This window comes from Equus asinus, chromosome 23 (assembly GCF_041296235.1).
Source record: "Equus asinus isolate D_3611 breed Donkey chromosome 23, EquAss-T2T_v2, whole genome shotgun sequence".
Lineage (NCBI taxonomy): Eukaryota > Metazoa > Chordata > Mammalia > Perissodactyla > Equidae > Equus > Equus asinus.
The window spans coordinates 11,873,899-11,945,987 of NC_091812.1; the positions used below are offsets into that span (position 1 = coordinate 11,873,899).

Below are 72,089 nucleotides of genomic sequence, written 5' to 3' on the forward strand. Positions count from 1 at the left end.
TTTAGTAATAGCAACTGTCCTTCAGTTAGATGTGACACAATTTTAATAATAGTCCCAAAAGGTGAAAGAGCTTGGGGCCGGCCCCGTGGCTGAGTGGTTAAGTTTGCGCGCTCCGCTTCCGAGGCCCAGGGTTTCACCACTTCAGATCCTGGTCAAGGACATGGCACTGCTCATGAGGCCCTGTGGAGGTGGTGTCCCACATGCCACAACTAGAAGGACCCACAACTAAAAGTGTACAACTATGTACTGGGGGGCTTTTGGGAGACAAAAGAAGGAAACAAAAAAGAACATTGGCAACAGTTGTTAGCTCAGGTGCCAATCTTTAGAAAAAAAAAAAAAGATGAGAGAGTCTCCGATTAGTTAATAGAAAAATTTGGACATGGTACTTGCTAGGTCACCAAGAATAAATCCTATTGACTTTTCTTCATTTATATTATCAGGGCAGATGGATCATTGTGTGGTCATTCTGTTATTGAAGGAGAGAGCTTAGTTGTGGAGCAAATAATTGAATGGTTAATACCATGATCTGGTTTTGTGTTTGTGGTGCATCACCTTGGCCAGGCTCCAGTGATGTTCTGTGCCTGGGAAAAGTGGATCATTGCAGGGATAGATGGGAATTCACTGGTATGGTGATTAGCTCCTCAGTCAGTAGAGACACAGCCTCAAAAGGATGCAGTTGGAATGATGCAAGTGATCAAAATGATGCACACTTTGAAATTCTGTCACTTGAAAATGGCACTCTGTCCTCTTTTGGCTCAGGTCTATTACCCAAAGGGAAATGCCTTATTATTTTTATTCTAAAATGTGAATTGGAAAATGTTTACAAATTAAGCTCCAAGTGCACCCAATGGCAGAAACAGTTCTGTGAATGATTTTGTAAACAGCTTAGTGGCTGTCTTTTTTAGCAACCTTCCTTATTTTGATGGCATTTAAATTCCTTTGCCAACCACAAGGGTTGTGTTCTATTTAAGTCCTTGAATACTTAGAGCATGTGTTTTAAATCTCTCCTTAAAATCAATAGAAACTCTAGTCCTATTAAAATTACTTCCCAGTGACTGGTTGGATGATTTCTTTCCAGTGCAGTTCTTCTTGCCTTCACACTTGGATTTGCTACGTTGAAACTCTAATGTGTCATGATTTCCTGCTCTTTTGAAGATAAAAGTCCATGTGAGTACATCTTGGATGGGGCCAGAGCTTTCGGTGGCCCTGCTGATCCCAGAAACTTTACTTACACAATATCCACCTTCTACTTCCTGGGACCATCAGGTAACCGGCTTTTGGAGGTCACGGAGAAGTCTTCAGACTGAGTTTTGCAGGTGACTTTAAAAACTTGAGTATTAAACATGTTCTTTTAATTTAAACTACTATTTTGAAATCATTGAAAAAACTGAATAACCTACATGTGCATAATTATATTATACCTAAAATGTGTCAGTAGTTCACCAATTTTATCTATATATACAAATTGTGCTCTCAGAATGGAGAGCTTTGAGCTAACAACAACTTTTAGCATCTTTTCCTTTAATTACTTTTGACAAATTATCCAAATGTAGGTGTCTACCTTTTGGCCTCTCTCCAGATCATGAGAGTTGCAAATAAAACAATGTGTTTATGTTTCACAGATGTTCCCTTAGGACAGGGAGGAACAGGACTCGCTGGCATGTCTAGGACAGCTTCAGAGAGATTTCTATTTCCCTTCTTTCATGCAACATTTGTGTGTGTGTATTATACACATGCATTGCATCTATATATGTTTCTGCTTTCCTCTTGTACTAGTTTCCTTTAACCTTTATTTTTCTACTAATCACTTTTGAGAAAAAAAGTATGTAGTATTTTCTCTCTGTTTTGATTAGTTAATGATACTTCATGTTTCCCCAGATAAAAGCACAAACATTATTTGTGTGTGGCTCTGCCCACAAGGATGGTTTTGGTGCTGGTGCTGAGGGTGACACTGATGACGTGCTCAAGGATGGGGAGGTGAAATCAAGAAAGGCTGCTCAGGAATTAAGCCCCCTCTCTCCAGAAGCATTCCAAGAAAACAAAGATTTTTTTTATCTACAATGATATAGCAGTTTTGACCCTATAAAAGTGCTACTACAGATAATTCCATATCCACATATCTCTCAAGGAAAGCCAAGTGAATTAGGAAGGCTACCAACAGAAAAAGTCCTCTAAGAGCCTTTAATTAGACATGTACACTACTGATGATGTGCGTGCCCAGGACACAGATCTTCTGAAGAGGACAGGGCCACTGATCGTTCATTAAAAACACTGACCCAGAGGAGCTCACTGGACACACTGCTATCACTTCTTGTTATCCAGGATTTTACTGAGGAAATTATTTTGCTCCATAAGAAATTCAGACACAGGAAACACCTATCAGCTGTAAAGTCAGCATCTTGGATTCAAATTCAAGCTCTATCACTTACTAACTGTATAGCCTTCAGAAAATTAAATATTCTGCTTTTTCTCAGCCATAAAAGGTGTGCAAACATAGCCAGATGTGAAGATTAAATGAGACAACATGTATAAAGTACTAATAAAGTTACTGGTAGAGAGCATATACTAAATTATTTATTATTATTAGTTAGATATGGAAATCCATTCATAGACTATATAGACATTACATTGCATTTAATTTAGCTTTATCAGATACTGATAATATCTTTATTGCTTATGCTGTCAATGAAACTATCGATGGAAATGAGACTGCTCAGGATTTTGAGAGACTAATGTTACAGAATCTACCAAAGTTAAACATATGCATGTCTTTTGACGTGATGGTGACATGAATTACTCCAACAGAAATAGTCAAACCAGTAAGTAAAGAGTCTATAAGTGATGTTCATTGCAGCATTGTGCATAAAGCAGAATATTGGAAATAATATAAATTTCAAGCAAAACTGGGCTGATTAAAGGAATTATGGTGTAACCATAAAATGAAATAATATATAGAAATTAAAATGAAGGAAAATTCATAGATAACTGACACAATGCGCATACATACCAAGTTAAAATACTAGTATATTATCATACTTTTATATACTTTTATCTAGAGTAAAACAAATACACGACTGTGCATACACAGCATACCTACCTACAGGTGCATATATGAAAACCATGCAATAACTTGTTATGGGAGTTCGAGTGAGTACTTGTGGTTGGCAGTGATCCTGTGACTTTAAACTTTCTATCACTCTATCTGCCTATACATAATATTTTCCAAGGGCCATGTTTAACTTTTATATTTTATAAAAATAAATTATTTTTGTTTAAACTGTTCTGCATTTGGTAAGAACTGCAGACTATTTTAGAAAATGGTTTTGGGAGACATTTCTTTTAATGTCATTGCAAAAACTTACATCCCGCCTAGTGTTGAGGAGTCCTTGAGCTGATTTCCTGCCTGTCTACTGAGGATTTAATAGAAGCTAATGCAAACACACATGTGTTGAAAATAAAAAGGCAGATAATCTATTTCACAATGATTTGTGGTCAGTATCATTTTCTTCATCCTGGGAAAGAAATGGTGATGCTCATCTAAGCCCTTTATGTTGTAAAATCCTTTAATCTTTACAACAAACCTTTGGGATGGGTAACATTACTTTCCTCTTTTATAGAGGATGAAACTGAGGCACAAAAATGTTGTCTGGCGTGTTATAGGCAGTCAGAAGGAACAATTAACCGTATAGAAAATCAGGAATTTTATGTGTGTTTCTTTAAACTTGTAGCTCTTACTACTCAATTCCCAATTGAACTCCAGTCCACCTAAGCACATATGTTCAAGGAAGCTTGTGCCTTGTGCTAGTCAGGGTGAATAAGTTTTATGAGGCACACAACCAAACCAGGCATTATAATGTTTACTAAGCATTTAAGCTATAATTTAAGTTAATATTTCTATCACATTTTAATGTTTTTAAGTTTAAAAATTAAAATTTAAATTATAATGCTAGGAACTTAATATGTTTAATACAACAACTCTGCAAAAAGCACCTGAGATTTAGAGAGAATATATAACTTCTGGTTAATTACACCCCTGAAAGGTCCATAACAAAATCCAGTTTTTGTGATGTCAAAGTCCATATATTTCAACTCTGTAAACTATGTTTTTCTTTTCTTTCTTTAGGTCTTGCTCATGCTGATGTCATTCTTGTGCACTTTCTAAATTACAAGTTTATAAATTTAGAATTTTCTAAATTCTCATGTCAAGGACTATCTCCTTTCCTCATCTTTGAAAGCTATAGATCATACTATACTGATATTTTCTCTCCAGAACTTATACCGACATGCATTGTTTCATGAGTGCTCATTCTTTCTCCCTCTTTATAGGTAGGGTATTTCCTTGTATCCCACAGACTAAAGGATATGCTATTACATGAGAAATATGTACTATCTAGGTAATAATTAGATAATTGAAGAAATGTAATTTCTCACTTCTTTACATGAACAATCTCTTGAGTGATGGTATTTCACTGGAATACTGGAAAGAAAAAGATATTATTACAAAAAGGATCTGATGGGAATGATTCATACTCAACTGGAAGTCCAAGGTGTGGTTCAGCTCTTGGGTTTGGCTAAAGCATGTCTAGGAGTAGAAATGATAAAGATGAAAGATCGTAAATGGGATATTTGATCCTGAATGCCAAAGGAATAGCAGCCAGGCTCTGATAACAACGTTCTCTCATTTCCGGAGGCAGAGACTGGCACCAGCATTGCTTGGCCCCCATGGTTCAATGCAGTTTTCTTTGGCTGAATTCAATATCATGGATTTAATTAAATTTAATTCAATGACAAGAGTGTACATAGCACAGCATTAGAAATTTGGTGGAAAGAGAATAAATTAGCTATCCTTAAGCATCCACGTAAGGAGATAAAACCAACATAATTTTTTTTTTAAATTATAAGATAATTGATTTATTGCTGATATGCAACCTATTAAAATGTATGTAACAAATATTCAGGATGACAGTGGTGAAGGGAGCATTGGGGAGGAAGAGAGGTACGAAGGAGAAGTGGTAATGGATTTGTTGATATCAGACAACATAGACAGAGGTAGGAAAAAATCAGAAGCTTATAGGAATGGAAAATAATCAAGATGGATATTTGAATAGTACTCCCCAAACATTCTCCTGCCTGTTACTTCCTTTGATCTTCATGGAAGTGTTGTGAGGCAGGACATACGATTCTTAGAGGGGTTGTAGAACATAGTGGTTATGTGCATGAACCACCGTGCTGTTAACTCGATCCCATACACACCAAAAGGCTTTGAGCAACTTGCACAAGTTCTCCAAACCTTATGCACTGCTTCAAAAAATCAGGATAATACTCGTTCCCCTCTCATACGGCTTTTGTTAGAATTAGAAGAGAAAATCATGAAGCTCTTAAAACAGTACACTCAAATAATAACTACTTGAAACATATTGAATTTAATTTCTTTTGCATTGTTTTATTTTTGCAGGATTTGAAGGTTATATCATCAGTCAGTGGCCTGACTGAGATGGAGAACTAAAACTACTCATTCTAAATGCATGGCCTTTCCTACTATACTAAAGAGATTGAGATGTGTGTTCTGGGGGTAAGAGGCACGTTTGTCTGCAGTGGGAAGGAGAGATAAAATTATGAAGTTTGTTACATGGGAGAGGGTCTCAAATATCAGATTGAGAAGTTGAGAAGTGTACTAGTAGTCAAAAGAAATGTGTGATGAATTCACAGATTTTAAGACCGAAGGGCATTATTATCCTTCCTAGTGCATTTGGTTTTGGAATATTTTAAGTCATGAGATGGTTCAAAGGAAATCTTACTTGGAAGTGTAAGCATTTAATCTAGGTAAGAATCATGTTGCTGTGTTTGAAAGGGACAGAGTCCCTGATATGGCTTCTTTGAAACCCTAGCATTTTTCTCATTTATTACAACTGTCTCATTCTCCAGATGAGGAAACTGAGACCCAGAGTAGTGAGAGATGTAACAGCATCTCCTGGCAGTTAGAGGGAAACCTGGAATAAAGCCTAGTTACTTTGATATCTAAGAATGTGTTCCTTCTCCTTCATTAGTGCTATTAAAGAACTTTTGAAGTTCTTGGGCCGGAGGTGGGAGAGAGGGTTAGTCCATATGGTAGATTTGCAAAGAGTGTCTGGCAGCTGTAGACTTCACTTAGTAAGAAGGATAATTCTAAGAATGGGTCTTTGAATATTTAGGTGAGTCTTAGAGAATGCATAGTTTACATCCCCATTTGAAGCGATAGTCCCTAATATATTCTCACCAAGGGACAGACAGCCTCTGCTTAAGTACCCCTATGCTCCTGAAGCAGTTCTTTTACCATATCATTTGGTGGCAGCAACAATTGAGTTTAGCTAGTGTCCACAAAAATAATCCATAACCAATCTATAAATGAAAATTCGGGTGAGTTTATTCTGAGCTTAAATCTGAGGATTATAACCCGGGGCCTTTCTTCCCGAAGGAAGAAAGGGCATCAAAGAAGTGGGGTGCACAGAGTGGTTATATACTCCCAAAGAGGATGTTTTACATAGGATTGAAATGTCCCTTTTACCATAGTCGCAAGGCTGCTCTGTCGGTACAGCGATTGATGGACACAGCAGGTAGGCCTTCTGTCTCACTGAACACAGCAGGGTGGCAGTCTGTTGTCTCCAGATGACTGGTCACAGGTGAGCTGGGTGGTCAAAGGTGAGTGGAGCAATCAGTTCCTAGCCTCAGGAAAGATGCTTATCCCTAAGGGAATGCCAATGTGGGGGGAAGTTGCACCTTTATGTCAAGGGCCTTTGTTCTGGCCTTAGGACATGTCTAAGTAGATATACAATGCGTGCTCAACAGCCACAGTTAGGCCCTTTTGGAGAAAACAAAGTCAGGCCAAATTAGGTTTATACCAAATGGCTTCCTCATATACTCCAATATATCCTATTGCTTGCCATTTTTATTTGTCACTAGTGAAGCCACTGTTCACATCTTCAGTGGTATAGTGTAATGGGTAAAAACTCGTGTTATGAAATGAGATTACCTGGATTCCTAATCCCCAATCATTTTAGATGAGATGTTTAATGTCTCCAAGTCTCAGTTTCCTCATCCTCAAGATAGCATTTGTGATAGTACATATCTCATGTGATATGAAAAATAAATGCAATCATGCATGCAACATACCTAGCACCTTGATGGTACACAGTGTAAACTAACTGAGTTGTTTTATTGATATTTTCACTATTCTTTAGAATTATTTGTTTCATCTGTGAACACCCTTTCACAAGGAAAAATGGAATAAAGGATTTACTCTGAGTCAGACTCATGTGCAGAGACTGTGTCAGCTAAGTTGGATCTGGGTCTTCCTGGAGCAAAGAGACTTAAGGTTTCATTTTCTTTAATCAGCATATATGAAAAATGATAGAACCTTGGAAGCTTAGTTAATGATTGTAACTTCTAGTTTCAGATTGGATTTCATATATGTGTATATATAACTGGAACATCCTCTTTATTGTGGAATTGTTCTTGAATTTTATTGTAGAGTTGTTTAGTGAAACAACCACAGAAAGCATAAATATATCTCAAGGGATTGTTATAAAAATGAAATTGTCATGAGTCACAGTGTCTCTTTCATATTGAACAATGATATTGTCAACCGAGAAGTAATATAGTTTGTTATTGCTATTGAATCTGAGCCAGAAAAAGCTAGATTTGAATTTGGCTTCAATGTTTACTAGTAGTGAGAACTTAGTGTCATTTTTTTCATTCCTTTAAGCCTCAGGATCTTATCTCTAAAATAAAGAAAATGTTTCATAGGATAATCCACTGGCTGAGACAGTAGGGAGTTACTAAATATTAGCAATATGTAATGATAATAATAATCCAGCTTAAGAAGGAAGAGGAATAGATGGAAAGAGTATAGTTGTTAGTAAATGGAGAGTCCTTGGGACATGACCTGTCTTACAGGATCTTCAACTGGCAGGTGCTCAACAAGTATGTGGACTACATTAATGAGAATTTACTCAAAATGCCCCAGGTTCTTGGTTCTTGGGTGTGCCCAGTGATAAGTGGAGGTAGGCTTCCTAGCCTGAGGTTTCCAGAAAGCAGAGGGTAAGAGAAGGGCTTGTGTGTAGGTACTTTATTTTGGAAAACATACGGGAGGCAGTAAATGGGGAGAGTGACAAAGGGGAGGAAAGAAAGTTAATCCAAGATTGTGTTAAGCTGATCATCATTTATCCACTGGCTTCTATCTACTAATGATCTAAGGTTTCCTTAAGGTAGGTTAATTCCTTCATCTTTCCAGGTGTATGTACACATCAGAATCTAATGAAGCAGGGTCTTCTAAGTGTCTAAGGCAGCAAGTATCAGGAGAGAAAGCAAGAGACACACTGGTGTGAAGAGGTGTTGTGAGGGGATCGGTAGGATTAAGTTGTTGTCAGGCTATAATTGTTAGCAGCTGGTTGCTGTATCAATGGCTGGAGAAAAAGGTAGGTTAAATGGGTGTGATAGGGGCCAGCCTGGTGGCATAGTGGTTAAGTTCATGTGCTCCACTTTGGTGGCCTGAGGTTTACAGGTTCAGATCCTGGGCACAGACCTAGCAATGCTTTTCAAGCCACCCTGTGGCGATATCCCACATAACGTAGAGGAAGATCAGCACAGATGTCAGCTCCGCAACAATCTTCCTCAAACAAAAAGAGGAAGATTGGCAACAGATATTAGCTCAGGGCCAATCTTCCTCACACAAACAAAAAAAGAGGTGTGACAAAGAGTGCAAAAATGTGCAATACACTCAGTGACTACTAATTAAATATATGATTCTTCTGTAGATTTTCAAGCTCAGAACAATGTGCTTGTATAAGCCCACAATAAATGGAGAATCCTAATAATGTGACAGAATTCATTCTTTTGCACATTACAAAGAATCCAGAGCTGCAGAATATACTCTGTTGTGCTTCTCATCATGTGTGTGTCCACAGTTTTGGAAAACCTATACATTCTGGTCACCATGGTCACAAGTCAGAGTCTGAGATCACCTATGAATTTTTCCTTACGTCCTTGTCCCTCATGGATGCCACCTCCTCTTCTGTCATTGCCCCCAAAATGATTGTAGACTCCTTCTCTGAGGGCACTACCATCTCCCTCAAAGGCTGCATGGCCCAGCTCTTTGCAGAGCATTTATTTGGTGGTGTGGGGATTACCCTTCTCATTGTGATGACCTGTGACCACTATGTGGCCATCTGTAGGCCCCTGCACTACATGACCATCATTAGCTCTCGGGTGTGCTACCTGCTCCTGGGAGGGGCCTTGGTAGGATGATCCATGCACTGAGAGATACAGCTTTTCTTCATGTACCAAATAAACTCTGCAGCCTCAATGTCATTGATCAGTTTATGTGGGATTTGTTTCCATTACTGAAACTGGCCTGCATAAACACCCACATCCTAAGCCTCTTAGTCATCCTCAACAGTGGGGTGATGTGTGAGACCATCTTCCTTGTCCTCATCACATCCTATGTGGTCATCCTCTGCCCCCTGGATTCTTGCAGTTCTAAATGGTGGCATAAAGTTCTCTCCACCTGTGGCTCCCACCTCACAGTGGTTGCCTTGTTCTTGTGTTGTGCATTGTCATGTACATGAGGCCTGTGGCCCCTTACCCCATAGAAAAGACAATGGCTGAGTCCATTTCCATCATCATGCCTGAGTTAAATCCTTGGATCTATACCTTGAGGAACACAGAGATGAAAAATTTCATGAGAAACTGTAGATAAAACGAGGGACCCTGGGCAGTCACTAGCTTATATGCTAAGGACAAAGCTTTCCAACAAGGGCAATGAGGTCTTACTCTCCACATTCATTCAACCCATTGGTCACACAGCTGCCAGGAGCATGTTTTAAGCATGAAAATCAGGTTAAGATACAACAGTCAGGTGGCTGCCCACCTCTCCAGTGCATTTTGTACTCCATCTTTTTCTCACAAGGCTCTAGCCACTCTCTCTCTCTTTAAACTGTCTTTTGAATAATTCAAGCCTTCCCAGCTTTTGTTCTTTCTCTGATCACTGCTGGAATTCTCTTTCCCAGAGATTTTGCTTGGCTGGCTCCACTTCAACTTTTCCATTTTCTGATGAACTCCCACCTCCTTAGACAAGTCCTTCCTCTTGACTGTTTTTAATCATCCCCTCAGTTATTCTCTAGTCCTTCAACCAGTTATATCCGTAATATCAATGATCACAAAATGTACTTTAATAAATTATTTCTTGACTTTTATTTTGTCTATTTTCCTTACAGGATTATAATTCCTGTAAGGGCAAAGATTGTGTTTATTCACTCATGCTGTTGGTGGAATGCTGCCAGTGATCTAGTAGTCACTTATAAATATTGTTGAATGAATATAAGTTTAAAAGAGACTTTTTTATATTTGGAATTTCATAGGTTGGGTAACAAGGTAGGGGAGAATAAATAGATAGAAACGATTTAGGAGGTAAAATTTTGCCGTTTGCTGTCAAAATTCTACTTGGAAGCACGTACAATCTAAGATAAGTAATTTGCTGTTTAATATGGAGGCCCCCATTTTACCAAAATTGTCCACTATCTTTTTTATCCTTTTGTGAAGCAGAATAAGAATTTATCATGCTGGAGTCAAGATACTTTAGAAGCTGGTGTCTATATCTTGACATTATATATTCTTTGTAAAAAAAGAGCAACTCTATAGATCTATGTTTTTTTAACTGTGGGAGAATGGTTCTCGCTGTTACATTATGGATATGGATTTCTAAATCCAAATGGTATTTACTTCCTCCCAGATCCATGATTCTTGCTGTTACATTATAGATTTTGGTTTCTGAATCCAAAGGATATTTATTTTCTCCCCGATCCTTTTGTTGCTGTGACTAGAGAGACACTAATGCCTTTTTAAACTGCCTCCCTTGACTAGGTATATGGGAAGCCTAAGGTCGTGGCACGATTCAACATTCTGTTATGGTTTTCTTATTTTTAAAAATATGATATATATTATGGTAATAATTAAAATATTAGCTACAGTATTTCAAACTATTTAAATCAATATTTTTATTTATTTATTTACCTACAGGGAAAGATTCACCCTGACCTAACATCTGTTGCCAGTATTCCTCTTTTTTTTTCCTCTCCAGAGCCCCCATGTATGGTTGCATATCCTAGTTGTAAATTGTTCTAGTTCTTCTATGTTGGCCACCACCACAGCAGAGCAGCTGAGAGAGGGGTAGTGTGGTTCCACAACCGGGAAACAAGCCTGGGCTGCTGAAGTGGTGAGCACTGAATGTTAACCACGAGGCCACCAGGGCTGGCTCCAATATCTTTACTTTTAAATGAAAAATGTATATGTGCAATATAAATCTAGCATTAATTACCACCAGCTGTTTTCATTAAGTATGAGGATCATTTATTCATTGAAAAATATTTGCTGAGTTTTACAAAGTGTCAGATACTGTTCTAGGATCTGGGTATACAGTGATGACTAAGAAAATAAGCTTCCCTTTTGTCCTGTAGCTTACATTCTAATGCAGAAGATAAACAATATATAAAAATGGAAATAAAGTCATAGAGTGATAACTGATTCTCAGAAAATCGTCATAGAGGGGTGCATGTGTGACAAGGTAACTCTAGTTAGGTGACATGGAGACTTCTCTGAGAAGAGATTTCTGAATGATGAGATAGAATGATCCTCAGCATATCAAGAGAAAGGAGATCTAAGGCAAAAGAGAAAAGCTTGTGTAGAAACACTAAGGCAGGATGTAGTCTCAAGTGAAGAAGGTCAGGGTAATCAGTGCATGGTGGACTGGGGCAACGCGGTCCAAGTAGAGATGTGGAAGATAGGCAGGGTCTTGATCAGGGAACGCTATATTTTTAAACACTCAAGTTCCAAAAGAACATGGACTTCAAAATGACTCTATTAATATAATAATTAGAAATCAAATCCTTCATGAACTTTTAGATGACAGAGCAATTTGGTATCAAAATCCCTGACATAACTTCCATTTATCTTTTGCTATGTTGATATTAGTAGAACACAATGTTTACTGCCTGCTTACACTAATTTATAATTAAAATTCTGAATTCACGCCACAATTCTTCACCCGCCCTCATGTCAAAGAAGAGGAAAACATCTACGACAGTGTAATAACATTGATCTCTGTAAGAAGTTTCCAATGATTCTTTTGTATTTTAATTATAGAGTTAAAGAACTAGAAGGATCATAATGAGATCCCTAATCTTAAATATTTGTAATATTTTGGGTAACTTTCCTAGTGTCAAAGCAGGTCCAGAACCTACATCTTCCATTGCATAGGGAAGAGCTGTTCTGATAATCCATGGTGAAATTATAACCTGTCAGCTAGATTCCACAAATTTCTTCTGTGGCAAGAACCTCAGTTCTACTAGGGCAGTATGTCAAGCAAATGGCTTTCACAGGTTGGTGCATTATTTCTTTTGCACTCTTGTACTAAGTTGATTACTAGAATGGTGTTTACATGCTGATTTTGGGAGACACTGAACAAGTTCAAGACATGGGCTATAAATGGCCCCTTGTTAACCCTTGGCTTGGGCCAGGGGTGTAGGCCATTCTCAGCTCACATTTATGCATGGTCTCACTGCACTGCAAAATCTATAGCACTGACGATGGTGGAGGTGGTGGCAGGCATTCTATATTCTGTCTTCCCTCCTGCTAACACCCAAGGAAGTCACTAGGGCCCTTCCCCAGGCTCTATGCCATGTGTCAGACTGTTCTTCACAGGTGAATATACTTATCTCCTTCAAGGTCTTTTAAAACCTTTGCTCCTCAATCCCAACTGGCCATTCTGATTAATGCTGTCTCTTGCCTCCCCTGGATATGGTAGCATTGTACTCTCCGGTCATAAACCACGTGTAATGAGGGGCCTAACTTGCATGAAAAGGACCACTTTTCTTTGTCTGGGCTCAGGTCTTTCATCTCTTCTCCAAGCTGGTGGTGGTGTGTGGAAGGCAGGGCTGTGGGACATCAGATTCCTGAAATGCCTTGATTATGGCCTAAAGAGGTCATGGGAAGACATGATAGGAAGGTAACTAGTTTTAAACTTATAGTACAAAATTCCAATCAATTTAACATGACTGGGAAATGAATTATGGTTCATATCTTCTTGCAAACTCTTCTCATCAGATTTGTATTTGCTCTCATTATCAAAGAAACGTTGAGAGAGATTGGAAGACAGTATTCACAGACGGTCTGAGAAATGATGCAGCATCATTAGTTATGATGTAAAACAACATTAAATAGATGGTATCAAAGAAGATCAGAGGCATTTTTCCAACATATAAAGGTTCTGAATTGAACAAGAAGAGATGGTTTCTGGACCTGGACAGGAAGAGAGATGCTTGGACACTGGGAAGAATCTTGCTGTGCTCTGACTGGACAATAAACAAATATCTAAATACCTGCTCTCTACCTGTGATCCTAAATCTCCACTAATAAAGCACTATATCTTACACTGAGTCATGAATTTTGTAATATACTCACTACTCATGTTGTTTATAATTATTAATTCTTTTTACATCAAACTATTTGTATAGTTAGAGCTTCTGTAAAAAATATTTGGGTGGTTCTGCACACCCTAGGGAGGGGACTTGCTTTTAGAGACATCAATTTTGTGATGAATTAATAACACCTTCCCGCAATGACAAAGCATATTTTCATGGAAATTGATAAACTAGTTCTAAAGTTTATATGGATGTGTTCCTGAGTTTCAGTAGCGTTGGTAATATCAACAAAGTGAGAAGAACAGAGATAGATGATTGTATCTACTAGATGTCAGAACATAACATAAAGCTCTGGTTTGTAAACATTTTGTTATATGCCCAGGAATAAAGAATTCTAAAGAACAGAAGAAACGGCCTAGACATAGAATCATCTATCTTTAGAGATATAGTATAAATTTTATAATTTGATAAATGATGAAGGTGAAATTTTAAATCTGTGGAGAAGAATGGATTATTGGATAAATTCCAGAAGGACAAATTGCTGTTTATCTCCCTCGTGCTCATCCCCCCATTTCACACATTTCTTTGTGCCTGTCTCTGTCTCTGTCCTTCTCTCTCTTTTCCGATTTGTAAACTTTTTTGAATTCACCAAACTTTTGCACAAATAACGTGCTTGTTATATTATCTGTTGCACTCCATCTTCACACTATTATTTTAGTGTTATCCCTCTCATTTCCTCTAATGGAAGCAAATAATAAAGGATTAAGCAAAGCAGGGCATGGAATAAAGTACAAGATGCTAAGTGTGGTCTAAAGTAGGAACCAGGGTTCCAGGACTCATTCCTGGAGTCCTGCTGCTGACTCATATTTTAATAATATCATCCCCTCCAGGAATGTGATCCATCTCAGATGGTGCTTCTGGGTCAGGAAATCATCTAAAATTTCAATAGAAAACAGAAAATAACCCTCCACCCCCCAAAAAGAAGATAACCCTTGTCCTTTAATACTGTAGGCAATTGAAGTGAAGGTGCTTTGGGCCTTCATTTTCTGATGAGTCACTTCACTTCTGCTTATTTCTGTGAGGGTGATAGACATAAAAATAGGTTGGATACAAGAGTGTATAGACCAACAGATTCCTCGGTATGGATCCTCTCTGAAGGGACCTTATGAGCTTACATTCAAGTTTTCCCTCATGCTTCCCTCCCAATGCCATGTTCCATCAAAGAGACCTGACATTCCTTGTTTTCAAAAAAAGAGAAAGTAAAAAATCCTTTATAATGAGAAATTGTGCTTTTGGTTTTAAACTCATGGCATATCAAGATCAGGTACTGAGAGGAAAAAATAACATTTTAGATTAATCTGTACATCTTTGTACATTTATAAATAAAACTTTTTATTCATTAACAAGCACTTATTGCTACTCTAGTCCCCCAAAATTCCATGTCCTTATGGATTGATGCTGTGCCTGATTCCAGCATTAGGCTCATGGATTTAAGGCATTTACTCAAAACCTGCCCAGAGACACTACATTCCATCTGAGTACCCACAGTGTTCTTCTCCTGAATATGAAGGGAAATGAAAGCATCTTCAAATAGAAACCCAGGAGCAGTTCAAAAGGAGAAAAACTTAGAAAAACCTCTAATTGGTTGGGGACAAACACTTGAGTAAGTCAAACCACAGATAACTGTGTCTTGGAAAGTCATACTGATGGGAAATTACCAAATCCTGAGGGGGAACTGAGAGGCAATTCTACAGGCTCATGACCTCTCAGAGAAACCTCTTTAAATTCCAGTTGGAAATCAAGGAGGAAACTCTTGCTTTTTTTTTTTTTTTTCCCTGAGACTGTGTTGGAGACAGTACTTGAGAAGGAGTGGGCAACATTCTCTACCTCATCTGCCAGAGATGCTCTTCCTCTCTCCTTTAGATGTATAACTAAGAGTTGGAAACGTATGTCATGCTTTGGCCAGCCACTGAATTCACTGTTCTCCCTTAAGAATAGAAGATTGTCATCACCAGAATTTTCAAGGAACTAACACATGGTGAGATTTGTAATTCACATTTCTGCATTTGCAGAGAGGATTTTAAATTGTGATATTGTACGTAAAAGTATGGGTGCTGTGGTGTGGGCTATCAAGTTTAATACAACGCATGGGTCTGTCACTCAGCTGTGTACACCTGAGCTAGTACATAACATTTCTGGCCTCATAATCTTCATTTTTAATGGGAATTATAATATTATCAAGTTCAAAGGATTTGGAAACTTAAATCAATACATGCAGAGTCAATAGGACAGAACTTGACACATAATATGTGCTCCACGAATAACAGCTATTAGAAGGTAAACTTTTTTGGAGGAGTTAGGAGTCCCTATTATTTCAAGTCTAATTAAATTAGACCTATCTTCAGTTTTTCATCTCCGAATTAAATATAAATAACTATGAAATGCAATGGGTGCACATTTTTGTCTTTGCTCCCCAATAGTATTTCATTTATTCTTTCTATATATATTCTAACTTATCATTCATCCTCTGATGCTATACCCTTCCTGATGTTTTATATTAAAAAGTGGGATTTTTTGAGGCTGTATACAGAATACTGAGATAGGAGCATGGTAATTCAAGTGCTGTTTACCTTTACAGAGCTATTGATATATAGTATAGCAGTTAATATTCCCACCACAAAGCCCCAACAAATGGCACAGGGAAGGACATTCAAGGTAAGAAAGAGTGACTTAAGTCACAGACCAGAGTCTTCTAATTTTATTTTATTTTATTTATTTTAAAGATTGGCACCTGGGCTAACAATTGTTGCCAATCTTCCTTTTTTTTTTTTTTTTTAAGGATTGGCACCTGGGCTAACAACTGTTGCCAATCTTTTTTTTTTTCTGCTTTATTTCCCAAACCCCCCACCCCGTACATAGTTGTATATCTTAGTTGCAGGTCCTTCTAGTTGTGGGATGTGGGACGCCGCCTCAACGTGGCCTGACGAGCGGTGCCACGTCTATGCCCAGGATCCGAACCCTGGGCAGCCACAGTGGAGCTCACGAACTTAACCACTCGGCCACGGAGCCGGCCCCGAGTCTTCTAAATTTAAATGCTGGTTAAAGTCAACTTAATTTTCTCTGAGAATATTCGATGTCATAGATGGTCTTAGATATCTATATCCGAATTGTTCAGAATATTTGAATGGCCAAAATTCTGGCCTGGTTTAGTGCTGGTTGTTGGGGCTTTACCTCTCTCTTAAGATGAGCTAAATTGCTAGGAGGACAGGCAGGAGAAGATCAGGCATCTGTCAGGAGTGACACAAGTGGAAACAGAGAAAGGTTATTTTTTCCACTAATTCCAGATATAGTAAGAGTATAAAACTTAAGATATTTAGGGATATCAGCGAGTAATATTGAGGGGAGAGAAGCTGATGTGAAAACTGAAGAGAACATATTTTCCAGATTGTCGTGGAAATGAACATGTTTAGATAGATAAAGAAAAAAACTCTTTTATTGCACAGTTAAATAATAATCCTAGATCTAAAATAGCATACACTGAATAACTTAACAAGGAGAGTAATTAAGAATGGCATTTTAGGGCCGGCCCCTGGCTGAGTGGTTAAATTCATGTGCTCCACTTCAGTGGCCCAGGGTTTTGCTGGTTCAGATCCTGGGCATGGACCTGGCACCACTCATCAAGCCATGCTGAGGCGGCATCCCACACAGCAGAACTAGAAGGACCTACAACTTCAATATACAGCTATGTCCTTGGGGGCTTTGGGGAGAAGAAGAGAAATAGATTGACAGCAGGTGGCTCAGGGCCAGTCTTAAAAAAAAAAAAGTAAAACTAAAACCATAAAATGGCTGATTTATGTATAAAAAAAGAAAGAATGAGATTTTAATGTATTCTTTTAATTTTTAATAAATATATTTATTTATGAAACTATATGCAGATGTGACTGTTATGTGGAGATAGGTACATATAAATGCATCTAAAATTTACTTCTTGAAATATAACTACAAAACACTAGTTAATAATCTTACAACTAATTCCTCATATAGGTTTGAATGTTATACATACTTCAAAGTTGAAATTTCTATTATTTTCAGAAGGATAGATACTAGAATTACTTTGTTACCAAAATGAATAGGAAGGAAATAGTGGACATTGTGGATATTAGGGAGACAAAATTCCCAAGGTCACAGCCCCACAGGATGGCCCAGAGCCCATAGTTCAGGCCGTGAGGAGTCCTGAACAATCTTTGCTGCAGCTTCAGCATATTAAAGAGTAAGCTATCAAGAGAGGAAAGACCATGGGATCTTCCAGGAGAAATGTGAACAGAATCAGTTGCTTCCTATAGGAGTATATGCCGTTAAAACTGATCAAAGTGAGAGATGGGAAGGCTGGGTCCATGATACAACTACTTATGCAAGGTTTACAATAGTTTAAAGTTTTAGTACAAGATTCTACGTTATGTTAGGATATTAGTTCCTCCTATGGAAGTTAATTATACAAGATAATAAAATTATCCTCAAACCCGAACTCCTTTTTCTGATCAGTTCAGATGATGGAAAATACGATGCTGTTGGTTTTAAATGTTAAAAGACTTAATGTTAAATCTTGTAATTATATCAAGGTACAAATTGAAAATAAAGTCTCTACCATTTTCATATGTTCTGTGCTTGATTTTAAAATTATACTAAAATGTTCAAATGGATAGAGTTATCACAATTTTTCTTGTTTTTCTCATTTACCATATTGTAAAAATGCTTTACCATCTATGTCCTCATATTATTAATCAGTATTTTGTTCACAGAACACTGTGCTATTAATTTGTAGCAGTCCAATTCACATAAACGCCTTTCTATTATTGAACATTTTCGATATTTCTAAATTTTCACTATTATAAATGACATTTATCATGTTCCATTATAAAACTTACACCTTATTTCACTTTTAGAACAATTTTTAAGATTGGGATTACTAGTATAAGGAATGTAAACATGTTTATGATTCAGGAAATATTTGCTAGAATGATTTCCAAAAGAATTACATGCATGAAGCAGTTTCATTGCAATTTTAGGATTGATATAATTTTAAAAAACATGATTTTAAAATATGTATTCTATATTTATGATGGATTTAATTTTGTAGCTCATTTCGTGTGTGTAGACACTGTTTAAAAATAATGCTGAAATCAATATTTCAAATTTTCCTTTTGACTTATACATCACAGAGCATATTCATAACTGTCTTATTGACTCCTACGGGCTGGGCAGCTTGGACAAGTGTTACTGCATCTATCTTGTGGGAGAGAACTCGGAGGCTTAGCAGTATCTCAATGACACATGTCTGTTAAGTGATGAAGATGGGATTGCTAGCCTTTTGATAGCAGAAACCGAACAATTATTGTATTATTTTTCATTAAATTTTTATTTTGGACTAATTTTAGGCTAATAGGAAAATTACCAAGATAGTACAGAGAATTCTTGTATACTCTTCCCTTTACTTCCCTTAATATTATCATCTTACATCACCATGACTATATTTGTCAAAACTATATGATGCACATTGATATATTACTCTTAATGAAACACGAGGTTTTATTCATATTTTATTAATTTTCCCACTACTACCCTTTTCCTGTTTTATGGTTCAATCCAGCACAACATGTTCCATTTAGGATAATTACCTTTTAAATGACCTAAAGTCATAAATTTGTGATCATAAACTATGAGGACACTGTACTCAGCATTGTCAAAGTTTTAACATTAATTTTGGAAATTTATTTTATCAGAAAAAAGAGAGGGCTGATTTGTTTATATCTAATAAACATTTTAATTCTGAAATGGTACTACTGTTGGAAATTCTTCAGAAAAGGAAAGTGGAGAGCCTAAGAATTATTTTATTAGTAGATTAATTTAGAGTTTTGGTCTTCCTCTCCACCTCACTACCCAACTTGGCTTTCTTTGTACAATGAAGCTACCTGAAGAAGAAGCAGACACATGTGGGCCTGAGGGCTCCAATAATTTATTCAGGGATTATTAAGGACATTTACAAGTGTTACATATTTAAACAACACTGTTTCTGCACCGTGACCATAAAATATTTTATATTTGTGAATAAATAAAAGGATTGTTAAAAAACGTATCAACATCAGTCATGGTGGAGCAGGAATTAGTAGTGAAAACGTTGTCATTTCTGCTCTATGTCAATGGCTCTGCGGGCTGTTCTCACTGTCTATAGTGATGTTCTCCTGTGCTTCTAACTGCATAAACATTTTTATGAGCATTGCCATATCTGATTCTCACAAGAACCCTCTCAATAGGCATTCTTATTTTTACCAAGTTACAGAAGTACAATCCGAGTCTTTGAGAATTTTAAGTTACATTTCCTCGACACCTCAACATAATATAACTAAGTAGAAGAGCTTGGATTTGAACCTCGGTCCGTATGATCTGGAGCTAATGTTCCTACTCATTTCATTTGGTTGTCTTTTCTGCTTTGACCCTAGGATAAGCTAATAACTGCTAGATCATTTATTGTATTCTTTGCATTTTAATAAATGGTTGTTGATTGATTCATGACCTTATGGAGTTTGTTTTATGCTCTTGTTTTCTTGATGCCAGCTTGTAGCTGGATGTGAGGTTTATAGTGCTGGCACTGTTTAAGAATGCCTGCTACCCTGGAAACGTAATGGAAATGGTTATTTTAAGGTAAGCAAATAGATGTTAGTACATGCAATTGTATTTTTGTTAATTTTATTAACATTGAAAATTGTTTTTGTTAGCTCTAGGTGGCATTTATAAAAATCAACTTATTTTTAATTCTCACAGTAAGCCTCATTATGCTTTCATTCACCTATTTAACAAACAATAATTATATATACATGTACACACACAGAAAAGCACTGTCTGGCTGATAAGTTTCTGTTATATACATGTAGGTGAGGACGCAATTATTCTCTGAAGTTGTGTCTTGCTATGGAAAATGAAGTCAAAAGTTGAAGTAATTATCTGGATGACTCATAAAAAAACTTTCTGTGGGTAAGGTGGCTGGCTTTTTAAGTGAGAGTGTAGTTACCACAATTTGTAAAACCATCTATCAAAAGCGATTTTTTTGCGTTTTCCAATTTGACCCTCATCATGATCCTGTGAGATAAGTGGATAGGCTACACATGAACATCCCTACTTTACAATATAGTCATAAATTCAAAACAGATATACTTTGCCAAGTTGTACTTGATCAATTGGGCCACATTGTATACATAATTAGCAAGTAATTAATAAAGCCTCAAGACTCTGACTATATGTGACAGACTGTTTCTATTTCTTACCTGTGTGATTGTTGACAATCTGTCATTCGCTCTTTGACTTTCATTAAGGGGCTGCATTTAAACAGAACAAAGGACTCAGAAGGCTTTACCATCTACAGGTGGAGACTGTAGAAAGGCCAATCCTGCTCTAAAGTCCTTGTTATAAAAGAAAAATCTTTGCTTCTTTCCCTGTTGATCCAGTGGGAGGGACTTGGGTGTCCAAACCAGCCTGCTTAAAATTCCAGATGCAGCATCTATTACTTGTTTGGTCTTATCTCTTTAAGCATGAGTTACCTCCCAGTAAAATAGGGATAATAAGACCTACCATGGGCTGTTTCCCACGCACTAAGCCATGAATAATTGCTTTCCTTGTATTATTGAACTTAGTCATAATGATAATACTCTTCGTTAGGTATTGATATGTTTTTATAAACCTCTGTTCTTATTTTTAAATAACGAATGAAGAAAAACACCAACTCAACACATGCGTACTTGTAATCTGTTAGTATTGAGCTAGGCACCTTATCATAGAGCTTTCTCTTTTATAAAAAAACAAATTAATTAATCTTAAAGGCCCAATTCAGTTCAGACATTTAAAGAAATAATTAGGGGAGTAGTCATGATTTTCAATTGCTTCTTTAACTGGGTGTTATTTCTTCTTCTATTTGTAGATACGAGTCTCCTGATCAGGGATGGTGTGCCAGTCATTGTGCTCTGACTCCATGCAATGAAAGGCACCACTAATAAAGTGGCAGCCCTCCTTTCTTCAGAACTTGGATACGACTTTATAATCCTTCTCAACAATTCACTCCAGGAAACCACTATAAAGTGATCAGAGTTGGTGGTTGAGATGAAAACTATTTCTCATCTCTTCCACATGTGAATACCTCCATTCCCCCAAACTGAAACTCTGGCTATTTTAAAGTATTTAATAATTTATCTCCACCTCAATTCTGCCTAACTTCCCAAACCACCTTCCACAATTTTATAATTTTGTTTTCTCAATGATGACAGAAGCACATAAGATAATTTTTCATATGGATGCCTCCACTTGTAGATGACTATGATACCATAAACTGGTCTGAAATAACTTTCTCTTAATTTGTGGTAGCTTTCAACTTTCCCTTGGAAGTCATGCAAAACCAAAGCTTTGTAACTGAGTTTGTCCTCCTGGGGCTTTCAAAGAATCCCAATGTTCAGAAAATAGTATTTGTTGTATTTTCATTGGGCTACATTGCAACTGTCAGGGGCAACTTGCTAATTGTGCTGACTGTCATGATCAGCCCAGCCCTCCTGCGCTCCCCTATGTACTTCTTCCTGGCTTTCCCATCCTTGCTGGATGCAAGTTTCTCCTCTGCCATTGCCCCAAAGATGATTGTGGACTCTCTCTGTGAGAGAAAAACCATCTCCTTTGAAGGCTGCATGACCCAACTTTATGCTGAGCATTCTTTTGCTGGGGTGCAGGTCATTGTCCTCACTGCCATGGCCTATGACTGCTATGTGGCTATCTGCAAAGCCTTGGATTACTCTTCCATCATGAACTCGAGGCTCTGTGGTATTTTAATGGGGGTAGCCTGGAGAGGGGGCTTCCTGCATTCCATGATACAAATTCTCTTTACTTTCCAGCTGCCCTTCTGTGGCCCCAATATCATCGATCATTTCATGTGTGACTTGTACCCATTATTGGAGCTTGCCTGCACTGACACTTACATCTTTGGCCTTTTGATGGCTGCCAACAGTGGGTTTATCTGAATAATAATCTTGTCCTTATAGCTTCTTTCCTATGGTGTCATCCTGCTCTCTCTGAGAACCCATAGTACTGAAGGGCAGAGGAAGGCTCTCTCCACCTGTGGATCTCATATAGCTGTTATGGTTTTGTTCTTTGTCCCATGCATATTTGTGTATGCACGACCTCCAACTGCTTTCTCCTTTGACAAAATGGTGGCAATATTTTACACCATCCTAACTCCCTTGCTCAATCCTTTGATTTACACTTTCAGGAATAAGGAAGTGAAAAATGCCATGAGGAAAGTGTGGTACAAAATAACGATGTTTTCCAATGAAAAATAAAACATTTAACTTCGAAAAAATTTTATAGTTAAGAGTAAAAAAGTCAAATTTTCTTATACAAAAACTTTCTGTGAATATGTCTTTTTGATAGGAGGTAATGTAATGAAATAAAAAAAGCACTAACATGAGAGTCAAGAAATAAGGTTTTCATCCGTAGATGACTTATCAACTCTAATTTGGTTACTCAGTATCCTCATATGTAAATTAAAAAGGGTTGAATTTTATGCTTACTTAGAATCCAATAACCAAAAAAGAATGAAAAGAGAAATCAGACTGCTTGCCATTCACTTCATGCTTTAAAAAAACCTTATGGAAGGAAGACAAAAATATCTTAGAGATTAGGAACAGACACTCAAACTATTTCAAGTGAAAAGAAATTTATATTTATGACACTGATATCTGTGACTGATGAAAAACAATTGGGACTCAGGAAGGGAAGAGACTGGAGCATTCTCAGAACCTAACTGTAGGTGTGCCTGTATCACATGACCCCGTCATTTGACATGGTCCATGACCATCTGCTACAGAATTTGCATCATTTGCTGAATTTCTTGAGAGACAAAACCTGATTGGCCCAGGCTTGCTTATGGATGAGTTTTTCTTGGGTCAGGTGATCACCCCATACCTATCAGCTATGGGAGGGGAAGAGGAGCCAGATTCCATAAGGGAGTCAGCAATGAGCATCTCTTACACAAGTACAATCAAAGGTCACTATTGAGGGAAACTGTTATGAGTGAAACCAGTACTAAAGCTGCATATAGAGTGAGCTGACTTTCCTCCCCTACAGGAGGATCAGAAACCAGAGACATTCGAGAGTCAACAATAGATTTCAAGAGAGGATACTACTTTAATTTACTTGGTTATTTGAATGTTCTTGGCTTTGTCTTCTACCTAGGTCAAAATAATTCTATTTGAATAACAACCAATAAAAAATCATTTAAATTTAGACACATCTTTCATCTCATTCCCATAATTAAGGTTTGTTTGTCTCAGATCACCAAATGGCCTCTGGAATAAATTATTTACAGAAAATATTTCAGTCCTCAACACATCAACACTAATAAAATGCTTATTTATTGAGTATTATAGACAAAAATACTAAATAATCAATTTTTATTTACTTAATCTTCTATTTCAGACCCAAAGAAGAATGTATTATATTAATTTTCTGCCAGAGTCTCTGAGTTATTCACTGGAACCCTTATCTTAGTAATATGCAACTTTAAATGAGCAGAGTTTAAATTAAGGTCCTAATTCATCCTAAAACTACAGGTGAGACAGAGGTGGATCAAACTTAAAATAATACAAACCTCAGTTATCATCTCATCCCATTTCAACATTTTCCATGAATGAGTGACTGTAGTGAAGTGCCTTCAGTAAAACCCTGGCAATGATTTCACAGAACATGGAGTCCAGTTAGGTAATCCAGTCATTCAGTCTCCAGAGAATTTTAATGAGCACTCAGGGTCAGTTCACTTCAGAGCTGGAAGGAACATCAAGAGATCATTGGCTCAGCTTCTTGCCTTTGGCCAATTTAAGGCTCTCCTTTGAAACTAGCTTCTGCAAAGTGTTTTCACCAGAACTGGGAAGCCTAATTATTCCCTCAAACATAGGGCATTAATTTAGGGCTTTTTGACCAGGAAGTTTAATGCATGGACTCATTCATTGGCTGTTCTTGTTTTCCAGGCCAAGAAATCTTGTGGCATTACTGTATATCTTATTAAAATAAAAAGTGATTTGGACTTGTATTTAAGAGATTTGGATTCTAAGCTCAGTTCTGTTACTAATTAGCAAGATGACCTTAGTCGAGTTATTTCATTTCTTTAGTCTTCAGCTTCTTGTGTCTAGGGAAGCTTAACAAAAGCACAAATATTTCCTCTGCACTTTCTCTGAGCCAGGGATTCTTTCTTTTCATATGCTATATATTTTGGTATTTATAGAGTCTTTTTTTGAAGTAAATCTTCAGGGTCAGCCCCAATGGCCTAGTGGTTCAGTTCCGTGCACTCCACTTCAGTGGCTGAGGTTCAGTTCTGAGGTGTAAACCTACACCATTCATCTATCAGTGGCCATGCTGCTATGGTGCCTCACCTATAAAATAGAGGATGACTGCAACACATGTTAGCTCAGGGCAAATCTTCCTCAGCAATATATATATATATATATAAAAGTAGGTTTTCATATTCTCATTTAATTGATGGAGAATCTGAGGCTCAAAGACTTTAAGCAACATCCTAAAAACCTTCTTCAGGATTCTTCTAGTCCATGTGTAACTAAAAAGGCCAGATGTTGGGATGTGACTTTCTCTGAGACACACAGGCTTGTTGGTTGCCACTAGACACTTCAGCAAAGTGCAGAGCAAGGTAGAATCTATTCATGGCATTCTTCCACCTCAATTTCCATCGCCCATCTTTCTCCTTCCATGTCTACTCTGGACCTCTCACTTCATCCTCATTTAAGGCACCTAGCTTGTAATGTCATATTTTGCAGGTAATTCTTACACCAGAGGGCTTGGTAGTAACATGGTTTTCCAGGTAACAAAGTAATTTTGTAATGGAATCTATCCAATATTTAATAGGTTGCAACTATTTAAAAGCAAACACCTGTCTTCCCTGTAAGTGGAAGGGCATACATCTTTAAAAAGAAAAAGAAAAACATAAGAAGTATTCAAGAATTACTTTCCCTTTTCCTTCTTTCCTGTCTTCTTCTGTACACTGATTCATACGCACAGATCAGATTAGAAATGGGAGAACATAACATTAAAAATGTTAAAATAAATAAATAAAGATTATTACTTGTAGCCTTTTATAAAGAGAAAATATGAATTTAAAGAGGTTGAGAAACGCTTAAATTCACATAGTAGATAAGTAGTGAGGCCAAGACTCATGTCTACTTTACATATTTCATTTATCTAGCCGTACCTGACCTCAGGGACTTCCACGCCTCTGGAAGAGATGGGCTGAGCAAATCACATGGAGAAGAGAAGAGAGGTTCCTCATCTGCAAGTCATAGTGAGTTGAAGTTTAATTGTTCCCAAAGTCTACTTTTGCCCTTGGACTGTCTGAGCTAAGTATCTCATTGGACATCCTTTGGGACAAAGTTGGGAGTAATAGTTTCCTTGGAGCTCCTGAGGCTAAAAGCCTGCCTTAGGCATTTGCAAACTTTTGTGGGAATTACTATAAATATCCAGTGCAGTATAAAGAAAACACTTAACTCGTGTTTTTCCAAAAGAGAAACTGTGGGAAGCTAGCTCTTCAGAGGCATTTCTCTCTCAAAGCACAGGAACAGTTTTCTCCAAAACTTTCCAAGAACCAAATTAAGCAACTTCCCCTGTTTTTCACGATGCTGTGCCCTGCTCCAGTAGAAGTGTGGTTTTGTGTAACCTAGTGCATCTGCTCAGGAACCATGTGAAGCATGGCGACGTGCAGCAGCCCCTTTCTCCATAAACTCCCTACACCCCATAACCTCTAGGATAGAAAGCATTGTAAATCTCAATAAAGTATAGGTTGCATGTTTTATGCAGGCTTCATATAATTCACCGTCTAAGTAAATTAAAGTGGGAGATATGAAAAATATACTTTATTGCAAGTCATCTATTTGCTTATAAAAAACGAGGTAAGTTTTTCATCTGTCTGAAATATTTTCTTTATGTGCTTCCTTTAGACTAACCTGATGGAATCTATTCTCAGTGTGTCTTCCAACAAATGGTGGGGTACTGGAGAGTCTTTCTCCCAATGAAGTGTTATCATGGTCCAGGGATCCTAATCATTCCCTGGCCTCAGCACAAAGCTACACTACCTCTCAAAAGCATCTCTGCTCACAAAGGTTGCACCAAACAGCACCATGGCCCTGAGGACCGCATGGCAGAAGTTTCTTTCTCGGGGGTCCACTCACTTGAAGAGTTTTAGGTCAGTGCTGATATTTGTGGGCCAGAGCATAACATGGGGCTGCACTTCATACACACCTGGGCTTTCAAGATCCTTGACAATGCTTTCACGTGGCCCACAACTGCACCTCCTCTCTGGTTTGGGGGCAAGTGATAGTGTAGTGTTAAGGGAGAAAGAAGCTGAATTCTGGGATGAAAGCTTGGGTCAAACTAACTTTCCTAATATTTTTATTAAAAATAATAACTCCAATTCTCTCTGCTCTATATGGCTCTCTATCTATTTACCTGACTCTTCTCTCTCTGCTGTCTGCTCACTATGACTCTCCTCTCTCCTACTCTGACTTCATTCAGTCTCTGCTCTTTCCTCCTCTTCACTATTGTTCACTTATGTTTCTAGTTTTCTGCTTTGATGTTTATCTCATCATGAAGTTTACAGAACTTGATTTGGAGTCAGAACAGGGTATTAAGGTCTCATTTGGCATCTTTCTCTGATAGCTCAGAATTTGTCTTTTCTGGGATGCAATCTACGTTACGACTGGGATTTGATGTTTTATATGACATAGAAGGTGAATGCTAGAGAGAGATGCTATCCAGTAGCATCTCACTCTAGTTGTAGCCTAACTGTACCAGGTAAAACTTTCCATCTCAGAGCTCAAACTCTGTACACAGAAAAAAAACAAGGCAAATGGCCACACTTATTTTGTGAGAAAATGCACAGATCAAATGAAATAAAAAAATGAAAATCTGTTTAAAAGATTAGGTTATAGAACAAGAACAATATATAATCTAGGGTTGTCTTTTTGAATTAAATGTATATGTTTAATAAAGCATATAGCAGTATAGGAGCACAGGAGATAGAACCAGACATCTATTTATGAGGAAAGAAAGAGAAGAACTGTGGTACAAAATATAAGTGAACTGGTTAACATTTCAGAAGGTAAAAGAAAAAATAAGGAATAAAGCAGGGAAAACAGTATGCTCCACTACTGTGATGACCCCAAAATCAGAGAGGTAGGCTTGTCCAGGAGTGTTAGGAAATAGTAACTGAATTAAATGATCAGATTCTGAGGTGGGCTTGATCTTACTTAATGCATACACTTTGTCAAGTGCTGCTCCTCTGTACTCATGTCCCCAAATGCTTTCTCTTTACTTCTTTAAAATAAAACAAAATAGAATTACGTGACCTCTCTTTCATGTTTGCCCATTATCTTCCCACAAATATACCTCCTACAACTTTAATTTAATGAGTGGACTTTTACAGAGATCATCTTTATGTTTACCTGAAGCAATGACTGCTTCTCCCCTTCTTATGATGTTTTTTACTCACTCTTCTCACCCAATTTCTCCTCTCTTAAGAACAACAACCTCCCTCTCTTTTGTCTTCACCCCCCTGTATGAACCTAATATATTGAAACTAAGTAATCATTAATTCATTTTCCCTTTCGTAGTTGTGATAAATGATTGGAACTGCCCATCAGAGCTTGTAGTTTTATAATATCTCTAGTTTATCACACCAAGGTAATATTATTTTTGCTGAACTGCGAAGAAACAAAGTTTTATTTAGATGTTTGTGTTTATTAGAAGTAAATGGACAATTTGAATTTCTAATATTGAAAATCTAATATTGAAAAATGCTATTGAAATTCTACATAAAGAAACCTAGTTTATTGAATTCTTGAGTTTCAGAGAAACTCATTGTAAACTACAGCTTAACACATTTGAAGCCATAAATCCACTTCTTTCTCATTTTTGAATCTTCACTGACCAATCAGGTTATTCTCTAGGGATCTTTCTACCTTTGGAATAAAAACTGATTTGGTATTATCACATACAGTTGTGTGTAATTCTTATGTAAGTAATTATCTTATGTAGAGGCATGTTCTTCTTCCAACTTGAATGTAAAGAGGTTGTGGACATCTTTCCATGCCACACTACAGTGACTGCAGATGTCAGTAGGTTCGTAGTACATATATGATGACTTGATGGTGTTACTAGTTCATTGATGGATTGGTGATTAATGAGAAGGAGGAAGAGTTTCTCAAAATGCTCGCTAAAATAAATTCTAGATCATTTGTCGTTAATATTTAAAAAAACATCAGAGAAATATTGTGAGACAGAGTAAAGATGATAACTCCCCAACTGAAGTAATAGACTAAACTGGAAAGGAGAGAAAACTTGATAGATTGACTATATAAAAATGAAACAAAAACTAAAGAGGTTAAAATTTAAAGATATCAAAAACTTAACTACAGGGGCTTGCCCCATGGCATAGCAGTTGGGTTAGGAGTGCTCCACTTTGCCAGCCCAGGTTTGTGGCTTCAGATCCCTGGTGCAGAGCTATGCCACTCATCAGGCATGCTGTGGCAGCAACCCACATACAAAAAATAGAAAGTTGGCACACATGTTAGCCCAAAGACAATCTTCCTCAAGCAAAAAGAGGAATATTGGCAACAGATGTCAGCTCAGGGTGACTCTTCCTTGGAAAAAAAATTTTAAAAAAACTACAAAAGATATATATAATTAAGAAAAGATGAAATACAAGAAATAAAAATAAAAAGTGTTATACCATATCATTAATCAAAGAAATAGATAGCATAATTTTAATACTATTAACCAAGTAAATAAGATAATGCCCCAAGTCAAATTTTATTAGGAATCTGTTCCATATTTCTATAATCTTAGAAACAATGGAAAATGATCCAGTCTTTACATAAGAGGGGATATTTAACCAGACAAGTATAACACTGAGAAACCTGGAAGAATGGGTAAGAAAGTAAGTTAATTGTGAAGTGTGGAATTGGTTAATTATACATTTTTCAAGGGTACTTTTTTTACCCTGTAATCTACTGTTAACTTTGGATATTTTATCCTGAAAGTATTTTTGTTTTATAAGTAAAATTTGTCTAATAAATATTGAAACCAGCAAATAAAAAGGCCATTAATAATTATGAAATTTTTCATATTTCATGGCAGCAACCTCCTGGAAATTTATTCTGAAAAAAATATTAAAAATAATCAAAGGCTATAAGTGAGAGGAGGCTTATTCAAAAGCTTTTTATTAGAGTGAATATTTGAAAACAAGTAACATAAAAATAAATTATAAAATTTACATGACGAAATGTTGATATGTTAACTTACAGTTGCTAAAATGGACAATTGTGTTACAGATACTCTTTAACTGCATGCAGAAAGACTTTTAACAATCAAAAATGAAAATAAAAGTATAATATTACAGGACGATTGAAATTCTATAGATATGTATGTATATAAACAAAGAATACCGTAGAATAATGGGAAATATCTGTGTGTTAAAATTTTGAAACAGTTTTTGAATTATGTTTTCAGAGAGATAAAAATTGGGAGAATACAAATCTCTGAAATATAGTGGTAGGAGAATAATCTCTGAGTAAAGATATTTTTCAATTTATAGAAATATAACAAGTGGCACATCACCTTGGATCCATGGGATGTGGAACTTGATACCATGCATCCTATATGAGTAATACATTATGTCAAATATATAGTAATTTTCCTCAATAATGCCAACCTCAGTGATTTACTCAAATATCTTATGTGCCATGACTGACACTGAAGATAAAATTATGGCCACTAAAAGCCTAAAATTGGAGGAATGATTTCCTCTTAAAGAAAAATCCACCCAAGATATTTAAGAGTCAGGAATAGTGGATGTAAACTGGTGTCCAAATCAAGAAATGTGTTTTCTCAAGAGGCATTCTCTAAATGAATTATTTTAAAAATATATAGGGATGTTATTTTTCAGTAATTGAGATGTGTATATATATATATATTATATGCAGATATACATCATATACGTATACTTAATAAAATGTCTATTAGAATTTCTAATTTTCATGTGAAGAAAAAGTTTTAAGACATTAAAGTGATTTGATCAAGATCATTCAGCACAGTCATTAGTCCTCAGAACTTGGCAGAGGGCACGATCACTTGTAGGCTTATTATTTTCCCCAAAAATCATGATCCACGTAGGAAAACCTTGAATAAATACCCATGGTTAAAGCATGGACATCAGCATTAAAAAGAAAAGTTTTCCCAAGCAATTATAATGCATGAAAAACGTTGAGGACCACTGAGTTATATGTGTTAATGGAATAAGAACTGTAAAGTTGGAATTCAGAGTCCAAGTCCATTGCTATTGCCAAGTCACCATTTTCCTCATGTTCTTTGCAGATGAACAATTTCTCATCTGCGTCCTTTCTATGTTCACTGTAACCATGGAGCTGAAATAGTCTGAATGAGTTCATTCTGCTTGGGTTAACCCAGGAGGTACTAAAGGAGAAAATCATGTTTGTGGTCTTCTTGTTTCTCTACCTCACAATTCTGTTAGTCAATTTAGTTACTATGATGACCAAGACATCGCCAGATGCTTGGAAGCCCCATGTACTTCTTCCTTTTCTACTTATCCTTTGAATGTGTTTCCTACCAACTGCTGCTCCTAGCCTGCTTACAGATTCTGTGTCTGAGAAGGAAGTCATCTCCTACAATGAGTCCATGACCCAGATCTTTGCAGTTCACTTCTTTGGGTACATGGAGATCTTGGTGCTCATCTTCATGTCCTTTGATTACTATGTGGCCATTTCTAAGCCCTGCAATACACAACTATCATGAGCCAGCGTGTCTGTGGTGCATTGGTGAACCTGGCATGGTTGGGGTCTTGTATCCATTCCCCAGCACAGAGTCTCTTGGCTTGGAAATTACCCTTCTGTGGCCCCAATGTTACAATCAGTATTTCTGTGATACGCAACGTTTGTTGAAAGTTGTATGTCATCAATCAACATAGTGTTTAATAGTGTTGCTATATGCATGGTGACTTTTGTGATCCTGCTTATCTCCTATATTTATATCTTATATTCTCTGAGTAACCACAGTGAATACGGAAGAAGGAAAGCCCTCTCCTCTTGCACCTACCACATTATTGTTGTCATCTTGTTCTTCACTCCATGTATGTTCACATACTTTCACCCTCTAACCACATTTCCACTGGAAAAAGTGATGGCTGTGCTTTACGCTATTGGGGCATCTTTGCTGAAGCCCCTCATTTACATTCTGAGGAATGAAGAAGTTAAAAATGCCAAGAGAAAGTTACGGTGCAAAAACTGACTCGAGGTGGCAAAAACAGAAGACTCCAATTGCCTATTATGTAAAAGTTTAAATAAAATTGGATTAACAGAAAAGAGAAAATGTTATCATTCCAACGTGAGCAATCTAATCCTTTTCCAGGGGTATGTTTGGAGAAATAGGAAAAATGATCACAGAGCACAGACACATTTCATTTTGAGTCAATATCACAAAGAGTGTCAGCATATTGAGAACAGCAGCATTTGTGGGAGGATCAACCCACTCTTCACTTCTGCTCTCCGCATTGCAGCTTATGAGCCAGATCCTGTTGTATCTGTGGCTTTACCTCCCTCTGTATGTTATTCTGGATTGTGTTTCTTTTCTCAGTGTTTCTGATCTAAGTTGAAAAATTGGTCCCAATTTTGACTCATTCATTTTGTTGGCAAATCAGCATTCTACTAAATCTGGATCTTATCTTTTCCAGCTCAATGGTGAATAACCCAGAAACTTATGATCCCAAGAGAGCATATATATCAGCTAATTAAGTCCCTAATTGATGCTTGTCTTCCCTCTGTAACAGCCGTAAAAACTGGACTTTCCTTTGCCTGTTGAACACATACGAGGAGATAATTCATGGTCTTCTATTCAAATAAGGGCACTTCTAGTTATAACAAATATATGCATTGTATTGATTCATAATTTTTCTTCATGTACTGTAACAAATTTTCTGTTTATCATGTTAATTATTTTTTGTTCATACTATTTAGTTTTATATACATACCTATTTTTGTAATTTAAATCTGTGGAAACTTCCTTAGTCTTTGATTGATGGACTGGCGGCAATTTGAGAACTATCTATCCAACACCTCATGGATGAGATCATGCATATAAAAAAGGCAACAACTGACATAGAAAATAGAGCTAATGTCATAATAATCCATTCAAAAGGGGAAGATGTCCACAGAAGTGAGTTTTCCAGCTTGGAAATACAGAGAACAATATATTAAGGAAGGAAAATCCCTCATTAGGTATCAGGTATAGTCCTAGTGCAGAGAAGTGTTTCACTGACTTGTGTGTAAGACCGGCCAGTTGCCCGGCAGGTACACTTCTGGGTTAGAAGAAATGTCTCAGGCTATGGCTACTTGAGTTCTAGCTTTATCAAGCAAACTTTGTATGTCAACTTGGCTTCCTATGGAGATTTTCCTTCCTGGAGAGAAAGATATTGACCAGTGACTGGGATAAGCACTTTGGTGTTTTGATTTATACTTTTTAATGTATCTCATTAAATTTACATCCCTGTTCAGGTTCTGTTAACCAATGAGTATGGAGAAGAGGAGCCTGAGGGAGTGACTAATGGATCTAAGGCTGAGAATAAATATAATCAAGATGATTTTTCTACAGATCTGAATACTGGACCCTAAATTGTGGCAAATGAATTCATATAATGCCCTTTGAGAAATTTTGTATGAGCACCTCTCCTGGGGATAATAACATTGATGGACCTTCACACTCTGATAATAAAAGTTTGGAAGATTTATTTATATCTCTTACTCTTTACTGGAGACTCTCTCAAGTATAAGTCCCGCAAATGATGAGGCAGGATTTTCCTGAATTGTAACATGAGACATTGATAAGCTACTTGCCTTGCCAGTTTTGCCACAAATTTAGCATTGCTATTAATTGCTATTGTTTAACATTATATAAACAGAAAAGAAGAAAAGGAGAAAGGGGAAGTAGTAATGGAGATGAGGTTATGGAGGGGAGAAAGCTTTTCATCTTGAGTTTTGCCCAAATACTCAGGGTAAAAGTGTTTGTGGAAGGTCATTCGTTATGAAGAAGCTTTTTTCTTTTTCCATTAATTGTGATTCGCTGAGATTTCTCTGAAGATGCATGTGTTTAGGACACCAAAGCTCAGAGAAGTCTCATTAAAATGTTATATTAAAACTCTAAAATAAAATCAAGGGTTTTTGTGACTTTAAATACCATCTTTATGCTGATGACTTTCACATTTATATCTCCATCTCACACTTCTCACTTGAATGCCAGACTTGTATACTCAACTACTTGCTCGACATCTTTCTTTATATATCTAATAGATATTTTCACATTTAATGACTGTTTTCACCCTAAATATACTCTACCTATAGCCTTCACCAGGAAATTCAATCTTTCCAGTTTCCCAGGCCAAGAACATGGAGTCACAAAAGTTGATATCAGAGCTCACACCTAACCTATTAGAAAAAAACTTTGCCTTTAAACTATTCGCAGTATGTGATATATTTTCCCATTAATTCTCCTGTCATCCTGGCCTGAGCTGCCACTCTCTCTAACTGAGACCACAGCCATAAACTCTAAGAATGCTGACTGCTTCTACTTTTGTTCTGCTAAGTCCATTTCCAGGACAGCAGACTGACACTCCTTTTGAAACTAGAGGCAAATCAGGGCTTCTCTGCTTAACACTTTGCAATGGTCCCATTTCACTCAGAGAGAAGGGAAAAATCTTTGCAATTATTTAGCCTTCTCTTGCCTCCTTGGCCTTTTCTGGTATTTCCACAGTTGCTCCCTTGGTCCAGGTTGGCAGGGGGGTGCATCTCCTCCGTTTTATTCAGGAAGTCAGGTTTCTCCCAAGCAGCTGATTGGTCATCTCCTAAGGTCTTCATGTTCAAAATATGATGCAAATATTAGTATCACTGGCATCACTAGGAGCTTGTTAGAAATGCAGAATCCTAAAGTTCATCCTACACCTAATGAATCATGCTTTGAATTTAACTCTAGGAGTTTCATATGCAGATTATAGTTTGAGAAGCATTGCCATAGAGCACTGTTATCCACAGTTGTGACACCACCAGTTTAGTTTCACATGTCAAAAAAGGGAAATCTACTTCAGGAGTAAAGTCCAATATTTAGATTTCTGCCTAGAAATTAATGTATCTCTTCTCCTCACATCCAGTTGACAAAAACGTAGTCACAGAGCTGCACCTAGATGCAAAGGGGCTGGAGAATGTCAGCTGTGCTCAGGTCACCATGAACACAGGTGCCCTCTGTTAACTGCAGAAGAAGGGAGAATGGGTTTCAGTGGACAACTAGCAGCCTCTACCATGGGCACTTGGCACCTGGCACATCCACAGAAACATTTTTTACTGAAAATTTAATTTGATGTGACAAATATTTTTTGATTTCCTTTTATTGCCCAGTACTATTCTAGGTAGCAGTGAAAAAAAAAGAAAATCCCTGTCTTCACAGCTCATGTTCTTGTGGATTATGCTATTTCAAAAAGCCCAATAGCAAGTCCAGGAGTCTTGAGTTCACAGGATTTGAAGAGATTGCATGAATGCTTCTTAAACTAAAGACTGGTGAGTTTTTAATGATAATGTTTAAAATTTACATTTTAAATCTCCTACAGCACTATAAACTCCCTTTTTACATCAAAACTCACATAACCCTGAATCCCTTTTCATTAAATCTTCTGTATGTTAGGTAAACAACAAGCAGAATCTCCTACACGTTCAATCTCTTATGTGAATATTTTCTTGCTTTCCTAGTTCTTCTCTCTATACGCATTTCCACTTAAGCAAAGATTGTGTCTTTTCCCACATCTCTCGTGTCAAAGCCCTGGAGATGAGATTTTGTTATGATTAACTCTCATTGCTACTTCTAGTTTCTACCCCCTCTTTACTCCATGATTATCTTTAGCATTCAATCTCCATCAGATGATGCTACAAGACACTTTTTTTTTTATGAAAGTCATCTACTGCTTCTAGGGTCTTTGCACCAATACCCACAAAGATGATCCTTCCAATATGCTGGCTTCTAAACCTACCAATGGACCATTTTATTCCCCAGGAATCTTGTCCTTTAATGTATCTCAGTTGTTCACGCCCATAGTCATACCTTAGACTCTGTAATTACCAATAATTCAAAACCTTCTAAAATCTCAATTTTGACTTACAAATTTTCAAACCATCTTATTATTATTTCCAGCTTCTATTCCTTGCTCTTTTTTTTTTTTTTTTTTTGCTGAAGAAGATTCACCCTGAGCTAACATCTGTGCCAGTCTCCCTCTATTTTTTATGTGGGTCACTAACATAGCATGGCTGCTGATGAGTGGTGTAGGAACTGAGCCTGGGCCACCAAAGTGGAGCATCCCAAACTTAAACACTAGGCCACGGGGCCAGGCCTTCCAGCTTATTTCTAATTGCAAACTTTAACAATCCCTAGACACCACTGTAACACATATACCTTTGTTCCTGCCAACTTTTTGCATGACATCAGGCATACTCCTGCCTAAGGACCTTCACACAGGTTGTTTTCTGTGTCTTAATTATTCTTCATTCAGATATATGCATGGCTTACCCCCTCACTTTGGTTTATTATTAAAATGTGTCTTCTCAATAATTTTTCTGATTACTTCATAGAAATGCAACTCCCACCAACATTCTGTATCTCCTATTCTTACATCTCTGCTTAATTTTGCTCCTTAGCACTTATCATTTTCTGATATGTCATACAGTTTAGCTATCTATTTAGTTTTGTATATATACTAGAATACAATTTATATAAGGGTAGGGATTTGTGTCTTTTTAAAGATATTTTACTGTTAAATCCCCAGTGCCTAGAATAGTACCTGGCACATAGTACAGCGGTGTCGAAATCAGAAATAGCAAAATGAAAACTACCAAATCAATAAATAGTATTAGTAAGAGTTTATTGTGCATATAAGACAGTTCACAAACTGGGCGATTCCAAATTCAGAGTGATATGAAGCTCAGGAGCATGAAATTATAGGATGGCTTATAAAGTGAAAATTGGGAAGTCATTAATCTTTACAATGATTGGTTATTACAATGGATGTTTCGAGATGGCAGGAGATAGGTTAAAAGTGATTATGTTATATCATTCTTAGGAAGATGATTTAAGTTTCTTTTATGATTTTCAGAAGGACTTACAAGAAATAACCTAAGTTAAGCTTCACTTACATTCATGAAATAAGCTAGACTTAGTCTTGCTTATGTGGCTTAAAAGGTATTGTCTGCTCAGGGAATTCTCAATTGCTGTATCCATTTTGCGCTTACTTTTAACAATTTCCTTCTTTTGGCTATTGTCTCAGCAAGCTGAGAGTGTGACCAAATATTATACTGTTAGGCTGGGTTACCACTGTTGATGAAGCCAGGATGAAGACTCACATCCTTGTTGATTCTGCTAGTTGAGTAGTCAGGAGGGATGGTCACGTGGTGACTGTTATCAACGGTTGCATCGTCATCATGGACATGGGTGGTCAGAGAATTAACTTCTTTAAGTTGTCTAATCCTGATGGACATCATTTGACTTGTGAGTGGCTGCAAAAGGCATTTAAAACCCTTGCGAGAATACAATGGACTAGAGAGATTAACATGATGACTATAAGGAGAAAAATAGTCAAGGACTGAAAAATTTACCAGAGCAGAGACTCCTGCAAGCCAACATTTAACCGAGTAAATAACTTAATTGGGTTATAATCAGATTCAGCTTTCACCTTTCGTATAACAGTCTTTTATTAAGACCAGACCAATAATCTAAGAAATTTTCAGGTTTTAACAGGAAATTAAACTCTAATTTTCTATCAGTATATTATTGAGCTCATTTAAAAACCCTCCTAAAAAATCTATTCAATTTTAGCCAGTGTTGACCTCATAACACAGAATTTCTTTTCCTCAAACCTCTTCTACTTTCTGTATCTATTTAGGTTTTCTCTTATTATTTTTCCTTTCTTATTCTAGAACAACTGGTCATTTTATTTTAGACAATGTTACTTTCTTTTCATAAAAAACTCACATCCTATGTTCCTTGTATACTCTTCATATAAAAATACATACCGTTTTCTTCCCATACTTTTTATATGAAGTTGTTTCCTTTCCTTCTTATTATGTCCAGTAGTTCTCTTTTTACATATTGATTATAAATTTTACCTATTAGTAATCTTTACTTTCCAGTGAAAACTAGGAAGCAGGCAATTGTGAACTGTCTATCACATATTAGCATTCTGTAGTATAAAGGTAAATTTACAAGTATATAATTATAAAACATTATTTTTGAGACAAGTTTTTCATAGTACAATACTTTAATGTGGTGAAATACATATGTATTAATAGACCCAAATATCTTCTGTCTCTCTATAAAAAATTAAGAAGCCGAAAGTAGATAAATGTAAACTTATGGTTAGCAATCAATATGTCAGTATATTATTTTATTTGCAAATTATCTATTCAGTGAGTATCCCTTATTTAGTTTAACTTCATATAAACTTTTAACTTATTTATATCTACTTAACTTTATTTTTATCGAGTATGCTTAGATTAAGCCTCAAATAACTAATGATCACCTTAAGATATTTTTCTTGGTGACACATTTTGTAACATAGAGATAGCATGAGCTTATTTGTCTAGTAAACACAAGTAGGTAAAGTAATGTTTTCATCACATCTGACATTAACAATTCTGAAGATATGCTTGCTTTTATTAAACTAACAAACTTAAACTAGCTTTTATTGATCAAAGATTATTCTCATCATATGAACTTGAGAAACATTGGGTTTGATTATATATTCCTGAGAGTTTTAGGAATACTTAATTTATATAAGTACTTATTTTTCTTTAACCTAATTAAGTAGAAAGGTTTTAAAATATCACATATGCATAATATGCATAAATATGTAGATATACACAAACATATAGATAGACACAAATAGCGATCTTATAGCTTTTATTTTAGAATTTTAGCCATGTCTAGGTTATAATAATACGAAACTCAAAAGAATAGCTGGGTGCAAATTTTGTTTCTGGCAGGTAGACTAATTAAGTTCACTACCTCAGATGGCCCAAGTTTTTAAGATTTTTTATTTGTGCTCTATAAGGATTCTTTTAAAGAAGCTATTTTTGGATTCATTCAGTCTTTTAGAAGCTTCTGCATACACATCAAAGAATGCATTCTGTTGTCTCCAAGAACTTTGAGATCCTCTTTTCAGGGATGCCCTTTAAGTTAGACTACCTTATCTAAATAAAAACTTCCCTAAGTGGCTGCTACAATTCCAAATTATGCAAAAGTTCACTCATTTTTTTTAGAGAGGCAAATGATCCTGGTCCACAGTGGGTATACATATAAGAGGCAGGAGTCAGGGGAGGAGGAAAAAGAGATTTTGACTGGTGGAACACATATCAGCCTTTAGATTTCCTGAAAATAATCTATGGAGAGCCCAATAATTCTACTCCTGCCTAATACCTGTGGAATCATGAGTTTCTCCCCTTACAGATAGAAGGGTGACCTAACAAGACACTTTATCAAACAAAATACAGGGATGCACAAAAAAGTCAGGGAGTTCAAAATGCAAGGATAGCAGAGCTTGGATCCAAGAGAGACTTACTCTCAAACTCTGAAGTCACTGAGAAAGCAGTGAACTCAAAGGGCTCTGAGGGCCCCAGGACCTGGTTCCTCACTGGCCTCAGAGACCTTGAGGTTCTTCTTCAGATTCCACTTCTGATGCCGTGAACTGTCAAAAATTCAGAAAGAGCAAAATTAAAACCTCAAATCAATAGGTAATATTTAGTAAGAATTTACTGTGCATACAAGACAGTTTGCAAACTGGGAGCTTCATATCAGTCTTTGAAAGGAGAGTGGATCTGTTTGAAGTACAATTTACATGTTGCAAACACACTGCACCTGATTCATCTTCAAAGTAAATCAGAATTAAAAGAGCAAAAACCATGAGGTCTCTTTTGGATATCTTCTCCTTTTTACAAGAAAAAACGTAAGTTTTCAAGCCCCACTGAACTGTTTTCTTCTTCTTGCCTCTCTCTTGGGACTGGATTTTAGGGCAGTTGCTCTCATCCAGTCTGTCTCCTAAGAAACCTTAAATTCCAGGAACATACTTCCCACAGTGATGAACAGATTCTGCAATTTCAGAGTTCACAGCTTTTCCTGACCTCTGCTTGACATAGACCCTTTTTAGGAACAATTCATATCAAATAAGGGGGTGAATTGAAGGGAGCAATGATATAGGATCCTATACCTGGAGATTTCTCATTAGCAAAGCTTAAGGGCAGGAAAAGGATACTGATGCATACTGATGATACAATGCTTCTATGATACCGATGGTCCTGAAGTTAATGATGCTAATGTTGGCTGTCAAGGACCTACTGTCACCCTTGCTAACAACAAACATTAAATTCTGTTTCTGGGGTTGGAGTAAGGGATAATATGAGGAGCAGAGGAGAGAGAAGCAAAACTCCCTTGTGAAATCCTCAGACAAACTACTTGTATCCCTTAAATGGCCCTTTGCTTACCCTTACACTGTGGGTTTCTCCCTCTCTCATCCCTTGATTCTTCTTCCTATCTGGCTTTTCCTCAAAATCAAATTTTTCTCTTTGGCTATGAAACCTGCCATGATTCCCTAACTTCTCTAACTTCTCCTCCTCATTATTATTTTTCAAAAATACATGTAAAATCCTGACCTCTTCATTTGACCCATCCTGAATTTTGCATCAATTTGATAGTCAGAACATGTACTGAACATGTCAGTGTCTCCTATTTTATCTATTTATGGTTTCTTGGCATTATGCTGGGTCTGCCCAGATGGTTGGAGACTGATGCTTTGCCTGACACTGTCGGCTTGAGTGTTAGAGACAGATCACCACGGAGCACGAAGGCTTAGTTTCTGCTTCTGGTTCCTCTATGACTACTTTCTGTTAAACTTTGTCTCCCAGCTTCAACTGAAGTGTGCAAAATAGAACAACAAGAACTTGCCTTATGAGATATCAAATGACCAAAATCAAATGAACAAAAGCTAGTAAAGCAAAATGAGAGAAGTCTATAATTAGGGATTGTGTGATCCAGTACACACACGTGTGTGCACACGCACACCCTTTAACTGTGGAAGGCCATTAGCAAGAAAGTTATTTGTCTGGGAAAACATGAAAAGCTTTGCTGAGGAGACAGCATTTGAACTGGATACTCTATACACAGGTAGAAATGGATACCAGAGGAAGGTGATTTAGCCACTAAAAAATATGGGCAATTCAGAGAATGAGGTGGTCTGGGTGCATTTATGAGGGACAATAGTGTAAGGCTTGGTTGGAACATGCATAAGCAGAAGCACTGGGAAGAAAACGTGAAAAACAAAATGATGACACAGAATTACAAGACTTTGGAAGCCAAGGTGAGTATTTCAAAAGTTGCATTTGAAAACCGTCATAAGCATTTTATTATATTTATGATTCATCATATTTTTAAAATGGCTACTTTTCCTTTTCAAGTGCTAGCAAGGAGGTAAAACGAGAGAGAAAACACATAAAGAGTGAGAAGAAGAGGGAATATCTGAAATTTTGTCTTTCCTTTCTCTTTAGAAACATAGAATAGGCCTGTGGGAATCCACATTAATAATTCTAGGATTGAGCATTTGTAATACTGATGTTTATGAAGTATCAGCCTGATGTTGCGGTATGTATGAAATAATAATTCTTACAATGAAAACTCACATTTGTATCTCATTCCAAGTGTTATTATTAATTTAAAAATTACTTTATTGAGGACATATTGGCTTAAAATATTTTGTAAATTTCAGGTGCATATTATTACTTATCAGTTTCTGTTCAGCTTGCTTCGTTTTCACACCAATAGTCTAGTTTTTATCTGTCACCATACGTATGTGTCCATTTACTCCTTATGCCCACTTCTCAATCCTCTTTACCTCTGGTAATCACTAATTTGTCCTCCTTATCCATGTGTTTATCTTCCACATATGAGTGAAATCACATGGGATTTGTCTTTTTCTGTCTGGCTTTTTTTACTTAGCATATTACCCTCAAGTTCCATCCATGTTGTTGCAAACAACACATTTTTTTTCTTTTTTATGGCTGAGTAGTATTTCATGGTATAGATATACAATGTCTTCTTTATCCATTCATGAGTTGGTGGACATTTGCTTTGCTTCCACATCTTGGCTATTGTAAATAATGCTGCAATGAACAAAGGGGTGCATAACCTCTTTGAATTGTTCATTTCATGATCTTTGGCAAATATCCAGCAGTGATATAGCTACATCATATGATATTTCTAATTTTATAAGGAATCTCCAAATTGTCTTCCATAGTGGCTGTACCAGTTTGCATTCCCGCCAGCAGTGTACGAGGGTTCCCTTTTATCTACATCCTCTCCAACATTTGTTATTTTTGTCTTGTTAATTATAGCCATTTTGATGGGTGTAAGGTGATATCTCATTGTAGTTTTGATTTGCATTTCCCTAGTAATTAATGATGTTGAACTTCTTCTCATGTGCCTGTTGGCCATCTGTATATGGGTATATCTAAATATCTGGAAAAGTGTCTATTAATATCCTCTGTCCAGGTTTTAATTGGATTGTCTGTTTTTCTGCTGTTGAGTTGTATGAATTATTTATACTTATCGGATATATGATTTGCAAATATTTTCTCCCACTTGCTGGGTTGTCTTTTTGTTTTCTTCATGGTTTCATTTGCCTTGCAGAAGCTTTTTAGTGTGATGTAGGTCCTTTTGCCTGCTTTTGTTTCCCTTGCCTGAGTAGACATTGTATTTGTAAAGATGCTGCTAAGATCAACGTCAAGGAGCATACTGCCTATATTTTATTCTAGGAGTTTTATGGTTTCAGCTCTTACATCCAAGTTTTTAATCAATTTTGAGTTAATTTTTGTGTGTGGTGTAAGATAATGGTCTATTTTCATTCTTTGGTATGTGGCTGTCCTGTTGTGTAGTTAGCTGTCCATGGATGTGTGGTTTTACTTCTGGGCTTTCAATTCTATTCCTTTGATCTGCATGTGTGGTTTTCTGTGAGTGCCATGCTGTTTGGATTACTATAGCTTTGAGGTATATTTTGAAGTCAGGGATTGTCATAACTCCAGCATTGTTCTTTTTTCTCAGGACATCTTTTGTTATTCAGCGTCTTTTGTCATTCCATACAGATTTTAGGATTCTTTGATGTATGTCCATGAAGAATGTCATTGTAAATATGATTGGGATTGCATTGAATCTGTAGATTGTTTTAGTTAATAAGAATATTTTAACTATGTTTATTCTTCTAATCTGTGAGTGTAGAATATCATTCCATTTCTTTGCATCTTCTTTGATTTTTTTCAGTAATGTCCTATAGTTTTCAGTGTGTAGGTATTTCACCTCCTTGGTTAAATTTATTCCTAGGTATTCTATTTTTGTGTGTCTGTGATTACAAATGGCATTGCATTCTTGAAGTCTCTTCCTGCTAGTTCATTATTTGTGTATAGAAATACAACTGATTTTTGTATGTTGATTTTGTACCCTGCAACTTTGCTGTCCTTGATGATTTCTCATAGTTTTCTGGTGGCTTTAACAGAATTTTCTATGTATAGAATCATGTCACCTGCAACAGTGTTAATTTTACTTCTTCCTTTCCAGTTTGGATCCCTTTTATTTAATTTCTTGCCTAAGAGCTCTGGCCAAACTTCCAGTGCTATTTTGAATAAGAGTGGCAAGAGAGGACACACTTGTCTTATTCCCATGCTCAGATGAATGGCTTTCAGTTTTTCACAGTTAACTATGATGTTGGCTGTGGGTTTGTCATATATGGGCTTTATTGTGTTGAGATAATTTCCTTCTATATGCATTTTGTTTAGAGTTTTGTCAAAAATTCACGTTGGATCTTGTCAAATGCTTTCTCTGCATCTATTAAGATAGTCATGTGATTTTTGTTACACGTTTTGTTAATGTGGTCCATCACATTGATTGGTTTGTGAATGTAGACCCATCCCTGCATCCCTGGAATATTCCCTCCTTGATCATGGTGTAGGATCCTTTTAATGTATTGTTGTATTCAGTTTGCTAATATTTTGTTGAGAATTTTGGAATCTATGTTCAACAGTGATATTGTCCTGCAATTTTTTCTTTTTTGTGTTGTCCTTCTCTGGCTTTGGTATCAGGGTAATGTTGGCTTCATGGTATGAGTTACAAAGCAGCTCATCTTCTTCAACATTTCAGAATATTCCAAGAAGGATGGGTATTAAATCATCTTTGAATCTTTGGTAGAATTCACCAGAAAAGCCATCTGGTCCTGGACTTCTGTTTTTTGGGAGGTTTTTTTATTACTGTTTCAATTTCTTGTGATTCATTTATTTAGATTCTCTACTTTTTGTTTATTCAGTTAGGGAGGTTGTATGATTCTAAGAATTTATCCATTTCCTCTAGGTTATCTAATTTGTTGGCAAATAGCTTCTCATAGTATTCTCCTATAATGCTATGCATTTCTCTGGTATTCAGTGTAATTTCCCCTCTTTCATTTCTAATTTTATTTATTTGAGTCTTCTCTCTTTTTTCTTAGTGCGTCTGGCTAACAGTTGGTCAATTTGTTTATCTTCTCAAAGAAGCAGCTCTTAGTTTCATTGATCATTTCTGCTGTTTTTTTAGTCTTTATTTCTTTTATATCTGCTCTGATTTTTACTATTTTCCTCTTTCTACTGACTTTTGGCTTTGTCCTTTTAGTAGTTCTCTTAAGTGTAGTTTAAGATTACTTATTTGGGATTTTTCTTTTTTCTTGAAGTAGGTCTTTATTGTTATACATTTCCCTCTTAGTACTACTATTACTACATCCCATAATACTTGGTATGTTTCCAGGTAGTTTTTCATTTCTCCTTTGATTTCTTCATTGATCCAATTGTTGTTCAGTAGTATGTTGTTTGATCTCCACATGTTTGTGAATTTCTTAGTTTTTTTCTTGTGGTTGATTTCCAGTTTCAAAGCATGTGGTCAGTCCGAAAACATGCTTGAAATGATTTGTCTTCTTAAATTTACTGGAGCTTGCCTTGTTTCCACACATATGATATATCTTTGAGAATGTTCTATGTGCACTTGAGAAGAATGTTTGTTCTGCTGGTCTGAGATAGAATATTGCGTATATATGTATTAAGTCCCTCTGGTCCACTGTTTCACTTAAGGTCACTGTTTCCTTGTTGATATTCTGTCTCAAAGATTTATCCATTGATGTAAGTGAGATGTTGAAGTCCACTACTATTATTGTGTTGCTGCCAATTTCCCCCTTTATTTCTTTACTAGTTAATAGTTGCTTTATATAATTTTGTGCTCCTGTGTTAGGTGCATATATATTCATAAGCATTATGTCATTTTAGGTGAATGTCCCTTTTATCATTATATAATGCCCGTTCTTATCTTTCATTAACTTTTTTATCTCAAAGACTACTCTGTCTGATATAAGTGTGGCTACATCTGCTTTTTAGCTTGCCTATTTCTTGGAGTATTCTCTTTCATCCCTTCACTCTGAGCCTATGTTTGTCTTTAGAGCAGAGATAAGTTTCCTGGAGGCAGCATATTGTTGAATATTAGTTCTAAGCCATCCAGTCATTCATGTATTTTGATTGGTGAATTCGGTTCATTTATATTTACATTGATTAGTGATATATGAAGGCTTATACTGCCATTTTTTCTCTTATTTTCTGTTTTTTCTATAATTACATTCTATCTTTTCCCTTGTATTTCTGACTGCCATTTCAATTTAGTGGTTTTCTGTGATGGTTTTCTCAATTTTCTCTTTATTTATGATTTGTGACTCTGCTCTGATATTTTGTTTTATGTTTACCATGAAGTAACCACATGAGATCATTTGTATAAATGATCTCATAGATGAGATAGTACTTTTTACTGATAGCCTCTTACCTCCTTTAGCCTAAGTGGGTTACATCCCTCTCCTCTTCCCTTTCTGTGATTTTTGTTGTCACATGTTATTCTTTGTTGTGTTGTGAGTTTGTAACTAAATTAAAACATCTGTAGTTATTTTTGGTGCTTTCATTACCTTTATCTTTTTTGCTATAATTCAATGTTCACTAGCCTATTCTGATAGAGAGCTTCCATTTTCTGATTTTGTCTATCTATTTATCTCCTTGCTGAAAGTTTTGTAAACCTTTGCCTTTTTGTCTCAGGTAGAAGGATTTTCTTTATCATTTCTTATAAGGCCACTCTAGGGGTGATGAAATCCCTGAGCTTTTGTTTATCTAGTAAAGCTTTTATTTCTCGATCATATCTGAAGGATGATTTCACTGGATAGAGTATTCTTGCCTGATAGGTTTCATCTTTCAATATTTCGAATATTTCATTCCATTATTTCCCAGCCTGTAATGTTTTTGTTGAGAAAGTCTGAAAATCTGATGGTGATTCCTTTGTAGATTATCTTCTTTTCTCTTGCTGCCTTTAATATTTTTTTATTTGCCTTTGACTTCTGATGGTTTTAATATTATATGGCTTGGAGATCTTTTTGCATTGAGGTAAATTGGAGTTTTATTACCTTTATGCTGTTGTACGTCCAGTTGTTTCCCTAGGTTTGGGAACTTCTCAGCTATTATTTCTTTGAACAAGCTCTCTGCACCTTTCCCCCCACTTCTCACTCTGTGATACTTATAATCCTTATATTGCTTTTCCTAATAGAGTTGGATATTTCTCAAAGAATTTCTTCATTTTAAAAAAATCTTAGCTCTCCCTGGGGCTGGCCCCATGGCCGAATGGTTAAGTTCGTGTGCTCCGCTGCAGGCAGCCCAGTGTTTCGTTGGTTCGAATCCTGGGCGCGGACATGACATTGCTCATCAAACCACACTGAGGCAGCGTCCCACATGCCACAACTAGAAGGACCCACAACGAAGAATATGCAACTATGTACTGGGGAGCTTTGGGGAGAAAAGGAAAAAAATAAAACCTTAAAAAAAAATCTTAGCTCTCTCTCCTCCACCTGAAGCATTTCTAGGTTTCTCTCTTTGGGACCACTAATTCTCTGCTCCATAAGATCTACTATATGTTTTATTCCTTTAACATTATTTTTTATCTCATTAATTGTATTCTTCATATCCGGAATTTCTGTTTGGATTGTTTTAAGGAGCTTCAACCTCTGGTGAAATATTCCTTCTGGTCATTAATTTTATTCTTGAGCTCATTGAACTGTCTTTCTATGTTTTTTTTATAGCTCACTGAGTTTCTTTATGACAGCTATTTTGAATTCTCTGTCAGTTAGATTGTACTCCTCTGTGACATCAGGTTTGGTTTATGGAGAGTTTTCGTTTTCCTTCTGTTCCACAGTGTTACTGTAATTCTTCATGGTGTTTGATGAATTGATCCTCTGCTGGTGCATTTTGGTAGTAATCACATTTTCTTACTTGGGTACAGCTTTTGTTACTTTGGTTCTGGTCACCTGGGTCTCATGTTCCTCCACTGGCTCTCCGTGGGCTCAGATGCTGCTGTAACATGCACCACCTGCACTACTGTTCTTGGGTTGTCTTGGGGTGCTAGTTGCACTGATACCAGTAATGCCAGCTTCATGGGTGTCACTGTCACTAGTGGGGGGTTTGGAGCCTGGGGACTTGTATACAGTCCTGCTGCTGGTGGAGCTGGTATCAGAGGTGCCACTACTGTGTGCTGGGTCACTGGTTCTTCTGTGGTTCCTGTTGCTTCTGGTCACAAGTTCCTCCTGCCACTGTTGGGAGGGGCAGGAGTTGATTTTTCTGTTCCCACACAACTCCTCATAGTTTTTCTGGTCATCACTCTGTGTTCATGTGGGCTGGGCCACCATGCTCAGCAAGTGAGCTGTACTTGCATGAGCAGGGCTTCCGCCCTGGCAGGGCACCTTCATGTGAGCTGAGCTGCCACCACTTGATGTGAAGCTATGCACAGGTGGGGCCACTGCTGCATGATGGGTGCTCCTGCAGGCCTAGCTACCTTCACTCTTCAAGCATTCATATGGGCCAGGCTGTCCCTGCCCCCACTAACAGTCATGCTGGCCACACTGTGAGGATCCATGGCCTAGACTGCTGCCTCTGGAGAGAGGGAGGATGCCACTCCCCTAGTTCCACAGCTTGCCCAGAGTCCAGTCCACTCCTTCAGATGTATAGATTCATAGATCTCTCAGGTGTCCTGTTGTGCTGTGTAGGGAATCCTCTGCTGGTTAATGGATGTCCATTTAGCTGTAAGTTAGACAGGAGAGAAAAAGGAAATAACTCACTCTGCCATTATGCTGATGTCACTCCAAACTCTTATTTTTCTTCCACTAAATTGTGTGATGCATTCTATTTACAATTTAATGAGCATTAAATACTGTGTAAAAGAAATTATTACATTGTATATTTTGGTTATATAAATATGATCCCATTCTTAGGACAGTGAAAATACTCTGTGTGATATTATAATGATAGATATGTGTCATTACACATTTATCCCAACCAATAGAATCTACATCACCAAGAGTGAACCCTCAGGTAAGCTGAGGACTTTGGGTGATTCTGATGTGTCAATAGAGGTTAATCAATTATAACAAATGCAGCACATTGGGGTGGGGTTAATGTTGATAATGGGAGTGGTGCAATGGGAGTGCATGTGTAAGGGTAGGAATATATGGGAAATCTCTGTACCTGTCTCTTAATTTTGCTACAAATCTAAAACTGCCCTAAAAAAAGTTTAAAAACAACCGCAATAACAAATGATCCTGTTAAAGCTGAGGAGAGTTACTTAATTTTGCTATTTTTCACAGAGTCTAATTGAGAGTGAACAGTTATAATCTTCTCTAATAAAGGAAATAACAACTCTGAAGTCATCAGTGAGTCATATTTGGGATGCCTGCCAGCCCAGTCTTCATTTGATTGGGGCCACAGTGAATCCACTTGTATGCTTTCCACCGTGTTTCTAAGTATAGAGAATAGAAGGACAGTGTCTTTAGTGGAATTCTGACACTTTGAAGGTGGTAGGTAGGCTCTTCATTACAGACATCCTCAAAGTTCAATTAAAATAAATTTAGTAAAAAAAAAAAAAAGACTACATTTTGTTAAACTGTTTTGAGTGATTTTTGTTCTAAGCTACTGAAGAAATATTAATAAAAGCTATTCTCATGGTTTTTATGCCTCCAAATTTTATATTTCACCAATAGCATTATATTAAAACTTCATAGCCTAGCTATCATGGTCCTCAGCCAGGAGGACAATGTACTTGTACAAGCTTTTCTATTATGAGTTTCAGTCTGTCTGAACTAGAAGTTTCATATTGATCTTCTCTTTATTAGCCTGATAAAGCATTTGCCCCATCTTCTCCATTAAATCTTTGATTTTATTTTTCACATCCAAAATGTCCTCACTCCTCTGATTTTAATATATCTGGGTACGACACTTTTTCACAGCCATGGACCTATTTTATTTCTACTTTCCTCTCGTCATGAGCTCCATATTTTGAAGCTGTTATACACTTTTTATTTATTTTTAAATATTATTAAAGATATTTGGAATTGTCATTCCTAGCTTCTGATCACCATGAGAACACTAATATGATCCACAGTGCTGGTAAAATTTCAGCCACTCAGCAAAGGAACCTAAGGTGTTAAAACAGCTGTGCCACCTTATTACAGATAAATGAACAATTTAAATTAATATTTTTCAAAAATAAAAAGTACTTCTTGAAAAGCCAATACTAATAATCATAATGAAAGTAACCACTCCAAGTGCAGGTGCTGCACATCTGCATCTTCTAGATGCTTTGTACGTAATGAATTCCATAACATTCAAAGCAACTCTAAAAGGTGCAATATTTTATTATTTATGTTTACAAGTGAAGAAAATGACGCACAAAGACGTCAAAGGACTTATTGAATATCACACCCTGATGGGCAGCTGGGTGTGTTTGAATCTAGTCAGTGTGGCTTCCAATTTTATGCACTAATCTCTGTGCCAACCCACCTCTCAGCTCTGCTTGTGAATATTTGCATCTCAAAGAACCTGGTTTGGAACCTGCCTCTTCAGTTACCTTTATATTTCAACTGTTAATATAATTCTGAATTTTTCACCACTACCTATCTTTAGGAATTTTTATTCCTCTCTGCAGACAGTTTCTACTCTTCTACTACCAATCACATGGTGACATATAATTAATAATCTTATCTGCATTCATCTAAAAACTCATATTAAATTGTTAAGAACAGGAAGTGTTTCCCTCATTCCTCACAATAACTCCAGATAACTTTGATTCGATATTTAAAATGAAAGGTAATTATGGAATTATGGAGGAGAGATAAATATCATGAATTTAAAATATTTTCAGGCTAAAGTAAAATGGGGAAATTCATAACTTGGAATATGTAAAATTGAAAAACTTTGTGGAAATAACAAAGGCTGAAGCTTGTATAGTTCTTACTTATTAGGAGCCAAATCTTTTCTAATTTTATCTGAGTAGTAACTGTGATTATGTCTAAAGTGATTTTCCCAAGACATTACAGCTAGTAACTACTGGAACTGGGACTTGAGCTCAGGTCATCTGACTCCCACAACTGTATTCTTTTTTTTGTGAGGAAGATTGGCCCTGAGCTAACATCTGTTGCCAATCTTCCTCCTCTTGCTTGAGGAAGATTGGTCCTGAGCTAACATCTGTGCCAACCTATCTTGTATTTGGGATGCCACCACAGCGTTGTTTAATGAGCAGGGTGTAGGTCCATGCCTGGGATCCAAAGCTGTGAAATCCAGGCCTCTGAAGCAGAGCACACAAATTTAACCACTATGACACCAGGCTGGCCCCGACAACTTTATTCTTAGCCAAGAGATGTAATTATCTTGCTAGATTAAAATCCATCTTGGATAAAATACCAACATTCCAAAATATGAGCTGATAAAAGATAAAAGATTCTCAGGAAGGAAATATTTTAATGAAAAATGTAGTAAAAATGTGAAACTTGCTTGGTAATAAAAACTTATATGCATATAATAAAAATACAAATTTTCCTATTAACAAAATGAGATAATAAGATAATGTCTTAAGATAATCGTTGTTTGTTTGAATGTCCATCAGGCTTTTCTACAGAATCATCAACCTTGATATACTGGCCAAAAAATAGATACAGAGATACACACATATGCAAACATACTTATGGAACATTTCTGGAAGGACATGCAAGAAACTAAAAGTAGGGGCCAGCCCCATGACCAAGTGGTTATGTTCATGCGCTCCGCTTCAGCAGCCCAAGTTTTCACCAGTTCGGCAGCTTGGATCCTGGGTGCAGACATGGCACCACTCATCAAGGCACACTGAGGTGGCGTCCCACATACCACAACTAGAAGGACCCACAAGTAAAAATATACAACTATGTGCTGGGGAGCTTTGGGGAGAAAAAGGAAAAATAAAATCATAAAAAAAGAAACTAAAAGTAGTTATTTCTAGAGAGTAGAATTATAGATTCAAAGAATTGGGACAGATATTTTAATTTTACTTGTCACAACCTTCTGTTTACTTTGAATATTGTATGATGATCATGATGCATTCTATAATAAAAATATAGTTAATAAAAGGGTACAAATATTGAAAAAACTTTTAATACTTATCACTTACAATGGTAATCTCTAGCATTTGGTGCAGCAATATTGCACTTTAGAAATTATTCCAAAGTTATATGTAGAATTATTATGTATGAGAATGAAAATTGGAAGAGTATATCTCAATGGTCAAATGGCTAATTAAATACTTTTTATAAAAATGTATACATTATTAGACCATTAAATTGATAATTAAACTATTGAAAGTATAACAGGAGAACTATTACAAGAATTCTAAGTCAAAATCAGAACACAAAATGATATCACATGATGATTTCAGTCACATAAACTATATACACTATGAACAAGGATGTGAAATAGAAAATTGATAAAAGTATACATTGGACTTATGGGATGTTTTAGAAGAAGTATCTTGGGAAATTTAGGGTAAAGAAGGATATATATGAGAAAAGATACTACTTACATTATAGACATGGCAATTTTATACCAGGTCCAATCATAGGTGAGAGGCTCAATCTTCTAATGGGATAAGCTCAAGAGTACAGTAGAGACATAAAAAGTAGTTTCTCAAATTATGACAAACTCTAAACATTATCCAGATATTTGTTATATCATGACCATCAGCGAAGCTGGCATCTCAAACACAAGAGGCATAGGTAAAGCATTGTCAAATCAAAGCATTTTTCATCCAAGGGATAATGGACACAAAAATAAATAAACTGAACTGAGAATATTTTCTTCAGGTCAGATTCTCCAACAATATTAGTGCTTAATTATATTGCAATAGTGTAGTTCAGATTTCAAAGCACACATAAGATGCATAATACATGAAATATGTGTGTGTTTGTGCATGTGACTCTGTTGGGGAACTTTCTCATTGTAGTGACTATTAGAACAAGCAGGGCCCTTGGGAGTCTCATGTACTTCTTCCTATCTCTCTGTCCTCTGGTGACGCCTCCTTCTCTACAACCACAGCTCCCAGATTGATTGTGGATGCCCTTTCTCAGAAGACCATTTCCTACAAGGAGTGCATGACTCAGTTCTTTGGAGCCCATTTCTTTGGTTACATGGGAATCTTTGTGCTCAGCCTCATGGCCTTAGGTCTCATGGCAATTTGTAAGCCCTTGTCAGATGCAACCCTCACCAGCTGGTGAGTCTATGGTATGTTGGTGACCTGGCCTAGGCAGGATCTTGTATCCACTGTTCAGCACAGATTTTACTGGCTTTGAGATTGCCCTTCTGTGACCCTAATGTGATGGACCACCATTTCTGTGGTTTGCAGCCCTTTTTGAAACTTGCCTGCATGGACACTTATGTGATAAGTGTACTAGTTTCTAATAGCAGAACCATACGCATGACAAGTTTCACAATTCTGCTTATCTCTTATATTGTCATCTTATACTTTCTGAGAAATCATAGTGCAGAGGGAAAGTGAAAGCCCTTTCCACATGCACCTCCCATTTTCTTGTTGTTGTTCTCATATTTCTGCTCCATGTATGTTCAGATACATATGACCACCAACCACATTTCCAATAGACAAAATGGTGGCTGTGTTTTATAAAATTGGGACACCCTTGCTCAACCCTCGGATCCATTCACTGAGGACTGCAGAAGTGAAAAATGCATTGAAAAAGTTATGATGTAGCACAGTAAGTCTTCAGCTCATAAATAGGGATTCTAATGTACACTTTCTTAACACCTTAATTTTGTTTCATGGGCAGAAAAGATAAAATATTCTTGTTGGGAGTTAAATAATTAATAAATCTGGGTGTATATAAATATATATTATAAATATATATGTATAATATATAATATATATTATCCTTATTCTGAGGTGATTGCATTAGAATATGATTAAAGTCCATGATCATTTTGAACAACCTATGATGATCCTTACTTGATTTCTATCAACATTTGGCCATATTCACATGGTAATATATCTTGCTGTACATATTTTTCTTCAGAAAGAAATGCAATAACAAATGACAGAATGTGAGTGTGTGTGCACCCACATCAATTATTTTCTTAGATTTTATCCTAGTCCTTATGAATGTGGTCATAAGAGCAAACCCATATGGCTCTGGACACTTACAGAATCAAGGTTGCTGTCTTCACAACCTGAGCATGAGAGAAGGTGCTCTGAGAAAATGCTGCTCTGTTATTGTGTGCCTGAGCCTGCCTCACTGGGGGCATCTAGATTCATGGACACTCAAACTCCAATAAAAGCTGGATATATTAGTGAAAACCCAGACTTTCCCTTGAAAACCTGTCCAAAATTCTCTGAATAGTGAGGGAGGAAAGAGTCTCATGTTTGGTTGTGATCGGCAATGTCACCAAACACTTGGGATCTTTCACAGCGCTCTTCACAAAGGAGAAGGAAGAGGCTGTAAGAGATTTTGGCAGAAGATGTACACAGCAGAAGGGATAAAGAGAAGAAAGGAGAATAGATAACAATGCCTGATGAAGAGAGAGAAAAGATGGAAGAAAAGTGGTAATTTTACTCAGTTGGGATGGAAGGAGCTTTATCTTCGTTATATTTTGAGATTCACTTTTGGGTATATGAGTATTTGCAGAAAAAAATGAAGTTTCAATGATATTCCTATATCATTGAAATAGTATGGCTTAGCTTCCTTGGCCGTTATGTTTATTTGGGTATTAGGAAAGAAGCACATATATTTTTTGTTGTTCCTAATAGTATCTCAAAGCTCAAAATTCATTTATCTTGGGAGAAAAGTCAGCTCTAGTGCTTCTCAAGTTTGGTCTTTTAGTTTTATATGGTAATATTTTAAAATGTAGATTTCCATTTTGAAGATAATTTAATCTATATGTGTAATGCACACCCACTGCTACCACCACCACTTCAAAATATCACAATCAAGTACTGTAATGCTGTTTCAGTATGTAAGCTTATAATTCCCATCAAACTGGCAGCAAGAAGCATTACTTTAAGTCTTGTAGGCTACTGAGAAAAGAACACAACAAGCTTCATAAATATGTGAAGCCTTTCCATTAACTGAAGACAAAATGTTATTATGTCACATCGAAGATTCCCAATAGTTCCAATGTAATCAAGTGGTGGCAGAATAAATGTTTAAATCCCAAAGAAGACCTTTTCTGGAGCTCTCAGTACCCTATTCACAAGTGGTAGTTTTGTTTCACACTCCCTCCAAATGAACACTTCTAATTTTATACCTTACAGTTCTATTTTTAAAGCATTTGAATCTAGTCCCATGAAGATTATAAAATGAAGTATAATTGGCTCTTAAGTTCCCACAACATAATCAAAATAGAACTTTAATTCTTATCTCTTGTTGCTCCTTCAAATTTAATACAGTGGGAGAAAAATCTGTTTTGTACTGGATGAAAACTCAGAAAGTTTCATGAATTTTCTTTTGATTTTTAGATAGTACAGAGCCCACATTCCCTTATATTTTAGATAAGAGCTCAATTAGAGAGGATCAGAGAAGCTGTCAGGGAACAGAAAGGTCTTAGTTGACCTATTGTCTTAACAAGCTGGTTTACTGTCTCACAGCTTGGCAGGGTTTTTATTTCGCTTCCTTTAGAGGGTCTTTGTAGGCCCTCTAATTCTAGCATCTTTGATGTAGGAGGAAATGTCTATGCCTTGTGCTCAGTTGTAACTGCTTACTGAGACCTCAGAAAGCCAGTGGTTACCTTAAAAATTGTGTACCCTTCCGACTGACCTTATTGGAATGGCCCCTAGAAAATCATCTTATGTCTCTTCTTTGGCTGTCCATGGAGAAACATGAATCTCTGCCCCTCAGAAATGTTATTAATGTAGAAACACTGTTAATGTGGGCTGATCTTGACCAGGCACTCTCGCCTGACTCCACCAGTAAGTCAGCTAGTCTCTCTTCTTGCCTAGACTTTCTGATCTCAGTCCCTTGAGCCCACCCATATAGATGGTCTCATTCCAAGTTCTCAGAATAATGCTCTGAAGTCCCCCTCCATTATGGACACACACAAATGCACACACATGCACACACACACAGAGACACATTAAGTTTGGGGTGAGGGTCAGGCATATCTCTACAGTAATTTCCACAAAACTGTTCTCACAAAACACTCTCCCACTATATACTCTGACCAGGTTTATATCCTTTATCTAGTTGTGGGAGACTTACCTTTATCATTTCCTTTGGTTTAGAGTTAGGCATAGGTGATTCAGACACACTTTGTCATCTCACATCTATTGTGCCAGGTCAAAATTTCAGTTTTAACAACTTGTTACATAAGAAATGTTAATTCATAAATAATGTGTATTAACACTGGAGTTCAACAGAATCTATTTTCATTTAGAAAGTGATGGTACAGTATTCCAATTGAGAAACATTTTCCTGTACTCACATAAGAGAGAAATTTTATGGAGAAAAGTTTATACCATTAAACTCAATCTGTAAGCAGAGAAAATTTCAAAGGGAATTGGGCAGAGACTGACTTTAGGAAGGAGTGGTGACAAAAAGGGAAAGGAAGAGGAAGGAAAGGAAGTGTGAAAATTAATCTTTGCTTCAGGTAATAAAGTAACTTCATAAAAGATCTAAGAAAGCCTTCTAAAATAGTTTTGTGATTTCTGCAGTGAAGGGAGTCATTTTCAGTTCTTCTATCTTTGTATTTAGGTGTGAGGCTTCTTATACAGGAGAACCTCTAGGATCCTAAAGAAAATCATCACTAGGGTGTCAACAGACAATGGGGTTAGTGTTGAAGTAATTTTGGCACCAGTCACTTCAAATAGCTGGCTGACTAAGAGACTGTGTAGGACCCTAGCAGATGAAGCCAATGATGGATTCTGTGGGATGCTGCAGAGATCTCTCTCCCTCCTCCTTTCTGCATCCCACCCTAATCACAGAAACTAGAATGATGGTGTTCATATAAGTACAGCCTAGCTAAGGAATAATAGTAGTGTCTTGTGTCCTAAGTGTACCCTGGTCCTCTAGCCTGACATGCAGTATTAAAATGGCATTTCCTTTTCTTAATTTGCATTCATCAATTATTATTGAGGTTGATTTTTAAATGTTTAAAAATGATTTTTAAAATGTTTATTGACCATTTATATATCTCTCAATTGATTTTGTGTCCTTTGCCCATTTTTCTATTGGAGTGTTCTTTTTATTGATTTGTAAAAACTCTTTATATATTATCACTGTCACATTATAAATAACTCTTTAATTCTTTAAAAAGATAAAAAATAAAAACGCCTACTTAATAACTCCATCAGGAAAGAAAGGACGTTTTACCCAGCAATTCCAACAAAAGTACATACTGAGATTCCATTCTATTTGGATAAAGTTCCCCTCCCTGAAACCATTGCTCTTGTCAAAAAACGAATTCTTTGATTTCTGTACTCTTTCTTGTGGAGTTGCACTCCCCCCACCACATCTTAGTATTCTTAGTATTGAACTACTGGCAAAGATTGCACAGGGCTCTTTGAAGATAGCTGGATTTTTTTTCTCGGCATAGCTCCTTCTGCTCCAGTGCTCTCCTTCGCAGATAACAGCCTTTTAAGTCACCCTGAACTCTGATCTTCATCTTCATCTCAGTGAGAACTGTGGCTGCCTTGCTGGGAGTCTCCTTTCCTGCTCCTTGGTCCAGAATGATATCTAGCAGAAGACTGTGTTTACCCTAGAGCCCACTGGATTTGTTTCCTTTCCCTAAGGGATCCCAGTACTATATTGCCTGTTGGCCAATATTGAAAAACATTGTTTCACATATTTTGTCAAGATTTTAGTTACTTACAGCAATAGGAAAATCCAGTTACTCCATTATGTCCAGAAATGTTAAGCACTATGTTTTCTTCGAATACGTATATATCGTCTATTTTATATTATTTAGAAATGTTAGTTAATTACAGGAATGAAAATTAATGCACTTTCCTTGCTTAAAAACTGAAAGCATTACAAGTGAGTACATAATCAACTTTAAACGTCACTTCTACTTGCATCACCATCTCCTGTGTCCCCACTCTCATTGTAATTGGATTTTAGAGATATTTTTAGCTTATTCTGCATCCTTTCTCTCTTTGTTTTTCATGTATCCCATACGCATAAAATTCTGTCACAAAATGTTTTTCTATCAACTTTGTGAGATAGCTTCCAAGATTTTTTTTCAAATTGATAGTCATTTATCATAATAAATTTTATTTGCATATCGATAAAACTTCCAGCTTCACCATATATTAAATTGCCAAATACAGGTGGCTGAATTTCTACACTCAATACTCTGTTGGATTAACATATTTGCCTATTCTGTGGGTATATCCTGTTTTAAAATTACTATGGCTTTATGATGTATTTGTTCTTGCTTCTTCTTCCTCCTCCTCCACAAATGAAAAAACAGACTTTGATTATTCACATATAACATATTCAACTATGTGGAGTTTAGAATCATTTTCTCAGTTTCCATGAAAAAAAATCTTGTTGAAATTTTCATTGTGATTTCACTCAATTTGTTTATGAATTGGGAAAGTTAACGACTTTAAAATATGGTATCTTTCCATGATGAATTCTATAAGTATTAAGTTGTGTGTCTTTTGTGAAGATGTTTAGTGTTCCTCATAAAGACTGTACACATTTTTCATATGTTCTTTATACTTATATTGTTAATTTGGAGCAGATATTTTATTTCATAATTATTTATTGTAATTATATTTGAAAGTGTTATTATGCCAATTTTTGACTAAATTTTTTGAACAAACATTAAAATTCATCAATTGATTGTCTTGGTTTTTCTAATTATATGAACATGTCAGCCAATACTGCATTGTTATTTCATTTTCAGTTTTGATTATTATTTCTTTTTACCATTATTTCATTGGATGACAAAGAATTTCCAAAGAGACAACCCCTGGACCAAACTGAGCTGGAAACTTGCAAGTTTGTTTGATCCAAAACTTGTACTTAACATAGTGTTTTAAAAACATAATTAGATATCAATGTATTAAATTTCATATAAAATATGGGTGCTGATTTCTCTTGAAATCTGAGTTAAATTTGGACACACTCCCAACAAGGCAAGAAGAGACTAGAGCTGCATCATGGCACAGCCTTTTGGGAGCAGGGTTTGCTTCTTTCCAGAGTTTGAAAATCTCTTAAATCTTTTGCACAATTTGGCTTTTTCTCATTTGTTTTGTATTTCTTGGCACAGTAGTTACATGAGATTGAGAACTCTGCATTACAACCTTCAGTGAAATATATAATAATAGCAGTATAAAAAGTAGCCTTGTCTTATTGCTGAATTTAATGGAAATTAATACAGAAATTTCCAAGTCAGTTAATTTAATTCAATTAATTTACAAGTAGGTTTCTGAAACATATCCTTTGAACAAGTTAAAAAATTAAATAATTTCATTTTACTTTTACTTTGCTGCATTTTAATCATAGTTAAAACTAAATTTTATCAAATCCCATTTTAGTGTCTTAGGAAATATCCTTTTTTAAAAACAATGTAATTTTATTAACAGAAAGTCCTAGTAACATAAATCAGTGAACCAAAGGTTGTTTTAGAGAACAATTTATAAAAAATTGCCAGGCATTTCTTGACAAAATTCATTTAATGATAAATAAAGGCACCCTATTTTATGAGAACTAATTTTAGTCATCTATAAAAGAAACTAACAAGTGACTCTAAATTACAGGATGATATACTCACAAAATAATCTCATCAATATGATACAAAACATAAAACTAAAGCTAGAATTACGCTCTTTCTTTGATCGACATTCATCAAATTATTAAACCTCATATATCACGCAAATACAAAATGAAGAACCTCGCTTCAAGGTCCTTCCCAGTATTTGCTCTACATGATATAAAGATCATCCGGGGCCGGGTCCATGTCTGAGTGGTTCATTTTGGGCCCTCCACTTGTGTGGCCCAGGATTTTGCCAGTTCAGATCCTTGGCACAGACCTAGCACTGCGAGCCATGCAGAAGCAGCTCCCCACATAGCAGGACCAGAAGTACGTACAACTACCATATACACGGCTTTTTACAGAGGGACTTTGAGGAGAAGAAGGAAAAAAGAAAAGATTGGTAACAGATGTTAGCTCAGGGCCAAACTTTAAATAAAAATTGTTTAAAAAATCATCCAAAAGTTTTTCCAAAGACGTGACTAATCACAGTTTTATGGATTTTTTCTTATATGTTGATATGTGCAAGAAATAGAGAAATATAGAGTTAAAAGGAGTATTTAAAAAGGGTATTGTGAAGTTTCTTCTACAATTTAAAATTAAAGGACTAACAGAAGCTAGTTAGAAAAGCATTCCACACCATGTTGCACAAGTCCTCTATAGCACGGAAGTTAGAGTCCATCTGTATTCTGGAAGAATTGTGACTTTGGCTCATTTTTAAGAGATAAAAACAATCTTCATTCTCTTTGGGGATTTAGGAGCACTAGCTACATCAGCACTATGGGATCTAATACTGTGTACATTTCTTTTTTTTTTAAAGATTTTATTTTTTACTTTTTCTCCCCAAAGCCCCCTAGTACATAGTTGTATATTCTTTGTTGTGGGTCCTTCTAGTTGTGGCATGTGGGACGCTGCCTCAGCGTGGTTTAATGAGCAGTGCCATGTCCGCACCCAGGATTCGAACCAACGAAACACTGGGCCGCCTGCAGCGGAGCGTGCAAACTTAACCACTCGGCCACGGGGCCAGCCCCACTGTGTACATTTCTGAATCTGCTTCTTAAAACTTTCTACCTGGACCACTGTGTTCCATTCACTCTGATCTTTTATGGTTCCTTAAAAATACCATGGTACTTCCTGCATTCGTTTTCTTTCTCTAGAATCTTCATCCCTCTAATCCTCATATGGCTCTTTCCTTCTGATCATTCTTGTCAATAATTTGTGCTTATCATTATTAAACATATTGATTAATATATTACATCACTTTTCCTAAGGACATATCAACAGAATTCAAAATCAGCTGAAATTTTACCTGCTAATAGAATCCTTCTCTGACCACCCAATATGATGGAGCCTCCATGAAATAATCATAGTCTTCTGTTTCCATTAACTCTGTTGTAATGATCACTCTCTGACTTTTGTTTTGTTTATTTTTACTTAGTATTTATTGTCTCCTTTTCTTCCCTAACCATCTGAATTTGGCTATTTGGAAAACAAGACTCTTAAGTTCTATAGTCACTCAACAAATACTTTTTGAAAACTTAATAGGTGCCAAGCATATACAACACAGAAACCCTTCCCACACAAATGTCAAGTCTAGAGACAGATGGAAAGTAACAAAAATCATACGATAATTATACAAAATAATTATACTTTTTATCATTGTTGCTAATAAAATTAATACACTGACATGCAGAATAATGGCAGGAGTGGAAGAGTCATTGAATAGGGTCATGATGGAAACTCTCTGAGGAAATGACAATCTCCCAATATAAGGCCAGAAGTTAGAGAGAAACAGCCACATGAACAGGGTGAGGGCTTGTTTTCAGAGAGAGAGAAGCCAAAGCACTGATGTGAGAAAAGGTTTGCATAGCTATAACGGTAAGTGAAAAAGCCCAGCATGGCTAATGCATAGTGAGGGAAGAGGTAAGGCCCTCAAGATGTGGTTGGAGAGTTAGAGGTGTTAGAAAGATTAATTAGGGAATTTTAGGGCAAGACAATGAGTTTGTAAAGGCAATGGGAAGCCAAGGAAAGATGTAAAGCCTTAGAGTATCACAATCTCTAAATTTTAAATACCCTAAATCACAAATCAGATTTACATTTTTTTTTTTTAAAGATTTTATTTTTTCCTTTTTCTCCCCAAAGCCCCCCGGTACATAGTTGTGTATTCTTCGTTGTGGGTTCCTCTAGTTGTGGCATGTGGGACGCTGCCTCAGCGTGGTCTGACGAGCAGTGCCATGTCCGCGCCCAGGATTCGAACCGACGAAACACTGGGCCGCCTGCAGCAGAGCGCGCGAACTTAACCATTCGGCCACGGGGCCAGCCCCAGATTTACATTTTTAAGAGGTGCCTCTGGCAACTAGTAGAGAATGGACAGTTTTATTTCTCACATATTTCTTTCTTAATTTTTTAAAAATTTCATTTATTTTACGTTATTTTTAATTGAGGTAGTTTTTAAAATTATTTTTTATAACCATATATGGTGACGGATGTTAACCAGATTATTGTGGTGATCATTTCACAATGTATACAAATATGAAATCATTATGTTTTATACCTGAAACTAATATAATTTTATATGATGATTGTATCTCACACATTTATGAAAGGATGACTTACCCTTATGGAAAACATGATATTCTCAGCATGACAGTCACTTGCCAACCAAAGTCCCTTGTTTCACCCACAGTTTCCTCATGGCATTTTTTACCTCTGCCTTCCTCAGGCTGTAGATCATGGATTTAACATGGGCTTGATCATGGAATCAGACACAGTCATTGTCTTTTCTATGAGGTAAGTGGCCACAGTCCTCATGTACAAGAAAATGTGTGACACAAAGAACAAGATGACCACTGAGTGGTGGGAGCCACAGGTGGAGAGAGCTTTATGCTACGCTTTCAAGCCACAAGAGCTCAGGGAGCAGAAGATGATCACATAGGAGGTGATGAGGACATGGAAGATGGTCACACCTATCACGCTACTGTGAAGGATAACTAAGAGGCCCAGGATATCAGTGTCCATCCAGGTCAGTTTCAGCAAAGTAAATAAATCACATTTAAAGTGATCAATGACATTGGGGCCACAGAAAGTTAATTTATGAATAGAAGCTATATTACTGCATGGATAAATAATCCCAGCCAGGACCCTCACCAGCAGCAGGCAGCACATCTGAGGGCTACAAGTAGTGTAGGGGCCTACAGATGGCTACATAGTGGCCACAGGCCATCACAATAAGTAAAATGAGCCCCGCACCACCAAAGCAATGATCCTTTGAGGGAGATGGTAGTGCTGTCAGAGAAGGAATCCACAATAATCTTGGGAGTGATGACAGAAGATAGGTGGCATCCAAAATTGACAAAGAAGTAAGGGAAAAAATACATAGGTGATCTCAAACTCTCACATTAGATCATAGTGATCATAATGAGTAGGTTTATGAAAACTGTGGACACGTACATGATTAGAAACACAACAGAGAGTATTTTATGCAGCTCTGGGTTCTCTGAAAGACCCAAAAGAATGAATTTTATCATGTTGTTTTGATTTCCCATTTATCAGGTGCTGAGATCAGCTTCAGCTGAAAGTTGGAAAATCTAAAAAAGCAACATAAGATTTATAATTACTGATTATTTGGCTTCATGTATTTTCTGGAGTTGAGGAAGATTATTGTTTGTTTTTATTCATTTATTCACCAAACATTTGGCTTTTAAGAACACGTTAAATAAAGAGCTTAAGGGGTGTCAGGATGGCAGTATAGGAGACTCTGCACTCACTTCCTTCCACAGACACAACCCATCTACAACTACTCTTGGGACAACTACCCTTGAGAAAGAACTGAAAATTAGATACAAAGAACCCCTGCAACAAGGGGCACTCCTGACTTGCCCTTGATGGAAGAACGGGAAATTCCTTTCTGGAGAAAAACACCACTTCACTAGCTTCAGAGCTTCACAGCAAGGCAAGAGAAATTCTAAGTTATTCAGCCTTCCCTGTAGGGGTGGGGAATCTGAGCAGGGGGTGTTACCACCATAAGTCTCCTTTGGACTCAGCACAACTAAGAAGAATCTCATAATATCCAGCTTTTCTGGCTTCTAACAACAATGTGGAATATGATCAGAAAAGCTATTGGACATAGTGGAGAAAAGTTGGCTCTTAAAAGGCCCATGCACAAATTCACACGTTTCAGAAAGCAACTTAAAATCACCAGAAATAAAGGTGCACAGTCGTTTGGTGAAAAGAGACTCATGTGATAGGCTCTGGGTGCATTTTGGTGAGAGATGAGACCACTCCAGGGACTGAGATATTGGCAGCACCCATTATGATGAGCTAGTATAGATGTGTGGACACAGACACTGGCAGAAACCATTGGAGTTCTTTTCCTTGCCTGTTAGACCAGGATCTGCCCCACCCACTGCAATGACAATTTAAATAGCTCAGGGCCAGGAGCCTCCCTAAGGACTGGCCCCAACCAACATCAAGCCCTCAGGCAACTTGTATTACTGCATAGATGGGGTGCCTGGATCCTCTGCAGTCAGACAATTGGGCCCACCTCTATAGGACAAGGCATGGGCAAAGGAGCAAATAGAGAATGTGGGGCATTGAAGGATGTGTGGGGTGGCTGGGTCTGTTTCATGGTGTCAGGGTTTGTGCATGGGCCAGGACTGTGTTGACAGTGTGTGGCACTTTGGGCAGTGGGACTTGTCAGCTGCAGCAGACTTGTGCTTCTCAAACAGCAACATAGGCGATTGGCCCTATGTTCCAAAGCCTGAAAATATTGGATAATCCCATGCCTGGGGCCAGCTCTACGAAACTGCAATCCTGAGAGAGCTAACAACAGCCTTACAGACTGGAGGTCTACAACAATTGGAGGCCCCTGACCTAGAAATCTGCCACACTGTGGGCCTACTCAACAGAAAAACTGTGACAGTAATGTGCTATTATACTTTACAGCCAAATGTGCTGGGGCTCCCATCCCTAGTAAAGTGACTGAAGTGTCCACAGTAGCCAGATGCAGATGAGCATTTCAAGTAGCAGGCAAGGGGGACAGCCTAGCCTCCTTGGGCACCTGCAACAAAAGGAACTCTGCCACAACATAAGGGCACACATATCAAACACAGAGGTAACTCCTGGAACATTTGGAACTGGTGATGTAAGGGAAGCACATTGCCTAGTCTCATAAGGCATCACTTATATAAGGCTACCTCTCCAAGATCAGGAGACATACCTGAACTACCTAATACATAGATATCAGTAAAAAGAAAGAGACAAACTGAGGAGGGAAAGGAAAACATTCTGAGTAAGGGAACAGGACAAAACTCCAGATAAAAACCTAAAGGAAACAGAAATGAACAAACTACCTGACAAAGAGTTCAAAGAAAAAGTCCTAAGGATGCTCACTGATATTGGGATAAGAATGGAGGAACACAGTTAGAACTTCAACAAAGAGTTGGAAAATGAAAAAAAGAACCAATCAGAAATGAGGAATACAATACTGGAAGTGAAAAATTCACTGAAGGGACTCAATAGTAGAGTAGATGATCCAGAAGAACAGATCAGCCAGCTGGAGGTAAGACTAGAGGAAATCAACCAAGCTGAACAGATAATAGAAAAAAGAATTAAAAAGAATGAGGGTAGTCTAAGGGAACTCTGGGGCAATATCAAGCACACTAACATTTGTATTGTAGGTGTCTCAGAGAATAGAGACTCAAATGGTCAGACAATCTATTTGAAGAAATAATACCTGGAAATTTTCCTCACCTGAGGAAGGAAACAGACATCCCAGCACAGGAAGCACAGAGAGCACCAAATGAGATAAACCCAAAGAGGCTCACACCAAGACAAGTTATAATTTAAACGTCAAGAATTAAAAAGAGACAGAATCCTAAAAGTGGCAAGAGACAGGCAACAATTTACATAAAAGCAAACCCCATACGGCTATAACTTGACTTCTCATCAGAAACATTACAGGTTAGAAGGGAGTGGGACAAAATATTTAAAGTGACAAAAGGAAAAAAGCCTACAGAAAGGAATATACCTGGCAATGTTGTCATTCAGAATGGAAGCAGAGATAAAGAGTTTCCCAGAAAAACAAAAATTAAAGGAGATTTTCTCCAAGAAACCAGTATTACAAAAAATTGTAAAAGGACTTGCTTAAGTGGGAAAGAGCAGATCACAAATAGGCATAAGAAAACTATCAAAAAATGGCAATAAGATCATGATAAAGGCAAAAATACAGTAAAGGTAGCAGATATACCACCTATGAAGATAATATGAAGGTCAAAAGACAAAAATACTAAAATTACCTATTTCCATGATAAGAGGGTAATGGATACACACACAAAAAAAACGAGGTTAGATATGTTAACAAAAACATAAAATGTGGGAGGAGAGGAGTAAAAGAGTCGAGCTTTCAGGAAGAGGTCAAACCAAAGAAATCATCAGCTTAATATAGATTGCTATACAGGGAGGTTGTTATATATGAACCTCATGGTAATCACAAACCAGAAACCTAAAATTAATACACAAAATATTAAGAGAAGGAATGCAAACATAATACCAAAGATAGCCATCAAACCACAAGTGAAGAGAGCAAGAGAAGGTGAAAACGACAGAAAGGAACTACTGAAGCACAGAGAAAAAAAGTAACAAAATAGCATACGTACATTTATGAACAGCTACTTTAAAGGTCAATGGACTAAATGCTTCAATCAGAAGGCATAGAGTGGCCGATTGGATAAAAACACAAGACCCATGTATATGCTGCGTGCAAGAGACACTCTTCGTACATAAAGACACTCATAAACTGAAACTGAAGCAATGGAAAAAGATGCTCCATGCAAATGGTAATGAAAAGAAAGCTGGGGTAGCAATAGTTATATCAGACAAAATAGACTTTAAAACAAAAACTGTAACAAGAGACAAAGAAGGGCACTACATAATAATAAAGAGAACAACCCAACAAGAAGATATAATACTTGTAAATATCTATGCACTCAACATAGAAGCACATAATATGTACAGAAATTAGTAAGAGATATAAAAGGAGAAATACTACTAAAATAACATTAGAGGACTTTAACATTCCACTTACACCAGTGGATAAATCATCCAAACAGAAGATCAATAAGGTAACATTGGCCTTAAATGATGCATTAGATCAGATGTACTTAGTAGAAATATACAGAAGATTGCAACCAAAACCACACAATATACATTCCTTTCAATCTCCAAGACTGATCACATATTAGACCACAAAACAAGTCTCAATAAATTTGAGAAGACTGAAATACCAACCATCTTTTCTGACAACAAAGGCACAAAACTAGAAATCAACAGGAAGAAAATAGGAAAAACATCAAATATGTTGAGATTAAACAAAATGCTGCTCAACAATAATTGGGTCAATGAAGAAATTAAAGGGAAAATCAAAAAGTATCTGGAGACAAATGAAAATGATAATACAACATGCCAAAATTCTGGGGATACAGCAACAGCAGTTCTAAGAGGGGAGTTTATAGCAAAACAGGGCTACTCCAACAAATAAGATAAATCTCACATAAACAATCTAACAGTGTACCTAAAACAAGTGGAAAATGAAGAACAAATAAAGCCCAAAATCATGAGAAGGAAGGAAATAATAAAAATCAGAGAAGAAATAAATGAAATAGAGACTAAAACATAAACCATAGAAAAAATCAATGAAACCAAGAGGTGGTTCTTTGAAATGATAAAAAAAAAAAATTGACAAACCTTTAGCGAGCCTCACCAGGAAAAAGAGAGAGAAGTCTCAAATAAATAAAGTCAGAAATGAAAGAGGAGAAATTACAATGGACATCTCAGAAACACAAAAGATTATAAGAGAATACTATGAAAAACTATATGTCAACAATTGGGATAATTTAGAGAGAATGGATAAATTCTTCCCATCATATAATTTTCCCAAAACTGACTCAAGAAGAAATAGAGAATTTTAATAGACCAATCACCAGTAATAAAATTGAAACAGTAACCAAATAACTCCAAAAATATAAAACTCCAGGACCTGATGACTTCCCTGGTGAATTCTACCAAAGATTCAAAGAAAAGTTAATACCTATTTTTCTCAAACTCTTCCAAAAAATTGAAGAGGAGGGAAAGCTTCCTGAGTCATTCTACAAAGCTAACATTATCCTGATATAAAAACCAGACAAGGACGGCACAAACCAAGAAAATTAGCAGCCAACATCACTGATCAGCATTGATGCAAAAATCCTCAATAAAATACTAGAAAATCTAATACAACAATACATTAAAAAGATCATACACCCCGATCAAGTGAGATTTATTCCAGGGATGCAGGGATACTTCAACATCCACAAATCAAACGATGTGATAAACCACACCAACCAAATGAAGGATGAAAGTCGTGTGATCACATCAGTAGTTGCAGAGAAAGCATTCAAGAAACAGCATCTATTTATGATGAAAACTCTGAATGAAATGGATATAGATGTAAAGAATCTCAACATAATAAAGGCCATATATGACAAACCCACATGTAATATAATCCTCAATGGAGCAAAACGGAAAGCTATCTCTCTAAGATCAGGAACCACACAAAGAAGCCCACTTTCACCCGTCTTATTTAACATAGTATTGGAAGTCTTAGCCAGGCAGTCAGGCAAGAAAAAGAAGTAACAGGGGTCCAAATTGCAAAGGAAGAACTTACACTGTCACTATTTGCAGATAATATTTTACGTCTAGAAAACCCTAAAGAATCCACTAAAAACGTTTTAGGAATAATAAATGAATATGATCAACTTGGAAGATACAAGATCAACATAGAAAAATCAGTTGCATTTCATTTCTATACACTAACAACAAAGTAGCAGAAAGAGAATTTAAGAATATAATACCATTTACAATTGCAACATAAAGGATAAAATACCTAGGAATAAACTTAACTGAAAAGCTGAAGGATCTGTACACTGAAAACTACAAAACATTGTTGAAAGAAATTAAGAAGACACAAAGAAATTGAAAGATACTCTGTGCTCTTGGGTTGGAAGAAGTAACATAGTTAAAATGTCCATACTTCCTAAAGCCATCTAAAAATTCAGTGCAATCCCTCTCAAAATTCCAAAGATATTTTTCACAGAAATAGAATAAATAATCCTAAAATTTATATGGAACATCAAAAGATCGCAAATGACCAAAAGAATCCTGAGAAAAAAAACAAAGCTGTAGGTATCACTCTCCCTGATTTCTAAATATGTTCCAAACCTATTTTAACCAAAAGAACATGGTACTGGAATAAAAGCAGACACAGATCAATGGAACAAAATTGAGAGCCCAGATATAAACCTACACATCTATGGACAACGAACTTTTGAGAAGAGGGCCAAGAGCATACAATGGAGAAAGGAGAGTGTCTTCAATAAATGGTGTTGGGAAAACTGGACAGCCACATGCAAAAGAACGAAGGTAGAACATCATCTTACACCACACACAAAGATTAACTAAAAATGGATTAAAGACTTGAATGTAAGATCTGAAACTGTTATCGGCCACAAATACAGGTTCATTTTGCACCACTCAAGAGGGGCAAAATAGAAACTGGAATGCTGGGCTCGTGGAATGGAAAGGGGTTTTATTTCAGATGACATCAGCCAGGAGATGAGAGTGAGGCCTCAAATTTGTGTCATCTCCCTACATGATGGAAGGTAACAGATTTTAAATATTTCAAGGAATGTGGCTGCTTTTAGGTAGGTGGAGCCTGTGGCCTTGCTATTTGCACTTTCCCACCAGCCTGCATTTGGCCTTATGAAGCTGCCTGAAGGGAGGAGGATGGTGACATAAGGGAATCCACAGCTGGATGCCCTTGCTTGCCTGCCCCTGTGGTTTATGGTAGATTCTGGTGCCAGGAAGCCAAGGAGTAGGCAGGGAAAGGCAATGAATGCTTTTGGATTTAACTCCATAAATGCTGGGCTTAATCTAGGAGAACCAATATCAAGGCTGGCATCAATTCTCCCCTATTTTATGTTCATTCCTCAATCTTGAGTGATTTGGGGCAATGACTGGTCTATATCTACTTCTCACTGAAAGGGGGCATATATCTGGGTTAGAGGAATGAAATGTTTAACATTCATTTGGAAATTTTTTGTTGTTGTTACCAGTTCAGGTTGACATTTTGTATTATTAGAATTTTTTTACCTTGTTCAACAGTTTGGAAAAACATCTAAAGGTACATAAGTATATGACCAGAAGGATAAGAAGTATAGATAGCTCAAATTTTAACAGTCCCTGAAAAATAGACTTAATCCCTTGGGGAATCCAAGAAAACAGTCCTGAAAATTAGTTCGGACCTGGTACCTCTGGATACGTGCTCATAAGGGGCATAGCTTGTTCCATCTCATTGAACCAGTCTCTTAATAAAGCAGTGATGTAGGTGGGCTCCCAATGCTAGGCCTATATCATTTAAGTAAGTAACCAGGTATTTAATAAGAAGAATTTTTATAGAAAGAGAAAGAAAAAACAAGGTTAATGGTTGGAGCAAATTATAAACCAGTTCCTGAGACCAGGGGACAGGTAATCAAGAAGCTTTCTGGAATTCAGGATCATAACATCTTTCGCAGTTTGAAATGTCTCTGATGGTGTCATTGGGCACTGATGTATCTTTCCGAGAGGGTTACACAGTAGCAGACATGAACCTTTCTTAATTTTATATCAAGATGTCTAGCTTCAGTTTGCAAGGGTTCAGGAAAAAGGGCAATTTCAGTTCTCAAAGATTCCAAATGAAAATGATGGAAAAAGTGGAAAATATTAGTTTGGAAATTTGTGATTTCAGATATTTCAGGATACTAGAACAATTCAAGATTTAGTTCAGTTTACAAGTAGGAAAAAACCCTCAAAGGCAATTGAAAGAACCAAAATCCAACATCCACAAATCTGTATTATAGTTTTTATTGAAACTTAATTTTTTCTCTCTAGAATCATCCCCATTTTTTACCACAGATTGCCAAGTTAAGATCGACTTATTTACAACATAAGTCTAGTTTCAATAAACGTGGCCCATTTACTTACATAACTACAGCAAGAATAGCAACTTATCATACAAGCTCTTTTAAATCTGCTTTGCTGGAACTTTTATAAGGAATCTCAGATTTAACTTTAAAAGTCTCTTGGAGCCAGGAAAGCCAGCCCAAGAACTTGTCATCAGACTCCTCCTGCAATACCAACAGATTTGGGGGAATTCCTCTTTTCTGAGGTCCCTAAAATATTGAGGTTCTTTGCACCTGCCTGATAAGTGACCTTCTTTGATTGTCGAGTATGCGTGCTTGGAACCATGTAAGCAAAGTACCAGGCCAATATTTCCAAGTGTCTTTATTTCATAAATTCAATCTTCATTCTTCAAAATCTATCTGGTCATATCTGAGTCTGTATATTTTTCTCAAATATGCTATTCCAGTCAAAGCCTTGGTACTGTAACCAATGTTTGCAATTATGTTCTGTTAGAAGAAGAACAGATTTTTATTGAACTTATGCATACAACTATATTGCCATGAAAACAATACATATTAAGAGTTTCCAAATTCTGGAGGTATTGAGTAAGGAGGTAAATAAATGTTTCAATTTTCTTTACAAGTTACTATCAGTCATAGTTCCTTAAGAGAAAACAGTAGTTATTAATCTCAAAAAAAATTAAAAAATCAGCAATATTTTAAACAAAGAGTCATAATAAGTATAATCATCCCTATGAGTTCCTTTAGTTTTATGTAACCAACTCTTGACCTTCTATCAGCAGTTTCATGAGGCTTTCAGTTTTTCAGTTACAGTTCTGTAATTTCCTACCCACCTCTGTTAAACAATCTGGAAGTTTATCAGAAACCTGTATTCTAAAGGAGTGTCAGAGTCCTTTCCATGAATCTGTCCAAAGATGAAATATATTTGCAAAAACATCTGAGTAAAACTGTCTATAAACAACAAAAGAGTTAAAAATGGCAACTGAGAAAAAAACTTGGCTATTTCTGTGACATACAACAGTTTGAGATAACAACCAGAATTATAGCAGACAATCCAGAGAGATTAGATTTTCAGGAATGTTATACAATTTTTTAAATATTTATATTAATAACATTTATCCATAGGTCCCTATGAAATAATCTTCAGTTATACATCCAATAAAAGTAGCAATAGGAACAGTCAAAAGCAGAGCTAAAACAGCCAAAAAACCCTTTCATATCTTTTTTACCAAGAGCAAAACAAAGTTAAAAAAATTATTTTAAGACAGAGAAGACTAAATTTTAATTTTGTACCTATTTGCTCTTGACATTTAAATAATTTACTTAACTAGATTTACTTTAATTTTAGCCAACTTGACCATGTAGAAAACTCTGTTCTCAGGGTTTTACTTCCATAAACCTTTTCTCACTTACTTTTTTCATTCAGAATTTCTCCCATGTATTATTCCTATTTTTCCTAGTAGTTTAGGATAAATTTGTCTTTTTAAACAAAACAAACAAAAATATCTCTACTTTTTATTCCTCCTTACTGAAAACATACATTTCTCTTTCTTTGTATACAGGTTATCTAGAAATATGTGCTTTCCCATAGAAGATTTCTCAGCGTTTGCAAAACACATTTACCAATAAATTTAAGCAACTTTTGGTTTATCTGAGATAAGAAAACAAAGGCAAGTAAATCTATGTTTAGTAATTAATTCTTAATATTTTATCTTGTTTGGAAAATGACTGAGATACTCAACAAATTTTATCATTTTAACTTAATTTAGCAAAACTGTAAAATTTTGTTACCAAAAATATTTTGGAAGCTATTTTTTCAAGAAACTATTCCATAAAACATAATTTTTGCACCCCAAAACTCTTACTCTTGTTTCTTTATCTAAATTATTTGCTTCCAGCAATTATGTTTAGATTTTTCTCAAAAAACGCGTGTGACATTAGTGCCCCTAGCCATCATCTTACTTTGTTTTAAGTACATACATCATAATGTTCTAAATACATCCATACATAATTACTGTTGAAAAATTTCTCCAAAAACTTTTATCTATTTAGTTTACCTGTCTTTCATAATTATATTTAGATTGTCTGCAAATACCTCATGAAACATCAAACAAAATCAGCTATTATTCTAAGTTATTACTTTTGCTGACAATTTTTGTAACAGAGATAACCTGTCTGCATGACATCCAATGTTGATAACTCTGAAAACAAATTTATTTTAATCAAAGAAGCAAACTTAAACAGCCCTCCTTTTACCAAAGATCATTTTATGTTGTGTTAAATAACTGTCTTTTAGATGTTTTTGCACATTAATCAAAGACTGAATT

General features: G+C 36.5%; 4 pseudogenes; all 4 read left to right on the forward strand.

Annotated features, from left to right (window-relative positions):
- Positions 1-8,835: 8,835 nt before the first annotated feature.
- LOC139041752 (olfactory receptor 4C6-like) lies at positions 8,836-9,733 on the forward strand (annotated as a pseudogene).
- A 12,150-nt stretch (positions 9,734-21,883) lies between these two features.
- LOC139041743 (olfactory receptor 4C15-like) lies at positions 21,884-22,828 on the forward strand (annotated as a pseudogene).
- A 5,750-nt stretch (positions 22,829-28,578) lies between these two features.
- LOC139041753 (olfactory receptor 4C11-like) lies at positions 28,579-31,841 on the forward strand (annotated as a pseudogene).
- A 9,067-nt stretch (positions 31,842-40,908) lies between these two features.
- On the forward strand, positions 40,909-52,767 carry LOC139041754 (olfactory receptor 4C11-like; annotated as a pseudogene).
- The last annotated feature ends 19,322 nt before the right edge of the window (positions 52,768-72,089 follow it).